Raw genomic sequence first — 72,089 nt, 5'->3', positions numbered from 1 at the left:
TGTCACTTTTGCGACTACACTTTATTGCAGGATCCTTGGCTATGCCTCATTAAGCCTTATACTTCACTAGGCACCCCTTGTATACTATTAATAGGTTGGGGAAGCAATTAGTACACACCTTAGAATGCAGTTCAGTTTTTATGTGGGCAGTTACACTTTATACCTCAGCCCCACCTACTGTCTACCCCTTGACCTTTTAGTCAAATGTCAGGTTAGTCTGATGTTAGAAATAATGGGATATCTTGCAAACATAATTATTCCCATAATCAATTAAGATTAAGAAAGCTTCCATGTCTTTTGGGTACCGTGAACAACAAGCCAATTCCTTTCTAAGTCAATTTGACCTGGCCAAATCAAAATTACCTTGCAAGAAACCCCCAAAACAATTATCTGGTGATCCCTATTTATCCTTACTCCACTTGAGTTGAAACTCTATTTGACCTAGCTCCACTGGCCTCCCTGTAGCTTGAGCTCCCCTCAGGAGTTACTCCTGCCTTCCAGTCCAGGACTCTTCGGGATACTGCAGCCTGGAAGCCTGTCACAATGCCATCTACGCAGATAACCTCAGCTCACATCCTTCAAAGCCCCAGTGATATTTGACCAGATGCCTTTGTTCTTGGACAGTGCACCCAGTTTCCTCACTCAATGTAATAGAAACTCACAAACGCTTCCTGATAAGCCCGAGGTCCTTTCAAATTCAAAACTAGTACTTGCTAGAAGTTCAGTCATCCAACGCCCAGCCAAGATCCATAACAGTAGAGATCCAGGCAAATCCAGCAAAATGCATTGTATAATCAGCAAATGGCAAAGAGACCAGCCTTCCAGCTTGCAATTCTTTCTATAGTCTTTCTCATAACTCAGCCTAAAACGTATAGATCATATGGAAGTGACACATATTACTCACCTATTTCTGGCATGTCACTTCCTTTCCCCAACATTCTTGTGGAACAACAAAAATGAACTTGGGCTAAATGAGATCAGAACATCTGTACACATTTAAACAATACCAAGTCTTGTCAAAATATATATATATATTTATTTATATGCAATTCGCACAAATATTTATTGTTCTCAACATCCACATTTAAACACCACCATTCATTCCATCATTCATTCACAATGACACATTGTGTCTAAACAAATAAGAGATCGGAATTCATATGTTATGTATATTGCTTGTTTGTAGATTGAGGTTTGATGACATCCTCCACCTTTTGACATTTCGGAGTGGTTGCAACAGAACCATCCGTCTCCTGAAGAAGGTTGCTTATATTTACCGGCTTGAATTAGGGGCCTATTGTGACGACCAAAATATATGTTGAGTTACAGCAAATAAGCAATATGCTATTTGTTTTTGTATTAACACTTACTGTAATCACCAAGAGGTGTTGAAATGTATGTTAATATATGGGTTCTAGGTGGTCTTAGTACGACAAGTGTTGAATATTGACATGTATAGTGAGATTGTGAATGAATGATGGAATGAATGGTGGTGTTTAAATGTGGATGTTGAGAACAATAACATTTGTGCGAATTGCTTTTAAATAAATATATATATTTTTTGACAAGACTTGGTATTGTTTAAATGTGTACAGATGTTCTGATCTCATTTCGCCCAGGTTCATTTTTGTTGTTCCATTATATTTAGCCTGTAGAACCTGTGGCAGTAAGGCAATCCCTATTTCGAAATCCAACATTCTTGTGCCACAGACCCTTCTAGAAACTTCCAGTACCTTCTAGCACCATGTCACCCCCTCTAGTCTTTGGACAGCATTCAGCACATTACCCGAAAATGTAACTTATTCTTCCTCCCCCTTTTCCTGCTCAGAACAATGAATGCTTATATTCAAGGTCCTTTCAGAAGCTAGCACACCTGCAAATGCAGGTTCACTTTATTTTCTGAAAACTGGCAGCCCGCAGCCAGCCTGTTTGTTCATGCACCTGCTGTGGTACTAGTGCACACAGAGTCTATGAGCTGCAAATCTAGTGCCCATAATGATTCTTATATTAGCTGTTAGTACCCCTCTTTCAGTTTATATAACTACAATTATTCCACTACACAGCATGTAGTGCAATGTTAGCTTGCTACACATTAGTGTTATTAATAAAGCCTGCAGCACCCACAACATATGGCATGTGCTGTATTGGTAGCATCATTTGTAACAGGTGCACACTGTCTCTGTTGAAGTAAGTGGTATTGTTGAAATGAGTCCACTCCATTACATCTTACAATCCCACTGCCAATAACAATCAAAGCCAGCCTGACTGTGGAGCTCTTCAAAGCTCAGCTTAATCTTCACTTACTTGCTAAATATGGAGCTCCTCTTGCTCTCTACCGCACAGAATCACTTCCTCCAGTGACGATAAATAATGTATTTTTGGATATTTAAGTAGCACTCTTCTTTAGTTTGAAATACTTTCCCCCTTGGATTAATGTTCAATTGTAAGTCACATGTTTTCATGTATATCTTGTTCTCACCTTTGTGCTATTGCACAGGCACCTGTTGCCATCTACACATGCGTCATTGCAAGCCATTTCCATTAGAAATTGACATTGCTGCACGTCAAATAAATGCAAATATTCTGGTTTCCAGCACCCCTTCACTCGTTCTCTTTAGAGCAGCAACATTTTCCCCAGATATGGTGGTGCTGTGTGCCACCAAAACGTGCCAAAACCAATGAGTATACCACAACATCATTAACCATATATGTAGTGTACACCAGACATACACAATAACCCAGTAGATTTCCTATGAAAAACAGAATGAATTCGTATAGAGAATTCAAGTGGGCAACCAATATTATATTTGTAAGTTAACTGCAACTTTCATGCAATTTTAATTACATTAACACAATTCTTCACATAGTCCTTAACACATAGGCCCTCATCTTGTAATAGTACAGTGAATAGCAAGCGCTACTTTTCCCCAAGGTGATGGTTCCCAATGCATTGACCTTGGAACTATGAACGCCTGAGTCATTGCCAATAGAAATCAGACCACTGACCTGTGTGTTGAACAGATATCACAGCAATGAGTGCTTAATATCAAGATCCTTTCCAGACACGCCCCACCACACAATCTACATGGAAGAGGAGCTCTGTGCAGGACCCAGTCTTTTATTTCTGTGGCACCCATGCCATGGAGAATATATTCCATGTTTGCACCAGCACATCATTGTGCTGGGTGTTGTGTTCGCGGGCCCGCGGCCTATGCGCAGGGGCTGGCAGTGATCAGATAGGCCGCGCGGCCTGTGGCGCAGCTCCAGCTGGAGCTTGAAATAATGCACACCCACGCTGATGCTGGGTCTGCCCCGGAACTGCCTCCCGAACGCGGGGGCGGGGCTTTTATTAGAACGCCCTGCGTCACCGCGCAGCGGGACGCAGGGCGGAACGTAACATTCCTCCTTTATTATAAAACAAAACAAAACACATAACTGTAACTGCCAAAACCAACTGCGAGGTCCAACAACAACTGTCTGTCTTCAACACTCAGCCGCCCTGCTATTAGGGTTCAGGGTGCCAGCGCACCAGCTACCACACATAGTCACTTAGCTTAGCTGGGGGCCTTGTTGTTGTCCTCAGTCCGTATCGTCCTTCGCGGGGGTCACTCCCCCTTGCTTCCGGCTCTGTTCCATCTTCGCGGTTCAGGTCCTCGAGGCCGGGTCCATTCACCGGCTCCCAGTCTCCATCCCTCGCTCCGTAGTTCTCAGGGACGGCCTCCGGCTCTTCTTCACTGGGAGGAGTGTCCTCGCCTTCACAATGGCCCTCCTTGTCGGTCCACAGTGTACGTGGTACGGCCTTGAACCATGACGCATTCATCGTCACTTGACGGTTTCCCCGTGTCACCGTCACCATGGTTCCATGCCGGTTGCTGACGGTCCATGGAAGTTCTTCGTACCTGGTGTCCAGTTTAGACTTGGAGGGGTTTCGTAGCATGATGACCTGGTCACCCACTTGATGATGGGACGGCCTCGCTCTCCGCTTGCCACTCATGTGTTCGTTGGCATCCCTTCTCCTTCTCTCTGTGCGTTCCTCGTTCACTGTGTCCGGGGTTCTGCTTGGGTGATGCGGGATTGAGGATCTGATTACGGTGCCGAACATGAGGTCCGCTGGCGGAATGCCGGTTGTGCTGTGAGGCGTGACCCGGTAATTTCGGAGGAATCGGAAAAGGTCAACCTTCCAAGGGCTGGCGTTAGCCTTAGATACTCTGAGCACCTTATTTATAGTCCTCATAAATCGCTCTACATCCCCGTTTGCCTGGGGGTGTCTTGGAGTGATGTGGTGATACTTGACATTGAGTTCCTGTAGATACTTTTTGAACTCCTCCCCTGTAAACGGCGGCCCATTGTCGCTCTTGATTGAGACAGGTAGTCCGTGAGTCGCGAACATTTTCTCAAGTGCCGGAATTACCACTTCTGCTGCTGTGGACTCAACTACCTCGACTTCCGGGTATCGAGAGTGATCATCGACCGCCACCAACAGGTGGAGACCTTCTCGGAGCTTGCAGAAGTCAATGCTGATGGCCTCCCATCGAGAGCGGCCCCGTTCTGCTGATATGATAGGTTCCGGGTTTGGCGGGGCCCCCGTGATCTGACAGGGTAGGCACGTGGCAACGAGTGTCTCGACCCGCTCTTCGATCTGGGGAAACCATACTCGGTGCCGAATGCGGGCTTTCGTCCTCACCAGTCCTTGGTGTCCTTCATGTGCTAGGGCCACTATCCTGTCTTGTAGTTTGAGGGGTATCACGATGCGGTTTCCCCGTAGCAACAATCCACCTTCCGTGACTGACAGGTCTTGCCGCACTGTGAATATGCCAGACAGAAAACCTTTGGCTTCGGCTGTTCTGTTGTGTGTGTGTCTCATGAAAGTCTTCCAATCACCGGAAAGGATGGCATTTTTCACTAAGTCACAACACGGGTCCTGGTGTGTTTCCGCCTCTATCTCCTCGATGCTCACCGCCTTGGGTCTCATTGCGCGCACTACTTGGCATATGTGTTCCTCTGTCTCTGCCGCCACTTGGATCTCTTGTTGAGTGGCCTCTCGCGGATGCCTGGAGAGATAGTCCGCAGGGTTTCCGCTGCCTGGTTGATATACGAGATCAAAGTCATACTGCTGGAGGTGCAGTAACCACTTGGTTATTCGGGCCGGAGGGTGTGCAGATGTTCCCATGAATATTGGTAGCAGGGGCTTGTGGTCCGTGATTGTTGTGAAATGGCGCCCATAAAGATAGAGGTGAAAGTGTCGGCACCCCCACAGCACGGCAATGGCCTCCTTTTCGATGTGTGAGTACCTTTGTTCAGTCTCTGTGAGGGCTCTCGACGCATATGCAATCGGTCTCTTCTCCCCTTCTCTCGTGACTTGCATCAAGATGGCTCCGAGCCCTACGGGGCTGGCATCTACAAACAGCTCTGTGGGCAGTTCAGTGTTGTAGTAGGCCATCTTGGTGTCAGCTGAGAGGGAGTTCTTGATGCTCTCGAACGCGTCCTGGCACGTTGACCCCCATTCCCACTTGACGTTGGCCTTCGTGAGTTCCCGCAGCGGCTCAGATAGCGTGGCCAGGTTTCGGATGAACCTCCCGCAGTAGGTGGCCATTCCTAAGAAACTGCGCACTTCCGTGGGGGTCATCGGTGGGCTTGCCGCCTGGATGTCTGCGACCTTCTGCGGGTCAGGTGAGATGCCTGTGCTGCCAAACTTGTAGCCGAAAAAAGTGATCTCGGATTTAAGGAACTCGCACTTTTCCCTGTGTATTGTGAGCCCAACCTCTTGTAGACGGCCCAGTAGGGCGTGAAGCCTCTTGACGTGTGTTTCTTTGTCGGGGGCGTGAATCAGAATGTCATCGCTCACGTTGAGGACACCGGGGATGCCCCTGATGACCTCCTGGATGGTTTGCTGGAACACCTCCGCGGCAGACGATATTCCAAAACTCAGGCGTTTGTATCTCCGTAGCCCCAAATGTGTAGAGAACGTTGTTATGTATCGAGAGTCTCTGTGGAGTCTGAGTTGGTGATACCCCGCCTTTAGATCAATCTTTGAAAATATGCTCGACCCTGTGAGGTCAGCCACAATCTCGTCGATTGTTGGGGTTATGTGGCGTTCCCTTTTGATGGCGGTGTTGGGGAGGCGCATGTCTATGCAGATCCGTACCTTTCCAGGCTGCTTGGGCTTCCGGGTTACCACCATGGGAGAGACCCAGGGTGTGGGTCCTGTGACTTCCTCAATGATACCTGCTTCTTCCAGGGCCTTGAGTTCCTGCTCCACTTGTTCTCTCATGTGGAAAGGCGTTCTCCGGTGCCGGACGGCTTTCGGCTGCACTGTCTCATCAATGTGAAGTTTGATGGTTTTGCCTTTCAGACAGCCTATGCCTTCTTGCAGGTCAGGGTACTGGTTCAGCATGTGCTCCACTTCCTTGTCATCATTGACATGGCAGATGAATTGGACCACCCCCAAGTCCTCCGCTGCGTCCCCGCTCAGGAGGCTCTCAACACCTGCCTTCACCACATAGACTTTGGACCATAGTCTGTTTTTTCCGTGTTCCAGCATGGTGCGGAACCTGCCAATGACCGGCAGGGGCTTTCGACAGCCGTATGCATATAACAGAGTGTCGGTGCTTTTGAGCTCTGGTGTAGGACTTAAGGTCAGGAAAATGTTTTCAGGCATGACGTTCACCGAGGCACCTGTGTCGATGGTCATCAGAATGCACTGGTTTTGGATGGATACCATGCATTTGCGCCTTCGGGCGGCTTTTCTGCGAGGTCCTCGGTCCTGGCATAGTGCAGACACCATGTACACCTTCCTTCCTTTCCTGTCTGTGTCCTTGGAGGGGGCCTGCAGCATCGCCGAGATATCATCCCCTTCATCCTCCGTGGAAGAGCTGGCCACTGCGACCCTTCTAGCACTGGCTTGCTTCTTTTTCTTTGTCGCCGCCTTCTCCGACTGGTTCTGCGGAGGTTGTATGGGGGTGTCCGTCGATCGGCATACCTTCGCGTAATGGTCCTTCCGGCCACATGCTCCACATGTGGTGCCTTGAGCAGGACAGTTGCGACGGCCATGTCGTGGGCCACCGCACCAGCCACACTCAGTGGGTCCCGGAGCGCGCGGTTGCCATCTGTTTTGGCCGTATCCACCACTGTTGTCATCTCTCGATGTTTGTTTGTTGGTGACGCGGGCCACCATGGCTGTGTTCAGAGCAGGTTGCAACCTGTGTAGTGTGGCCTCCATGTTGGCCGCTCTGGTGTGTGCCAGTTCCCTCTGACGTCCTAGTTCAAGGATCCGCTGTAGGGGAATACCCTTCTCACTGAGTATTAGGCGCCTCAATTTTTCCGAATGAATCCCGTTGATGATCTGCCTCCTGATTTCCTTCTCCACGTTCGTGAATTCACAGGACATGGCTAGCTTTCTCAGGCGGGTGTGGTATGCATCAAGGGTTTCCTCCGCTGCCTGTAAGGTGGTGCAGAAGAGAAACGTCTCATAGTCTGGGTTTAGTTGAGGGAGGAAGTGATCGGTGAGGGCGTCTTTCGCGCTTCGGTACCCATCCTGGCCATCATCAACGTTGAGGGAATTGAAAATGCGCAGTACTTCGTCACCCACGCTGAGTAGAAGGTGTGCCTTCAGTTTCCTGGGCGCGGTGATCTCTTTGCACTCCATCGCCATCTCGAACTTCTGGATCCACAGCTGCCATCTGGGTCCGCATGACGACGGGTCCGTGAACGGGTCAAACGGCTGGACCAGTGTCGACGAAGTGCCTTGCGTTCGAGGTGGAGATGGCGTCATGGACAGGTTTGCTGCAATTCTGGACGGCGTGGAGGGCCCAGGCGTGGATGTGCCGGCCGCCATGTTGGCGTGGACCTGATCCGTGATGTCGTAGTTGTCACTGACGGCCACCCATGCAGCGACGTTGGGCCTACCTTGGAGGTGTCACCGTATCCAGGCGCCGTGGTACGACTCCGGGCCTGGCCTTCCCTGCACGCCGTGATGCTGCTCCCTTGTGTTGGATGTTCGATGCCACCTGGATTTCTTGTTTCAGGAGTGAAGAAAAATGGACTTGGTGGCAGAGAGCATGCTGGATTAGGTAGGGAAGAAAAAAAAAAAAAATTTTTTTTTTTTTTTTTTTTTTTTTGGGTGGGGGGTCACGTGTGTGATGGCACCCCCACCGGGTGTCCAAAAATTTCGCCGATGGCTGTGTGGCGTTATTGTGCTCTCCGAGCACCGAGCCTTTCGTGAGGTTCGTCTCTCCTCGTCGCCATTGTTGTGTTCGCGGGCCCGCAGCCTATGCGCAGGGGCTGGCAGTGATCAGATAGGCCGCGCGGCCTGTGGCGCAGCTCCAGCTGGAGCTTGAAATAATGCACACCCACGCTGATGCTGGGTCTGCCCCGGAACTGCCTCCCGAACGCGGGGGCGGGGCTTTTATTAGAACGCCCTGCGTCACCGCGCAGCGGGACGCAGGGCGGAACGTAACACTGGGTACTGATTGTGTGCAATGGAGGACGGACAAGGCGGATAACGACCCTGAAAACCTCACGGGGGCCCTCCTCTAAGTATGTCCATCCGTGAACACAGACCTTAATACTACAATATTGACTGCGTTCTTAGGATTTTGATTGGTTTAGAGGTCAGTAATGACGTGCATCTGCTTCTCTATGTTATTTTTCCCAGCTCAATTACATTAATGTTATCAGTCTCAGAAGTTGAAATTTCACATAGTGAGTGCAGAGAATGTGGCATTGTGCACACAACCTGGAGATTTATTTCTGCAAGACGCTTTTATTTTTGAAATACCAGAGATGCCAGCCAAAGTGGAAATATTGTGTTTACATGCTGTGCTTGATAGACTGCTACGCAACACACGTCAAATGACACAAATATATTGCATCTCATTCTTGTCAGATACAATGCCAGGAATTCTGGGATCAGCAAAGGCCAAAATCTTCAAAATGCAGTTTTTATAACATGCAATTAGCCAATCAAGCCATCGGCACAAGCACATCTAATATCTTCAAAAGCATTGCTTAGCAATGCCCAATCAGGTTCCAGCATCGCTCTGAGGTCGACAATGAAGCAGAAACAATTCTGCCACCCGAGACAGCCATGATAAAGTGTAACAGCGCCCTGCCCGACGCGGCGCTTGAAGAGCATTTAAAGAACAGGCATTTTGAAAGGGTGTCACACTCGCCAAGCAGCCATCCATCATGCGGTTTACACAACCAGCGTGAAATAGCTCGCCGCCTCTAGAGTGTCTCAATTTGTGACAGTTTGTAAATGGATCAAATTATCCAGGTAAGTACACTAGAGATGTGGCGCCTGCCTGGGTACCGGTCCTGCATAGCCAATCAAGGGGGCGCTGTGCCGTTGTGCCTCCCCTCTCATGTCGCCATCAAGAAGGAGGCTCACCGCTGGATTGCTCCCCTCGGTGGACTCCTTTGGCCGCGCTTGATTTTCATACTTGCCAACATTCTGTGACCAAAAAGATGCAGGATTTTTCAAGTTTCAAAAATAATAATTCACATAACAATGACATCCCAGGAAAATACAAACCATAAATTGTTGGCACCATTGAAGCATTCTAAAATACATAACCCATCAAACAGCAGAGCATGGCAAGATGTTGAAATGTTAAAAATGTATAATTCTGAATGGTAAGTTAACACCAAATTCAATTACCTAACGTCACAGAAGGTAATCACACAGAGCTGGTAGGCAGCGTTTGCCACTGCTCTGTAGCAGCATCCTGGGCAACACATATGTATCTATTCTGCAGTGCAAGCTGAACACTGAATGACATGGAGACTGATACTCCCCTCAGTCAGATGCTGTGTGATGGGGTTGTGCTCTGCCACTTGCCTTCACTGGTGGTTCACCTAAGGGTTATACCGGCAAGAGTGCAGGACAGAGTCACGCAGCTGTCATCTCAGTGGATTGGTTTGAGCCTAATCAAAGTAATCACCTACCTGCCCACTGTACAGACATACTAATTAATGTGTTTCGTGCTTTGGCCTGCAACATGCCTTAGAGTCACATACTTTACCTACCACTGTAAAAAAAACAGTAGGATCTGTCACCCAAATCTGTAGGCAGTAGGACTGCTTAAAAAGCAGTAGCCTACTGCCTTCATCTGTAGGGTTGGCAAGTATGGCTAAAGAGAGAGAAGTGCAAGGAGTTCTAATGATTTAGAAGATCAAACTGTGGGTGCAGAGATATGGGAGAAATATTTTCTTGCTCAAATTCGCCCACAGATTTCACCTCACTAGTCACTCATTCGTTCAGGAAGGTGGATAGTGAGCTGATGGAGGGGCTGGCTGCATGCCGAAGGAACTCCCCCTCAATGCATATGTGTCAGTAATGTCCTGAAAATGGTAATATGGATAGGCCCACTGACTGCATGTGGATCAGACCCCATGCCCTGTATGGTTTTAGTGACAGGCCTAAAAGAGCCTTCTTTTCTGGATGAGGAAATGTAAAACATAACTAGACGCTCATTAAATTCATCTAATTGAGAAAAAAAATAATGCTGGTAAGAAAGCTCAGCAGGTGAAGTCCTCACTGCTCAGACCTGTGTCTGATCAACAGGTCACAGGTTTGAATATTGACAATGTCGGCTCAGCCTTTCATCCTTCTGATGTTGATCAAATGAACAGCAGTTTCGCTTGAGTAACAATAATTGTATATAAAAAGTCTATGCAAGGTACCTTGGATAAAAGCATCATATACATGACAACTATTGTTGTCAATAATGCCAGGGTATTTCCAGGAATCTGGGGCCAGGGGGCCTTTCCATGTGCCAGGCCTGCAACTGGGAACAGCTGAGCAGGGGAAAGAGCCGCTGATCTGCAGCATATCGCACACATCTGGATAGGGCTGGGTCAGGGGCATACCCGCTCCTGAACACATTCTATGTGTACGCTGATTTATGTTGTGTGATTATGTTCACTTGTTGGTGTTTTGTCCACTTGTGTGTGCAAAGAGCACAAGTATGATTGCAGTTTTGTGAACTTGTCCTGTAAGGCTCAACACTTTTGTGAATCTTGGAAGTAGCCCAGTGTGCGCTGAAAGACCGAGGGCCTCGTTACGAGTTTGGTGGTGCGGTAAAAAAAGTGGCAGTGATTCCTTAAACCTACTTTTTTGGTGGTATCAGGATTACTGCTGCTCTTAGCACACTGCCAAATTGCTGAGTTTGGAGGAAAAGTGGAATGGTTCAAAAGGTTCCTAGTCAATGCATCGACTGGCAAACCGTCGAATGCAATACCATTGGAAAAAAATGCATTGGAAAAAAACATCGAATGCCTTTTAACATTTTTTTTTTAATGAGGTGTTTTCCCCCATCCCCTCTTTTTTAACCTTTAAAACGAATTTTTAATAAAAAACTGAACCCTTTACCATTTAAAAAAATGCATTCAATGCCTTTTTTTCGATGCTTTTTTTTCAATGGTATGGCATTCGACGGTCGATGCAATGACCAGATACCGTTCAAAAGGATCAATACCGCCACCTGCCTCGTGCCAATGCGGTGTCAATGCCAATCTTCACCCATGTCGGAAAAAAGGTAGCCATGCTGGAATTCATGGCAGAAGAGCTACCTTGTCTTTGCAAGACTTGTGTGAGTGCCCTAACAGGATCTCCTACAGGGTATTTGATCATGGCTTCAAGAAGAGAATGCAAACATAATGTGGAATGGAAGGGACCAACAAGAATATTTTCACCCCTTCTGGACACAAATGTGGGGTTTAACAGGGTCTTCAGTTAAAGTGTCTACGATGTTATATATCAACAACTATTGGACTCATTTAATTTGTGAGTGTTGAGGGGGGTAGCCGGTTATCCCGCGTCATCGGACCTTTTCCCAATTCCTGCTATCATAAGTCTACTAGTTAATACCATGTCAACAATGGATGCAAGTCTATTGGGTAGGTGCCCGACTCAATGCGTCATTTTTGGTTGACCGGCCATTTTATTGCATCTTTTTTAAAGGGTGTTGCAAGGTTAGGGTCTACTTGAATTTATATTTTATGGCAGTTGAGGGTTGGAGAAGGGGTGGAGGACATACAAGGAGAATGGGGTGAGCCCCCATTATAAATGGCGGACAAAGGGCCTCATTACGAGGTGGGCGCAAAGGGATACCGGGCGCCGTTAAGGACATCTGTTGCCGGTAATCCCTTTGCGCCCTATTCCGAGGTCCCTTAGCTGGTCCCTTCCTTAACGCCTAGTTTTACCAAGCGTTATGGATGGGGCATGTTAAGGGACTACAGAGATAATAACGATACCACAATTTGCGGTACCGTTATTAGCGCCTTCCCCCGTCCCATTGAGCCCTATGGGGGCTGAAATGGGAATGGGGAATGGCTTTTTCAATGGGGAGTTACCGGTCCCGCAAATGTCCGAATAGACCGGTAAGTCCCCATTGAACGAGGGCGGACTGGGTACCAGTATTGGAGGTAGTCATGGCGCTAATAGCACCATGACTACCTCCAACCTCGTAAAGAGGCCCCAAATGTGGTAAAATGGTCACAGTGAGTTGGGATCCACGCAGCTGTATGTGATGCAGTCTATTGCCCTACTAGTTCAGGACACTTGAACCAAATTCTTTTCCCTAGTTTACTAACCCAGAACATCTGGTTCCGTTTTTTTTTTTAATTGTTCGCTAATACACGGTGTACTTTTTGTAAGCAGTCAGAGAAAGCAAGCAGGATTAGGAAAGTGGCCCTGCTCCGGCTCCCCGTCCATATGTTCTGGATTGTCGCGCGCCATATGACGCAGCGTCGCACCGCAAATCCACAGACGCTTCCCACAGGGGCCTTGCAGTGCTCGCAATGCCGTGCTGACTGACGCGCGCCTCGGAGTAATGCCGTCCAGAAGACCGCGAACTAATTAGCGATGCAAGCCGCGAGAACACGCTTCATTACATGAGCATATGGGCGAGTTGCGATTCCCAGCCTACATGAATATACAATTAATTACACCTGTTTCCGAATTGTTATTCCGTACGTCAATTAGGCTATGGAAAAAAAGTTGCAACCTGCGAGGAGGGATTGGAATGATCTCTTGAGGCTTTGCCTGCTGCATCTACTGGGTTTTCAGCCTTTTTTCTAGAGCAGAGTCTACACCGCAATGTATTCATGTATTCTTATATTATTACTCTCTCATTATTTGTACTATTTTTATTATTATTCAAATTATGCAGTCTACTCATATTGATTGTCACTGTTCCGATTATTATTATTATTATTATTATTATTATTATTATTATTATTATTATTATTAATATTTGCATGCATACTACACATTTAGCATTGAAGGAACTATGGTTGTCTATAGGAAGCCATCAGCAACAATTGCACAATGCAAATGTTAAATCCCCTTACAGTGACTTCATGGCAAAGGTCGAAGAATCACAGCTAGGGACTATGGCATTTTCACTGCTGTCACAGGTCTCATGAGGCTGAAGGCCAGAGCGAGAAGCCCGCCTCCCTGGCAGCACGAGGAGCCCACCAACCTGGCTGCACAGGAAGCCCACCTCCCTGGCTGCACGAGAAGCCCACTTGACTCCTTGGCAGCACGAAAAGCCTGCCCCCCTGGCAGCACGGGAAGCCCACCTCCCTGGCAGCACGAGAAGCCTGCCTCCCGCCTTCCTGCCAGCAAGAGAAGCCCCCCTCCCTGGCAGTACGAGAAGCCTGCCCTCCCCCCTCCGGCAGCACGAGAAGCCCGCCTCCCTGGCAGCATGAGAAATCCACTTCCCTTGCAGCAAGAGAAGTCCGCCTCCCTGGCAGCATGAGAAATCCACTTCCCTTGCAGCAAGAGAAGTCCGCCTCCCTGGCAGCAAGAGAAGCCCGCCTCCCTTGCAGCAAGAGAAGCCCGCCTCCCTGGCAGCACGGGAAGCCCGGCTCCCTGGCAGCACGGGAAGCCCGCCTCCCTGGCAGTACGAGAATCCTGCCTCCCTGGCAGCACGAGAAGCCCTCCTCCGTAGCAGCAAGAGTAGCCCGCCTCCCTGGCAGCAAGAGAAGCCCACCTCCCTGGCACCACGGGAAGCCCACCACCCTGGCAGCACGAGAAGCCTGCCTCCCGCCTTCCTGGCAGCAAGGGTAGCCCACCTTCCTGGCAGCATGAGAAGCCTGCCACCCAGCCTCCACGAGAAGCCCACCTCCCTGCCAGCAAGAGAAGCCCGCCTCGCTGGCAGTATGAGAAGCCTGCCCTCCCCCCTCCGGCAGCACGATAAGCCTGCCTCTCTTGCAGCAGGAGAAGCCCGCCTCCCTGGCAGCACGGGAAGCCCGCCTCCCTGGCAGTACGAGAAGCCAGCCTCCCTGGCAGCACGGGAAGCCCACCTCCCTGGCAGCACGGGAAGCCCACCTCCCTGGCAGCACGGGAAGGCCTCTTGACTCCCTGGAAGCAGGAGAAGCCCACCTCTCTGGCAGCAGGAGAAGCCCGCCTCCCTGGCAGCATGAGAAGTCCGCCTCCCTGGCAGCAAGAGAAGCCCGCCTCCCTTGCAGCAGGAGAAGCCCGCCTCCCCGGCAGCACGGGAAGCCCGCCTCCCTGGCAGTACGAGATTCCTGCCTCCCTGGCAGCACGAGAAGCCCTCCTCCGTAGCAGCAACAGTAGCCCGCCTCCCTGGCAGCAAGAGAAGCCCACCTCCCTGGCAGCACGGGAAGCCCACCACCCTGACAGCACGATAAGCCTGCCTCCCGCCATCCTGACAGCAAGAGTAGCCCAACTTCCTGGCAGCATGAGAAGCCCGCCACCCAGCCTCCACGAGAAGCTCACCTCCCTGCCAGCAAGAGAAGCCCGCCTCTCTGGCAGTATGAGAAGCCTGCCCTCCCCCCTCCGGCAGCACGATAAGCCTGCCTCTCTTGCAGCAGGAGAAGCCCGCCTCCCTGGCAGCACGGGAAGCCCGCCTCCCTGGCAGTACGAGATTCCTGCCTCCCTGGCAGCACGAGAAGCCCTCCTCCGTAGCAGCAAGAGTAGCCCGCCTCCCTGGCAGCAAGAGAAGCCCACCTCCCTGGCAGCACGGGAAGCCCACCACCCTGGCAGCAGGATAAGCCTGCCTCCCGCCTTCCTGACAGCAAGAGTAGCCCAACTTCCTGGCAGCATGAGAAGCCCGCCACCCAGCCTCCACGAGAAGCTCACCTCCCTGCCAGCAAGAGAAGCCCGCCTCTCTGGCAGTATGAGAAGCCTGCCCTCCCCCCTCCGGCAGCACGATAAGCCTGCCTCTCTTGCAGCAGGAGAAGCGTGCCTCCCCTGCAGCAAAGGAAGCCCGCCTCCCTGGCAGTACGAGAAGCCAGCCTCCCTGGCAGCACGGGAAGCCCACCTCCCTGGCAGCACGGGAAGCCCACCTCCCTGGCAGCACGGGAAGCCCACTTGACTCCCTGGAAGCAGGAGAAGCCCACCTCTCTGGCAGCACGATCTGCGGCACCCCTGACAGTTTGAGGATGTGCAAGAGGCACCACGAGGATCGGAGGCTGGGAGGTAGGACACCAAGCAAATTTCATCCTGTTATGTGGAGGGGAGGCGAGGGTCAGGTAAGTGCAGAAGTCATTTTGTCGCGTGGTCGTGACATTTACTATTTATATAATTAAAAACACCCTGATCCCAGTCCCTCTTCAGTGTCTCAGTCCATCCTTCTCATATCAGTCCCTCTTCATCTTCACAGCAGCTCTGCATCCACTCAGCACTCCCTTCTCTTTCTCATCTACACCTCTCATCCTTTTCCACATACCAGACTCTCTTAATATTTCTTGACACTGGACAACGTAGGGGGGCACGGGCTGAGAAAAATGTCCAAAGGCCTTGGCAACAGGCGACGCCCAGTGTCCAGAGGCGTAGCTTAAGAACACACATTTATTACAAGAGATAAGACATCAGTTATGACATCTGAAGAAAGAAAACTGTAGAATTATGGGCAGGGTGACACAGAGCATCAGAGGACCCATGGAATACAGTGAAACAACGTTTGTTAGGAGACAGTAAAGGTGAATACGTTCAGTGCAACAACTCTCTTAACATTCAGAGGAAATCCTTTTGGTGAAGTAATGTTAAGGTGCCGATGTAACATTACACAACTCTGGAACTTCGGCAGTTAGTGGGAGCTACACCACCTGAAATATGAGCCCCCATTGTGCAGCCCATAACCACAGGGATGACATTACAAATGACAGAATATCAATGATGACATCCCAATTGAAATCCCTAATGACATCATCAATAACGTCACCCCTTCAGCGGATCTCTCCTGAAAGTTAAAGTGATGCAACATTTTAAATGTGTATTGCTGCATCTAAAATAGAGTGTGCGGACACGAGTGAAAAGCTTGTGTGGAGATCACATTTACAATGACAGCCAATGTACAAACATGACATTCTCACACTCCTGAGTCAGACAGGATTGAATGAACATTTACAACCCAGACACAGATATTCTTTCGATGGCATCAGTCAGCATTTATTGTATATCATGTTGATGCGACAGAGCCTTAAATGCACATCATCATTCAATGGTTATGTCATCAATCACATCACCATTACGTCATCATCTACATCATCATTACATCATCAGATCAATTACCTGTTTTAATTTGCAAGCTTCGAGCTTGCCCATCATGAACCGCCTCACCTACCCTGGACCTCACTCTACCCATCAAGGGTGAACTTAGACGTGCAAGGCTGTCCACGTGAACAAACACCTCCTGCTTGCCCCTCCTCCCTCCTATCCCCCCTCATCACCAGGGAACTTGCCGATCCATCCCCCCCCTCAACGCTGACCATGCCTGATGCCAAGCCGGCTGCAACTCTCAACTGCGCACTACTAAACGTTCGCTCTCACTGAAGTTCACAATCTTATTATAGACCACCATCTTGACCTCTTGGCCATCACTGAATCCTAGCTGCCTCCGGACCACTACTTTCCTTAGCTATTCCACCAAACTATGCCATCTTCAGGGCTGACCACTCTAGCTCATAAGGAGGTGACGCCAAATCGTCCCTACTCATCAGGCAAATCCATATCCCCTTTACTTGGTTACAAAATCCTGCATAACAAACTCTTCATTAACCCCCAGACCACATACAACCTCCTGTTACTTTACCAGCAACCCAACAATACTAGCTCCCCAGATTCAGACATACCCTTGCTGCTGACCCCTCTCATCAAGCCTACAACTAGATTCATTGTACTGGGTGATTTCAACTTGAGTTTTAATGGTTCCACCGATTCCAATACAGCCCTTGACAACTCCATTGCTGAGATGATCTTACTCAGCGTGTGCCAACTCCCACTCACGCCAAAGCCCATACACTGGATTGGATACTCACCATGAATGCCTCTATTGCTATTTCAGCAATCAACCCCACACCATGGTCAGACTACTCGCTGATAGACTTCGCTATACTCCACTCCCCACCCCATAGCAACTTCACACACCCTCCCAATCCTACAATGAATTATAGCACCCACAAGCTCACTGAAGAGTCACTCGCGCCTACTCTCCGGAGTTTTCTATCCCATCTGCCCCGAGCAAATGCCCCTCATGCCCTAGCTGACCGCTATACTAAGTGCCTCCTTCATACCTTGAGTGTTCACGCCGACCTCAAAACCAAATGTCTGAAACCACACAAACCAGCTAACATTTGGTTCTCTGATGACCTTGTCCTCCTCCATAGAAGAAAAAAAGCTCTAGAACACCTATGAAGGAAACACCCCACCCCCTCTAACTGTGAAAATCTCTATTGCCACCAATACAAACACAAACGTCATAATCCTATCTAAAGCTAGCTCGTATATTTCCAGAATTTCCACTGCCATCTTCAAGGCTAAATAACACTTTACCATTATTAAATAAGAGAACCCGATCCCATTCGGTACACTGACCCAGCCTGATAAAGACTGGTGCTCCACCATCCAAACTGCCCAGGCAAACTACATTGACAGACTCAGGGAAAAAATCACTGCCAAAAAAAGCTACTCGCTAGCAAACTACCACCATTGAACCTACTAGCACCCCCATTCATGTCTAACACCCCCCTACTATTTAGTTTCTCCCAAGTATCTCAAGACAACCTTCTTAAAACTATTGTGTGGAATTCGACCATCAGCATGGTGGGCGTGCACTCGCCTAGGCTTTTTGAAATGTTTAATTAAATGGAATGATGGTAGACTAACCTCAGGAAAATGTCTGGGGCTAATCCACACTTATGTTCCTATGCTCACACCATAACAAATACTTAGACCTGTGAACTCTGGGTGGACACAGCCTACACGCACAGTACGCCCTGTCACATTTAGTTGGAATGTGACAGCCAGGAATGCATTATGTCATTTCCAGTAAAGGGGAGGCCAGGCTTCCTCCTGCCATGGCCCGCCTGATCAACTAACAAAGGCTCAATGGGCTCCCCCTCCCCCCTGCCTGTTCTGTTCTTGAGCCCTGCAGCTGGTGGCAGCGATTAACATACCAACAGAGGGTTATTCAGCCAAGCCCACATGGGGCCTGGCAGCAGAGGTTAACAAAGGAGACAGGAAACCCAACAACCTTTCATATGTAACTGTGCCAACCTGAAGCCAGTTCCCGCCCTATCAATGACAGTGAGCTGTCATGTCTGGGAATGCTGTATACAGTAAGCCACCACGCTAGATCTTCCACCAATGAAAGAAGGCCAGGACATTGACCGGGAGGATAGCTCAGGAGCAACGCATTTGTCTTGAAGCAAGACTATCCACAGCAACACTGGTTCGAATCCCTGCCTCACACTTAGAAACTGGTCTCTGGTATTAAGCGCCTTATAAAAGAACAATTATAATTATATTGAAATATGGAAACAAGATCCCTCCCCTTAACGAGGAACAGAGGGAGAAACATAACTCAGAGGATGCTCCAGAACTGGTACCCATCCAGCACACAAGAGTGCCCTGCTAGGCTCTGCAGCAACCTTCCTGGATAGGAAGTGGCAGAAGGTATCTGAACCTACAACAAAGGAAAGGCAGCTGCCTACAACACAATCACACTCACACAAGCCCATTGAAAAAGCTGGGAGAAGTGCCTTGACGAGCATCTACTGACGTCCGCCTTAAAATACATTTTCGAGCCTGTCAAGTTCCTCGATCTGAAACAACTGACCATTGTCAAGCCGCCGTCGCTTAAATACATCGAAGACATCTCGGCCATGCTTCAGAACCAGCGATCTGCACTGAGACGATTCCTGACCCTGAGGTGTCATGTAGGCCCACATGCAGCCATAAGTCCAGCTTTGCTCGCCGAATCGTCTTGCCGCCTGATACCGGCAGCTGTCTCCTGTCTCGAACTCTGTCACAGGACCCTGCAAATATAGCCCTGAAACCGACTTGACCCTGTTGAGCACCAAGAACATCTACAGAGCAAGGTACATTGTGGTTCTGTCCCCCAGGTCCTACCCAGAAAGCTCCTAGAGACATTTTAAGACCCATTGCTTCCTTTGTGCTAAATCCAAGAAACCTTAATAAACCGCCCTCCTGTCAGTATACAGAGTGCATCCCTTTTCCTTCTTTGAAACTGTTTCTCCTCTGCATTCCTTCACAGGTTAAGGTGTATTGTGTAGTGTTGTTAGACTGTTGTGATGAATAAAGTAGATATTTTTAATACAACCTTGACTGGACACTCCCTTTATCACTGGGTAATAATTGTATTTTTGTTGTGTTGTAACTAACCACAAACATTTGTAGATAATACTGCCATTCTGTCCATTTTACCAATAATTGGACAAGGAGGTTTATAATGGGCTTGCTATTCCAATCAGTTTGGATCCCTTCTAAAGTATTAGAGGTGTGGGGTTGATTGATGGTCTAGAAACCGATATTCACCCCTAGACCACTGGTACCCTGGAGGTTGATTTGTCACAACAATCCTCTCACTCAAACATTCTAATTGGAAGGGTGGAATCTGTCCTTCCCACATCGCCAAGCTCTGTGCCTCCACACTTACCCCATCTTTACTGATTTCATAAATGCCTCTTGCTAGGCCAACCCAGTCCCCAACAGTATCAAAACTGCATGGGTCACTCCCCCCCTTAAGAAACCTTTACTCAACGCCTCCCTCTCCACCAACTACAGCCCCATGACCACCGTCCCATACCTCCTCAAAATTTTGGATTGTATGGCATACTCCCAAATCCAATGATTCCTTCAAAACCATCTCCTGTTAGTGACAATGCAATCAGGCTTCAGGCCTAAACACAGCACTGAAACGGTGTGGCTAGATCTGAAAATACAGTTTGAAGGCTTTTGCGACTCAGGGAAGATGGCTCTTCTCCTCCTCCTCGACCACTCAGCTGCCTTTGATCTGGTAGACGAGACTCACTGCAAACATCTCCTCTATAGCTTTCACTTCTCTACGAAAGCCACCAACTTGGTCAAATCCCTCTTAAGTAACCACCCCTCTAGGGACCCCTCTAGGGACTTGGCAGCAGACCCAACTGCTGTCCCACCTGGACTCTCTCAAGACTCCTGATTCTCCTGACCCTCTACAATATGTATACCAAGCCCCTCTTTGATCGCTTCAACTTCCTCAGCGTTACCTACACCAACTTCGCAGACGACACTCAAATCCTCATTCGCATTACTGGAAACCACAAAAATGACTCTACCACTATAAATAAGATCTACAGCATCATCCAAAATTGGATGGCTATGCATAATCTCTGTCTCAATGACAACACGGAACTGCTTATTGTGGGCCCCCTCCTTTTGGCTCAAAAAAGCTAGACTATGCCATCTCATCATTCACCATTGATGGAACAATTATTCCAGTCCTGAAGAACATCAAAACTGTGGGCCTCTATTTGGCTGAGGATCTCCTCATGAATAAACACATCAAGAACCTTTCACCTTTCGCAGCTTATACCTCTAAGCGTGTCTCCCTGAGTGGACAATTCCTCAAGCTGGACAATTGTTTGACTCTCATGAGGGCCATCATCAACAGCAAACTAGACTATTATAATGCACTTCTCATGGGCACAACTGCAAATAATATTGCCAAACTACATCTCGCCACACTGATCATATCTCAGCTTCCAGAAGTAACATCCAGTTACGACCTGGCTGACCTGCTTTTGCGACACTAAATCATATCTCCCGCCCCTAAGCCTGACATTATCAAAGCATTCATATTCCCCGTCTCTCTCCGTGACGGTACAGGGTGCGTAGCCAAACGCGCCCTGTCGTCTCCAGTCCTACGCGACTTGAGACAGAACCCGGAAAACAACACAGATCATCTCACAACACAGCACGCAACAATTTCGGAATATGAAACTGTGATTTAAAAGCAAACAGCAAGATTGTACATTTTGTAAAGTACTTTTATTTGACATCAAATGTTTAGAGAATATTCAGTGATTTGCATTTGTCTTTGCTGTCGATCCGCAAAAGTTCATCTTGAGTCACGCGCTGTTCCTTTGCAGTACACAGGGTGTTGGATTATGATAAAAGAAGCACTATGGTCGCACTGATAATCGGAAGGCTGTTCCGACAACGAGGCATTAGACCACCATAATGGTTGGTATGTTGCTTCTAGCCGCTAGTACCGCATAAGGCCCAGTCGTCTCCAGTCCTACGCGATTTTACACAGAACCCGGAAAACAACACAGATCATCTCACAACACAGCGCGCCACAATTCGGAATATGAAACTGTAATTTAAAAGCAAACAGCAAGATTGTACATTTCGTAAAGTACTTTTATTTGACATCAAATGTTTAGAGAATATTCAGCGATTTGCATTTGTCTTTGCTGTCGATCCGCAAAAGTTCATCTTGAGTCACGCGCTGTTCCTTTGCGGTACACATGGTGTTGGTTTATGATAAAAGAAGCACTATGGTCGCACTGATAATCAGAAGGCTGTTCCAACAACGAGGCATTAGACCACCATAATGGTTGGTATGTTGCTTCTAGCCGCTAGTACCGCGTAAGGGCATATTGGTCCTTGGCGATTGTCCCATAAAATGGTGAGGGTCATGAAGTTGGTTAGCAGTAGCTGCACCTGGCAGTTAAAAAATCCATCGGCCGGGGTCTGAAAATCGTGGCATTGACAGTACGGAAGGACATACCTGTTTTAAAAAACATAAATTAGTCTCACCAGCCGATCTTCATTAAAAATATTCATTTTATTTATTAGGGCGTGAAACTATTTGCTAGCGAGGATAGTGCAACGGAGTATGTTAACTTATTCCCATTAACCCACCCTCTGTCCTCTGCCTTTTTCAGAGCCTTCTAAGCAACAGGGGACCAATTCGGCGGTGATAGTGCGCGGTAGAAAACACTATGCCACATTGAACGAACAAGTACAACTCCGGCAAGCGAGCAAAAAATGGAAGCAGCTGACCTTCACTGTAAACGACCATAAATTCTTAGTTTGCAACATTCTGTGTTCAGCCATCTCTGAGAATTTACTTTTTACACTCCATCTTTGTATATTGCTTGCGTGCTAATAAAAAAACTTTGTTAAAGGGACGTTATGGTTCCAAGTAAAACCGAAAAACCCCTAAAATTCGCCAGTTATGGTAAGCTAAGCAATCATAACTCACGCCACCACTGTGCACTGCTAAGACTAACACCCAGGACATCAAAGATGACATCACAAATGTCATTGATGACATCACTGATGACATCACATATGTATGTACTTTTCATGAAATATGTGTACAAGGAATTCTTATTATAATGTTGCGAAAAAAAGTGTCAAGGATCATTGCAATAAATATCATACCCTAATTAGTGCTTTGAACGATGCATTGATATAAATAGCATTCTATTATGGGGTTCTATCTAGTATACTAAGCTACTAATGCAGAAACATAGCATTGTGTGCAGCGTACAAGATGAAGGTATAATATTCGTAATGTTAATATGTTGAATAATTAAATGATAATTGTTTTCTTAATAGATATTTGGGTACTGTGAAATATGTAATACGTAGCTAATAAAACCCATGTATTACATAATTGCATTACTATATAGAAAACAGAAAGAGACAAGAACACATACCAATATACATATACATAGGGTAAATAGCAGCTTTGAAACAGAGAAATCATCATTTATTTGCTTGAAAATAATGCTGTCTTTAAAGCGTGTGTCTTCCCCTATGTATATGTTTCATATGATGTGACTGGACTCTAAGGGAATTACTATAAGAACCTACTTGTAGGATACGTCTACAAATAAAATACAATTTTTAGTTTCTGACTGTTACTGAAGAAAACCATGTGGCCTAGATATGTCAGCAAAAGAAAAAAGAGTGAGCCAGAAGAACACTCGCGGTGTCCTGAAATGTTTGTACATAAAGAAAATGGGGGTGTTCTGAGGACGTTGTCCGTATTTTTCGCTGGCAAGTTGCATGTGTTATAAGAACACTTGCGGTGTCCTGAAATGTTCGAAAATAAACAAAATGGGGGTGTTCTGAGGACGTTCTCCGTATTGTGTGACTGCTTAGCTGTATGCAATGAGGGAATGGCACAGAGAGTGAAGTGGAAATGGTAGAAGGGATGTCTAAGAGTTACATGGTCCGCAGACACCGCGGCTGTCCGTGGACAGGTCGTGCTACATCCGGGGTTTTCCAGAAAATCCAGCATGGAAAGAAGACTGTAGGGATCAGCCAATCAGATGTTGAGGTTGTGGATTTGTGTTGAAAGAGACTGTGTGTAGTGAAGATGGCAGAAGTGAAGAAAGTCAGGGTGTTGGTGCTCTGAGATATGTTTGTGCATGGTTTACAACAGTATGCTCAATGCAGGCATGTTGCAAAGAATTTTGATGTTAAAGGAGTGGAGGTCGTGTGGAGTACTGTGCCTGATTGCAATGTACAGGGAATTGTACAAGTTTGTGAAGATATAGGCAGGATCAACAGTCCCCATGTGGTAGTTTTGCACTATGGTGCTTTCCGTTTGGGCTATGTCAGTGCCCCTACTTTGTTGGCAGATTTGGAACACTTGGTTCAAGCAGTAATAAACATCCTTCCAAATGCCAAAGTAATTTTTTCTGGATTACTACCTAGGGCAATATGGGACAATAGTTAAGTTTTTTGTCCTCAGCAAAACAATGCTAAGTGTGTAATCAACCGAGGCATGTGTGCCTTCATGCTTAGAGCTGGTATGTTCTTCTGTAATAATGAGAATATTGATTCCAGTAATGCTGTTTATTTTAAAGAAGATGGCATTTCCTTATCTTTTATGGGAAATGCCATGCTGTTTTGGAATGTAATAGTTGCTTTGGAGAAGGTTATGTGAAGATTTTAGGAGTAAAGTAAGAAAAAAAGAATAAAATACAAAATAACAGGTGTCTGTCAAGCATCTGCAAAAAAACCTAAAAAACGGCTCTTTTCAGAGCCAACCTCAAAGCGGAAATGGGGCACACTATTTAAATTTACATTCACCACGCTCAGATTTTCGATATGTTCGCGGACATGGCAGTAGTCCGCGGACATCGAAATCACTAGCTAGGGGTTCAGTATGTTCTATGTTACATGTATTTAAAGTCAGGGATATTATGGTTAAGTTGTGCTACTAAAAACCTATGAAATTCAGTAAAAAAACTTTGTTAAAGGGACATTATGGTTAAGTTTCGCTACTAAAAACCTATGAAATTCAGTAAAAAAACATTGTTAAAGGGACGTTATGGTTATGTTGCGCTACTAAAAACCTATGAAATTCAGTGAAAAAACTTTGTTAAAGGGACGTTATGGTTCCAAGTAAAACCGAAAAAACCCTGAAATTCGGCAGTTATGGTAAGATAAGCAACCATAACTCGTGCCACCGTGCACTGCTAACTAACCCAGGAGTGTTGTAGCTGTTTAAAAAAGATAACAGAAATGTGTCTCAGTAGCTGATCTTTATTACAGTTGATCATTTTAACCATTCATTTGGCCCTGTGTTACAACTATTGATAAACACGGACGTGAAACAATGGGAACAGAGAGAAAACAATGTGGAAACTACTCTTCAATTTGCTTCAGAAGTTAGTGCTATGGAGTATGGTCAGTTCGAAATGGGATGCGGAGGCTGCGCTACAATCAGGGAGCAAGCTAAGGCCAAGAAGAACACATAGACGGAATTTTAATTAAATATTAGTGTTAAATTATGTGTTTGTGGAACCAGGGGGAACCCACTAGTGGACTACACACATCTCGATGCTGGACTGCCCATGTGCACGGGTCAAAGCCAAGTATACACAAAAGTTGTAATTGCGTGTTGTTGCAATATGCCACAAACAACCGAGTACAATATAAGCCACCAATAATGGTCCGCGAATGATAAGTTGTGTAGTTCATCTATTAAATTGTCGAAAGTAAAACGTACAAAACATTTGGCATTTCCATTCTATCAGCGTAACGCAGACACTCCATTCAGGTCAACACATTTTCATGAAATGAAATTACATGTTTCTTTGTACAGTTTTGGAATGGTGAACCTTATCATATTTAAAATGGTTACATCCCTCCCTTCATGCATTCCTTTCGGAATACTCCCTTTGTTTCAAGGTCGAAAAACAATTGTACCTTATACTGTGTACGATGCGTGGGTTTGCTCAGCTCGGAAACTAAAATTCAACAGTGCTGACCTTCACTCAGAATGGGAGTTAATAGCCCTTCAGACCATAATAGCATTACAAATATTTTTGAAAAACATATGGATTGTTTGCTACCATTCACCTATGCGGGCAACATTTCTGTGGATTTATTTTGTTCCTCTGAAGAACTTCGCACTCTCGCAGCGACTCCCACAGCCAGGCCACACCAGCTGTCAGCTCAGCCCATCTCCTTTTCACACGGCAAATCAAGTAAACATTTTTCAAAGGAGCAAGTCTCAAGCCCTTACAAAATGTGCTTGTATGAGAATGTCTGACCAAACCCTGCTGCAACCCCCTCTGTCCAGGCCAAAGTCCCCTGACCACAATGACTGCAGTTATACATTAGAGGCCTATAATTTGCACACGTGTGTTTGTAATATCCCACTTTCGGTGACTATCAAGATGAACGGTGTGGGAGTCTTGCCACTTACAAATACAGACACATACTAAACACGTAATAGTAATGCTTTTACGTTATAATGCAGATGGTACCACAAACAACTGCAAGCTAATTGGATTCACAAATGGTAAACTATCACTTGGTAAGAAAACCTTCACAACAGTAGGTATAATCTACGCAGGAGCCACAAACAATGCAGGTCACTACACTACATATATAAAAAAGAAGTGTGGATGGGTCAAATATAATGATACCAATATTACAGTAAAACAGAGAATGAGAAGGTCTGCCACCTACCTCAATAAATCCCACCCTAGATCTTCCTCTCTACACCTGCTGAGGACAAAAAACAAAACTATTGTCCCATATTGCCCTAGGTACTAAACCAGAAAAAATAACCTTGGCATTTGGAAATATTTTCATTACTACCTGAACCAAGTGTTCCAAATCTGCCAACAAAGTAGGGGCACTGACATACCCCAAATGCAAAGGACCACAGTGCAAAACAACTACATGTGGAATGTTTACCCTGCCCATATCTCCACAAACTGTTACAATTTCCTACACATTAAAACCAGGCACAGTGCTCCAGACCACCTCCACTCCTTTAACATCAAAATTGCCACATTCCTACATCTAACATACTGCTCCAAACCATGCACAAAATATCTCCACCCACCAACACCCTGATTTTCTCCACCTCTGCCATCTTCACTACACACAGCCTCTTTTAACACAAACCACAACCTCAACATCTGTTTGGTTGATCCCTACAATCCCCTTTCCATGCTGCATTTGCTGAGAAACCCCGGATGTGGTACGCCCTGTCCGCGGACAGCTGCGGTGTCCGCAGAGCGCATAACACTGGGGCAGCCCTTCTACCCTTTCCACTTCACTCTCTGCATCATTTCCTTGTTGGCTACTGTTAAACAGTCACACAATCATTCACCAATCACATCCAAGAACTTTACATCTAACTCTATCATCACAGATCAGCACTTTAGATCTACTATTGATCACTCTCAGTACAATTTGGCTGTCACTGCAACGGACCTATAGCAACAACTACTATAAAACTCCAAGATTTCTACTTGCAGATTCATGCACATCCACATGCATGAACACAGACAACATGTATGAATATTTTCAACACAGTTCATGTACAGCTCTTCTAGGAATACATATAAACAGTGTAACTGCCACTTACAATATAAACAGTAAAATTAACTTACTGTCATTTCTCCCATCTGCTATGATGAAGTGTTAATTGCAAACCTGTCTGCTCTCCAAATTTGTGTTTACTCACACAGCTATCTAAAAAAAAATGTTATTTCATATTAAAAGATGGGAGAAATAACAGTATAATTATGAAAAAGGCTGTCCAGGTGTGTTATAAAATTACACGCAGCCAGGATTAGTACGTGCATCTTCATTCAAGCACACACACAGACAATATCATTAGAAAGGCTCCCAGCTCAAACAACACCCCTGCCTCTATATGAAATCATTCTGCTTTATTTCCCACACCTTCAAAAATGCATACATTGCATGCTTTTATGTACAATCTCTGCCATTTACCCTGTAGGAATAGCAAAACATGCATATGATTATTTCTTAATATCCAATAACATAACATAAAAAATGTGTGCTCTATAGATTTACTATTATACTAATTTGTAAAACATATTCAACTAACAGATTCTAAATATAATATACAGGATGAACACAGGCAAAAACACTATTACAAAAACAACAAAAAAAATCTCTACATTAACAATGTGCTATAAACACAAATATTCACTAACGTCTTTATTTTACAATTGCAGTGAAGACCACTCTCCTGAAAAGCAACAGCGTCTGAAGTACGAACAAGGACTTAGAAGAAACCTACTCTTTCCATACAAAAAAGTACAGTACTGACATAATGTTCTGTTCCTCAAACACACTAGCATTTTAGTATTGTATAACAAAGAAGTGTATTAACCCTTTCCCGTTAGATGTAGTATTACTGCTTCCCCTTACCAGTTGCATACTTTATATTGTCATCTGAAGCCCGGTATAGTAACACACAAATACAAGAATAGCCTTCCCAACTTGATGTAGCTCCCATTGCACAATCACACACTTCCACAATCATCCTTACCATCATACTCAGACACTCATGCACAAAGCATGCATACACTGCACAACAGCCTAACCCACACTTTCTTTTTTTCTCCAACAGACCCCAAAGAATGCCTACCAAAAAGCAACTCCGTAGAAAGGAATGCAGAAGTAGAGGAAATCAAAATAAAAGTGTCCAAAATAAGCATCCATCTCTAGCAGATTTTGTACAGAAAGTTCCAACAAAACAGCTAATACAGTCATTAAGCGAAACAAAACAAGCTTCCAGTACAGAAACTTTTCCTCCTCTATCAAAATCTAAAACGAAACAGAAAGTGATTAACAAGACTTCAGCTACCACTACTGCTAACGCTGCACTTATAAATCTTGATATAATGGCAAGTAACCATACCAAAAATAATATTTTACAAAAAGTGTTCGGCCACAGAGTCGTTCAGAACCTTATAAAAACAGGAGACAAATCATGCACAACCCTTAAAACCTACCGTAGAAAATTAATCCTAGAAGCTCTCATAGACAGTGCAATCCTTCTCAAAAGGAAGTTATTTATTTTAGTTTTAAACAGAATGAAACCACTAACAAAATGAACTACTAAAGTACAAAAAGACTTCTCAATAAACAGAATATCAACAAAAATAGCTTCTTAAACAACTGTGGAGGTGAATTGAGTCACGCCATGAGCACAAAAGAATATTTGAATGAAGAAGCATATAAACAAAAGCAAACAAACCCAATTACCATACATAGCAGCAGACGAGGGTATGAACAACTTAATATCACCATTATGGAACAAGAAACTCTGCTCACAAAAATATCCCCAGAGAACTCAGTATCACCTCTCCATTCTACTGAACAAAAACATCCAGTCTACAAATGGCCGTGCACATCAATGTGTAACATTGCCAAAAAATCTTTCAAATCTTTACGCCAGTTCCTCAATTAGTATGTAAAAATCAAAGACAAATTCAAAATGAAACTACTACAAAATACAGATGCCCGTCCAGTGCGCAAATACACAGGACTACAAGTACATTCATTAGCCTGCATTTCAGAACCTATTTGCAAAAGCAACTTCCATCATATCAAAATGATATCAACACATCATTCAACTTTTAGAAATCTGGTCCATAAACCCTACTATGCTAAAAGTCCTGATTTAGCACTAGTCAATTTAAATAACAATGTTCTACATGGTACAGCCAAACAACTACTGTACAAATAGCAACCTTCTATTACACACATACAAAAAATACAAAAAAGAAATACTAAAGTATAAAAGTACCTCCGCTGAAGTACCAAACCATGTGTGTGTGTTGCCGCAGGACTTTTTATAAAAGTAGCACAAAAACTGTAGACATAACATACAAAATAGAAGACAATGAAGATTCCAAATGGTTCCAATTAGTTTTCTACCTTATAGCAGAAAACAAATATGAAATTACTGACCCCTTAATCCATTGCATTTACTGCACTGCAAAACTTGCTACTTGATATCACGTGCTATCACAAATAACTTGGAATTATTCCGACTACCAAAACCCCTGCAATAAACAAATGTATATGAGAGCATCATAATTCAAACAGTCCACCCATTTCAAGCAATAATACGCCTTCAACCAAAAACAGCAAAAAACCTCCCTCTGAATTAGTAAAAGGCTTTTGTGGCAAAGTAGTTTATTTACCATTAGATCTCAAAGAAAATGTACACACTCATCCACCACAATCCAAAATGTTTACTTCCAAGGGTATTTTATGACGCAGTCCTTGTTACAAACTCTACAATCTTAACTGCATAGCCTAGCCAAAACTTCACATACAAACTCTACAAATGAAACAGTACACAGACTTTTGGGTTGTTGATATTTGATGGGTTTTTGATTCTATGGGTGTGTTATGCTGCGGTGGTTGTGGCCAGGGCCTAGAGTCTTGAGTGCATGGACACCCAAGACTCTAGGCCCTGGCCACAACCACCGCAACATAAAACACCTATGCTACCAAACATTTTGACTGTGGTATGTGGGCTGCTTATGGGAATATTAATTACAATCAATGCTCTACTAACAACCCAAAACCAACATCATACTAAACTAAAATAGTCAGTAGTGCATTTATTATGTCCGTGGACAGCCGCGAAGACTGCAAACATGGCAAACACATCAGGGGCACCTGCCACCTAAACAAATACAGTATTTGACCCATCTCTTACTCCCCAACCCTCCCCAAGTACTCCTGCACACCAACACACTCCCCAAAATTGCATTTTTCCTCTATTCACTGCCGTGCTGTCGGGATGTCCGCGGATCCAAGATGGTAGGCTTATCGAAACAATGTGACACACCTCATGCCTCACTCCAGCCAATCAGCGGACACGTTGCGTGTCTGCGGACATGAGGCAAGCCAATTAGCCAATCGGTGTCCTGTCCGCGGAGCAAACACAGAAGTGTGTCAGCGGAACAGACATAGATATCACTAATTATTTTGCCTTACATTTTGGTCATAAAAAAAAAACTACCAGACGGATTTACAACAAAATAACAAAAGCACACTTTTGGGACTAAGCCACCGCTCCTGCCGCAATTTTGGTGGAAATCCGTCCAGCGGTTTGAGCTGTAGGCGTGAGCAAAGTTTTTTTCCCATTATGTCTATGGGAAAAAAAAACATTTTGGGACCCCCCTATAACTTTGGCCCCCCTGGACCAAACATCACCACAATTTGCAAACCAATTCAGAGTGGGCCCAAAAAGTGCTCTATATATGTAGTGGCCATGTAGTTATGGTTAAGTTGCTGTTTCCATAGGAAGAGCACTTTTTGGGCGGCTAATAACTTCCCTCTCCCTGGACGAATCCTCACCAAACTTTGCAAAAAGTATTTGGGTCACTCTGAATTTTTTTGCAAAGTTAGGTGAGGATTCGTCCAGGGGGGGCAAAGTTATAGGGGGGTCCCAAAACTTTTTTTTCCCCCATAGACATAATGGGAAAAAACTTTGCTCACGCCTACAGCCCAAACCGCTGGACGGATTTACACCAAATTAGCGGCAGGAGCGGCGGCTTGGTCCCGAAAGCGTGCTTTGCTTTATTTGGTGTAAATCCGTCCAGTAGTTTTTAAAAAAATGAGTGATATCTGTGTTCGCTTCGCGGACACACTTCCCTGTTCGCTCCGTGGACAGGACGGTGATTGGGCAAGCAACTTGCGTGATGTCTGCGGACATCTGACGTGCTCTCTCATTGGATGCGTGAAAGCGTGCAGTGCGTCTGGCTTCAGAGACGCCCACCATCTTTGTTCCTCGCATGACAGGCTTTGTATCCCGCCTGTACAGTAAGTCCCCCACCCCCGCTCATGCCCGTGTCTGTCTCCTGTTCCTCCCACCCCCCGCTCATGTCCGTGTGTCTTTCTCCCTCCCGCCCACCTCCGGCTCATGTCCGTGTGTCTTTCTCCCTCCTGCCCACCCCCCGCTCATGTCCGTGTGTCTTTCTCCCTCCCGCCCACCCCCCGCTCATGCCCGCTCATGCCCCGCTCGTGCCTCGCTCGTCTCTCCCAACCGCCCACCCCCGCTCTTGCCCCGTGTGTCTCTCCCAACCCCCGTGTGTCTCTCCCACCCGCTGCTCATGTCTGTGTGTTTCTCCCCACCCGCCGCCTGCTCATGTCCGTGTGTCTCTCCCCACCCGCCGCCCACCCCCCGCTCATGTCCGTATGTCTCTCACCACCTGCCGCCCACCCCCCGCTCATGTCCGTGTGTCTCTCCCCACTCCCGCTCATGTCCATGTGTCTCTCCCCACCCGCCGCCCACCCCCCGCTCATGCCCCGTGTGTCTCTCCCCCTCCCGCCCACCCCCACTCATGTCCCGTGTGTCTATCTCCCTCCCCCCACCCCCGCTCATGCCCCGTGTGCCTCTCCCCCTCCCCCCCACCCGCGCTCATGCCCCGTGTGCCTCTCCCCCTCCCGCCCACCCCCCGCTCATGCCCCATGTGTCTCTCTCTCCTTCCCCCCACCCCCCACTCATGCCCTGTGTGTCTCTCCCCCTCCCGCCCACCCCCCGCTCATGCCCCGTGTGTCTCTCCCCCTCCCGCCCATCCCCCGCTCATGCCCCGTGTGTCTCTCCCCCTCCTGCCCACCCCCTGCTCATGCCCCGCGTGTCTCTCCCCTTCCCCCACCCCCCAGTCATGCCCCGTGTGTCTGTCCCCCTACCCCCCACCCCCTCTCTTGCCCCGTGTGTCTGTCTCCCTCCCCCCAACCCCGCTCTTGCCCCATGTGTCTTTCCCCCTCCCGCCCACCCCCGCTCTTGCCCCGTGTGTCTTTCCCCCTCCTGCCCACCCCCGCTCTTGCCCAGTGTGTCTTTCCCCCTCCCGCCCACCCCGCTCTTGCCCTGTGTGTCTTTCCCCCTGCCGCCCACCCCCGCTCTTGCCCCGTGTGTCTTTCCGCCTCCCGCCCACCCCCGATCTTGCCCCATGTCTCTTTCCCCCTCCCGCCCACCCCCGATCTTGGCCCGTGTCTCTTTCCCCCTCCCGCCCACCCCCGCTCTTGCCCTGTGTCTCTTTCCCCCTCCTGCCCACCCCCGCTCTTGCCCCGTGTCTTTTTCCCCCTCCCGCCCACCCCCGCTCTTGCCCCGTGTCTTTCCCCCTCCCTCCCACCCACGCTCTTGCCCCGTGTCTTTCTCCCTCCCGCCCACCCCCGCTCTTGCCCCGTGTCTTTCTCCCTCCCGCCCACCCCCGCTCTTGCCCCATGTCTTTCTCCCTCCCGCGCCCACCACCGATCTTGCACCATGTCTTTCAGCCTCCCGCCCACCCCCGCTCTTGCCCCGTGTGTCTCTCCCCCTCCCGCCCACCCCCGATCATGCCCCGTGTGTCTCTCTCCCTCCCCCCCACCCCCCCGCTCATGCCGCGTGCGTCTCTCTCCCTCCCCCCCACCCCCCGCTCATGCCCTGTGTGTCTCTCTCCCCTTACCCCCACCCCCCGCTCATGCCCCGTGTGTCTCTCTCCCTCCCCCCACCCCCGCTCATGCCCCATGTGTCTCTCTCTCTCCCTCCCGCCCACCCCCCGCTCATGCCCCGTGTGTCTCTCTCCCTCCCGCACATGCCCTGTGTGTCTCTCTCCCTCCCGCCCACCCATACTCATGCCCCGTGTGTCTCTCTCCCTCCCACCCACCCCCCGCTCATGCCCCGTGTATCTCTCTCCCTCCCCCCACCCCCGCTCATGCCCCATGTGTCTCTCTCCCCTTCCCCCACCCCCCGCTCATGCCCCATGTCTGTCTTCTGTTCCCCCCGCTCATGCCCCGTGTCTGTCTCCTGTTCTCTCCACACCCCGCTCATGCCCCATGTCTATGTCCTGTTCCCCCCACCCACCGCTCATGCCCCGTGTCTATCTCCTGTTGCCCCCACCTGCTCATGCCCCGTGTCTGTCTCCTGTTCCCCCACACGCTCATGGCCCGTGTCTCTCTCTTGTTGCCCCCCACCCCCCCGCTCATGCCCCGTGTTTGTCTCCTGTTCTCCCCAGCCCCTGCTCATGCCCCGTGTCTTTTTCCTGTTCCTCGTACCCCCCGCTCATGCCTCGTGTCTGTCTCCTGTTGCCCCCCACCGCCCCGCTCATGCCCCGTGTCTGTTCTCCCCACCCCCCCTTATGCCCGTGTCTGTTGTTCCCCCCACCCCCCGCTCATGCCCCGTGTCTGTCTCCTGTTCCCCCCACCCCTCGCTCATTCCCCGTGTCTGTCTCCTGTTCCCCCCACCCCCGCTCATGTCCCGTGTCTCTCCTGTTGCCCCCCACCCCCGCTCATGCCCCGTGTCTCTCCTGTTGCCCCCCACCCCCCGCTCATGCCCCGTGTCTGTCTCCTGTTGCCCCCACACCCCGCTCATGCCCCGTGTCTGTCTCCTGTTGCCCCTCACCCCCCGCTCATGCCCCGTGTCTGTCTCCTGTTGCCCCTGCTCATGCCCCGTGTCTGTCTCCTGTTCCCCCCACCCCCCGCTCATGCCCCGTGTCTCTCTCCTGTTGCCCCCCACCCCCCGCTCATGCCCCATGTCTGTCTCCTGTACCCCCCACCGCCCGCTCATGACCCGTGTCTGTCTCCTGTTGCCCCCCCCCGCTCATGCCCCGTGTCTGTCTCCGGTTCCCCCACCCGCTCATGTCCCGTGTCTCTCTCCTGTTGCCCCCCACCCCCCGCTCATGCCCCGTGTCTGTCTCCTGTTGCCCCCCACCCGCCTCTCATGCCCCGTGTCTGTCTCCTGTTCTCCCCACCCCCCTCTCATGCCCCGTGTCTGTCTCCTGTTCTCCCCACCCCTGCTCATGCTTCGTGTCTGTCTCCTGTTCCCCCCCACCCCCTGCCCCGTGTCTGTCTCCTGTTGCCCTCACCCACCGCTCATGCCCAGTGTCTGTCTCCTGTTGCCCCCCACCCCCCACTCCTGCCCTGTGTCTCTCTCCTGTTTCCCCCCACCCCCGCTCCTGCCCTGTGTCTGTCTCCTGTTCCCCCCACCCCCCGCTCATGCCCCGTGTCTCTCTCCTGTTGCCCCCCACCCCCTGCTCATGCCCCGTGTCTGTCTCCTGTACCCCCCCACCCCCCCGCTCATGCTCATGTCTGTCTCCTGTACCCCCCACCCCCCCGCTCATGCCCCATGTCTGTCTCCTGTTGCCCCCCCTGCTCATGCCCCGTGTCTGTCTCCTGTTCCCCCCACCCGCTCATGTCCTGTGTCTCTCTCCTGTTGCCCCCCACCCCCCGCTCATGCCCTGTGTCTGTCTCCTGTACCCCCCCGCCCCCCCGCTCATGCCCTGTGTCTCTCTCCTGTTGCCTCCCACCCCCTGCTCATGCCCCGTGTCTGTCTCCTGTACCCCCTCCACCCCCCGCTCATGCCCCATGTCTCTCTCCTGTTGCCCCCCACTACCCTGCTCATGCCCCGTGTCTGTCTACTGTACCCCCCACCCCCCGCTCATGCCCTGTGTCTGTCTCCTGTTCCCCCCACCCCCCGCTCATGCCCCATGTCTGTCTCCTCTTGCTCCCACCCATGCCCCTTGTCTGTCTCCTGTACCCCCCACTCCACGCTCATGCCCGTGTCTCTCTCCTGTTGCCCCCCACACCCCTGCTCATGCCCCGTGTCTGTCTCCTGTTGCCCCCCACCCCCTCGCTCATGCCCCGTGTCTGTCTCCTGTTCTCCCCACTGCCCGCTCATGCCCCGTGTCTGTCTCCTGTTCCTCCCACCCCGCTCATGCCCTGTGTCTGTCTCCTGTTGCCCCCCAACCCCCGCTCATGCCCCGTGTCTGTCTCCTGTTCTCCCCACCCCCCGCTCATGCTCCATGTCTGTCTCCTGTTGCCCCCCACCCCCCGCTCATGCCCCCTGTCTGTCTCCTGTTGCCCCCCACCCCCCGCTCATGCCCCGTGTCTGTCTCCTGTTGCCCCCCGCTCATGCCCCGTGTCTGTCTCCTGTTGCCCCCCACCCCCCGCTCATGCCCCCTGTCTGTCTCCTGTTGCCCCCCACCCCCCGCTCATGCCCTGTGTCTGTCTCCTGTTGCCCCCTCCCCCTGCTCATGCCCCGTGTCTGTCTTCTGTACCCCCCACCCCCCGCTCATGCCCCGTGTCTGTCTCCTGTTCCCCCCACCCCCCGCTCATGCCCTGTGTCTCTCTCCTGTTGCCCCCCACCCCCCGCTCATGCCCCGTGTCTGTCTCCTGTACCGCCCCACCCCCGCTCATGCCCCGTGTCTGTCTCCTGTACCCCCCCGCCCCCGCTCATGCCCCGTGTCTGTCTCCTGTTGCCCCCCCACTCATGCCCCGTGTCTGTCTCCTGTTCCCCCCACCCACTCATGTCCCGTGTCTCTCTCCTGTTGCCCCCCACCCCCCGCTCATGCCCCGTGTCTGTCTCCTGTACCCCCCCACCCCACGCCCCGTGTCTCTTTCCTGTTGCCCCCGACTCCCCCGCTCATGCCCCGTGTCTGTCTTCTGTTCCCCCACCCCCCGCTCATGCCCCGTATCTGTCTCCTGTTCCCCCCACCCTCGCTCATGCCCCGTGTCTGTCTCCTGTTGCCCCCACCCATGCCCCGTGTCTGTCTCCTGCATTCCCCCACTCCACGCTCATGCCCCGTGTCTCTCTCATGTTGCCCGCCACGCCCCCCGCAAATGCCCCGTGTCTGTCTCCTGTACCCTCAGCCCCCGCTCATGCCCCGTGTCTGTCTCCTGTTGCCCCCCCCCACTCATGCCCCGTGTCTGTCTCCTGTTCCCCCACCCACTCATGTCCCGTGTCTCTCTCCTGTTGCCCCCCACCGCCCGCTCATGCCCCGTGTCTGTCTCCTGTACCCCCCCACCCCACGCTCATGCCCCGTGTCTGTCTGCTGTTGCCCCCCACCCCCCGCTCATTCCCAGTGTCTGTCTCCTGTTCTCCCCACCCCCGCTCGTGCCCCGTATCTGTCTCCTGTTCCTCCCATCCCCCGCTCATGCCCCGTGTCTGTCTCCTGTTCTCCCCACCCCCCCGCTCATGCCCCGTGTCTGTCTCCTGTTCTCCCCACCCCCCGCTCATGCCCCGTGTCTCTCTCCTGTTGGCCCCACCCCCTGCTCATGCCCCATGTCTGTCTCCTGTTGCCCCCCACCCACCGCTCATGCCCCGTGTCTCCCTCGTGTTCCCCCCACCCCCCGCTCATGCCCCGTGTTTCCCTCATGTTACCCCCCGCCCCCCGCTCATGCTCTGTGTCTCCCTCGTGTTCCCCCCCGCTCATGCCCCTTGTCTCTCGCCTTTCCTGCCCACCCCCGCTCATGTCCCGTATGTGCCCTGTACCCCCCGCTCATGCCCTGTGTCTGTCTCCTGTTCCCCCCACCCCTCGCTCATGCCCCGTGTCTGTCTCCTGTTCCCCCCACCCCCGCTCATGTCCCGTGTCTCTCCTGTTGCCCCCCACTCCCGCTCATGCCCCGTGTCTCTCCTGTTGCCCCCCACCCCCCGCTCATGCCCCGTGTCTGTCTCCTGTTGCCCCCCACCCCCCGCTCATGCCCCGTGTCTGTCTCCTGTTGCCCCTCACCCCCCGCTCATGCCCCGTGTCTCTCTCCTGTTGCCCCCCACCCCCCGTTCATGCCCCATGTCTGTCTCCTGTACCCCCCACCGCCCGCTCATGCCCCGTGTCTGTCTCCTGTTGCCTCCCCCGCTCATGCCCCGTGTCTGTCTCCGGTTCCCCCCACCCGCTCATGTCCCGTGTCTCTCTCCTGTTGCCCCCCACCCCCCGCTCATGCCCCATGTCTGTCTCCTGTTGCCCCCCACCCCCCTCTCATGCCCCGTGTCTGTCTCCTGTTCTCCCCACCCCCCTCTCATGCCCCATGTCTGTCTCCTGTTCTCCCCACCCCCGCTCATGCTTCGTGTCTGTCTCCTGTTCCCCCCCACCCCCTGCTCATGCCCCGTGTCTGTCTCCTGTTGCCCTCACCCCCCGCTCATGCCCCGTTTCTGTCTCCTGTTGCCCCCCACCCCCCACTCCTGCCCTGTGTCTCTCTCTCCTGTTTCCCCCACCCCGCTCCTGCCCTGTGTCTGTCTCCTGTTCCCCCCACCCCCTGCTCATGCCCCGTGTCTGTCTCCTGTACCCCCCCACCCCCCGCTCATGCTCATGTCTGTCTCCTGTACCCCCCCACCCCCCCGCTCATGCCCCATGTCTGTCTCCTGTTGCCCCCCCTGCTCATGCCCCGTGTCTGTCTCCTGTTCCCCCCACCCGCTCATGTCCGGTGTCTCTCTCCTGTTGCCCCCCACCCCCGCTCATGCCCCGGGTCTGTCTCCTGTACCCCCCTACCCCCCCGCTCATGCCCTGTGTCTCTCTCCTGTTGCCTCCCACCCCCTGCTCATGCCCCGTGTCTGTCTCCTGTACCCCCTCCACCCCCCGCTCATGCCCCATGTCTCTCTCCTGTTGCCCCCCACCCCCCGCTCATGCCCCGTGTCTGTCTCCTGTTCCCCCCACCCCCCGCTCATGCCCTGTGTCTCTCTCCTGTTGCCCCCCACCCCCTGCTCATGCCCCGTGTCTGTCTCCTGTACCCCCCCACCCCCCGCTCATGCTCATGTCTGTCTCCTGTACCCCCCCACCCCCCCGCTCATGCCCCATGCCTGTCTCCTGTTGACCCCCCTGCTCATGCCCCGTGTCTGTCTCCTGTTCCCCCCACCCGCTCATGTCCGGTGTCTCTCTCCTGTTGCCCCCCACCCCCCGCTCATGCCCCGGGTCTGTCTCCTGTACCCCCCCACCCCCCCGCTCATGCCCTGTGTCTCTCTCCTGTTGCCTCCCACCCCCTGCTCATGCCCCTTGTCTGTCTCCTGTACCCCCTCCACCCCCCGCTCATGCCCCATGTCTCTCTCCTGTTGCCCCCCACTACCCTGCTCATGCCCCGTGTCTGTCTACTGTACCCCCCACCCCCCGCTCATGCCCCGTGTCTGTCTCCTGTTCCCCCCACCCCCCGATCATGCCCCATGTCTGTCTCCTCTTGCTCCCACCCATGCCCCTTGTCTGTCTCCTGTACCCCCCACTCCACGCTCATGCCCGTGTCTCTCTCCTGTTGCCCCCCACACCCCTGCTCATGCCCCGTGTCTGTCTCCTGTTGCCCCCCACCCCCTCGCTCATGCCCCGTGTCTGTCTCCTGTTCTCCCCACCCCCCGCTCATTCCCCGTGTCTGTCTCCTGTTCCTCCCACCCCCGCTCATGCCCTGTGTCTGTCTCCTGTTGCCCCCCACCCCGCTCATGCCCCGTGTCTGTCTCCTGTTCTTCCCACCCCCCGCTCATGCTCCGTGTCTGTCTCCTGTTGCCCCCCACCCCCCGCTCATGCCCCCTGTCTGTCTCCTGTTGCCCCCCACTCCCCGCTCATGCCCCGTCTCTGTCTCCTGTTGCCCCCCGCTCATGCCCCGTGTCTGTCTCCTGTTGCCCCCCACCCCCCCGCTCATGCCCCGTGTCTGTCTCCTGTTCCCCCCACCCCCCGCTCATGCCCTGTGTCTCTCTCCTGTTGCCCCCCACCCCCCGCTCATGCCCCGTGTCTGTCTCCTGTACCCCCCCACCCCCGCTCATGCCCCGTGTCTGTCTCCTGTACCCCCCCGCCCCCGCTCATGCCCCGTGTCTGTCTCCTGTTGCCCCCCACTCATGCCCCGTGTCTGTCTCCTGTTCCCCCCACCCACTCATGTCCCGTGTCTCTCTCCTGTTGCCCCCCACCCCCCGCTCATGCCCCGTGTCTGTCTCCTGTACCCCCCACCCCACACTCATGCCCCGTGTCTCTTTCCTGTTGCCCCCGACTCCCCCGCTCATGCCCCGTGTCTGTCTTCTGTTCCCCCACCCCCCGCTCATGCCCCGTATCTGTCTCCTGTTCCCCCCACCCTCGCTCATGCCCCGTGTCTGTCTCCTGTTGCCCCCACCCATGCCCCGTGTCTGTCTCCTGCATTCCCCCACTCCACGCTCATGCCCCGTGTCTCTCGCCTGTTGCCCCCCACGCCCCCCGCAAATGCCCCGTGTCTGTCTCCTGTACCCCCCCGCCCCCCGCTCATGCCCCGTGTCTGTCTCCTGTTGCCCCCCCCACTCATGCCCCGTGTCTGTCTCCTGTTCCCCCCACCCACTCATGTCCGGTGTCTCTCTCCTGTTGTCCCCCACCCCCCGCTCATGCCCCGTGTCTGTCTCCTGTACCCCCCCACCCCACGCTCATGCCCCGTGTCTGTCTCCTGTTGCCCCCCACCCCCGCTCATTCCCCGTGTCTGTCTCCTGTTCTCCCCACCCCCGCTCGTGCCCCGTATCTGTCTCCTGTTCCCCCCATCCCCCGCTCATGCCCCGTGTCTGTCTCCTGTTCTCCCCACCCCCCGCTCATGCCCCGTGTCTCTCTCCTGTTGGCCCCAACCCCTGCTCATGCCCCGTGTCTGTCTCCTGTTGCACCCCACCCCCAGCTCATGCCCCGTGTCTCCCTCGTGTTCCCCCCACCCCCCGCTCATGCCCCGTGTTTCCCTCGTGTTACCCCCCGCCCCCCGCCCATGCTCCGTGTCTCCCTCGTGTTCCCCCCCGCTCATGCCCCTTGTCTCTCTCCTTTACTCCCCACCCCCGCTCATGTCCCGTCTGTGCCCTGTACCCCCCGCTCATGCCCTGTGTCTCCCTCGTGTTCCTCCCAACCCCCTGCTCATACCCCGTGTCTCCCTCATGTTCCTCCCCACCCGCTGCTCATGCCCGTGTCTCTCTCCTGTTGCCCCCCACACCCCCGCTCATGCCCTGTGTCTGTCTCCTGTTGCCCCCCACCCCCTCGCTCATGCCCCGTGTCTGTCTCCTGTTCTCCCCACCCCCGCTCATGCCCCGTGTCTGTCTCCTGTTCCTCCCACCCCCGCTCATGCCCTGTGTCTGTCTCCTGTTGCCCCCCACCCCCGCTCATGCCCCGTGTCTGTCTCCTGTTCTCCCCACCCCCCGCTCATGCTCCGTGTCTGTCTCCTGTTCCCCCCACCCCCCGCTCATGCCCCGTGTCTGTCTCCTGTTGCCCCCACCCCCCGCTCATGCCCCATGTCTGTCTCCTGTTGCCCCCCACCCCCTGCTCATGCCCCGTGTCTGTCTCCTGTTGCCCCCCACCCCCTGCTCATGCCCTGTGTCTGTCTCCTGTTGCCCCCCCAACCCCTGCTCATGCCCCGTGTCTTTCTCTGTTGTTCCCCCACCCCGCTCATGCCCCGTGTCTGTCTCCTGTTCCCCCACCCCCCGCTCATGCCCCGTGTCTCTCTCCTGTTGCCCCCCACCCCCCGCTCATGCCCCGTGTCTGTCTCCTGTACCCCCCACCCCCGCTCCTGCCCCGTGTCTGTCTCCTGTACCCCCCACCCCCCGCTCATGCCCCGTGTCTGTCTCCTGTTGCCCCCCCACTCATGCCCCGTGTCTGTCTCCTGTTCCCCCCACCCACTCATGTCCCGTGTCTCTCTCCTGTTGACCCCCCACCCCCCGCTCATGCCCCGTGTCTGTCTCCTGTACCCCCCCACCCCACGATCATGCCCCGTGTCTCTTTCCTGTTGCCCCCGACTCCCCCGCTCATGCCCCGTGTCTGTCTTCTGTTCCCCCACCCCCCGCTCATGCCCCGTGTCTGTCTCCTGTTCCCCCCACCCCCCGCTCATGCCCCGTGTCTGTCTCCTGTTGCCCCCACCCATGCCCCGTGTCTGTCTCCTGCATTCCCCCACTCCACGCTCATGCCCCGTGTCTCTCTCCTGTTGCCCCCCACGCCCCCCGCTCATGCCCCGTGTCTGTCTCCTGTTGCCCCCCGCTCATTCCCCGTGTCTGTCTCCTGTTCTCCACACCCCCGCTCATGCCCCGTATCTGTCTCCTGTTCCCCCCCATCCCCCACTCATGCCCCGTGTCTGTCTCCTGTTCTCCCCACCCCCCCGCTCATGCCCCGTGTCTGTCTCCTGTTCTCCCCACCCCCCGCTCATGCCCCGTGTCTCTCTCCTGTTGGCCCCACCCCCTGCTCATGCCCCGTGTCTGTCTCCTGTTGCCCCCCACCCCCGCTCATGCCCCGTGTCTCCCTCGTGTTCCCCCCAGCCCCCGCTCATGCTCCGTGTTTCCCTCGTGTTACCCCCCGCCCCCCGCTCATGCTCCGTGTCTCCCTCGTGTTCCCCCCACCCCCCGCTCATGCCCCTTGTCTCTCTCCTTTCCTCCCCACCCCCGCTCATGTCCCGTATGTGCCCTGTAGCCCCCCGCTCATGCCCTGTGTTTCCTTCCTTTTCCCCCCCACCCCCTGCTCATGCCCTGTTTGTACCCTGTTCCCTCTCACCCCCCGCTCATGCCCATGTGTCTCCCCTGTGCCCTCCCCAACCCCGCTCATGCGCCGTTGTGTTCTTTATACACCCCGCCTTCCCTTTCCATGGTGGCCATCTTGGTAAAAGATTTTCATTCCTACACCGAGACGCCGCAGGCGTCCCGGCGTAGGAAGGAAAATCTTTTTGTTTTTTTTACCACCCAGCATTCCCACTTTGAGGACATAAGATGTTAGTGGTCTTCATCTATTGAAAAGGATGTTAGGGTCACGTTGTACTAATAAAAACCTTTAAAATTTAGTAAAAAAAATGTTACAGGGTCGTTATGGTTAAGTTGCACTAATAAAAACCTATGAAATTCAATGAAAAAACTTTGTTAAAGGGACGTTATGGTTAAGTTGCGCTATGGTAAGCTAAGCAACCATAACTCGCGCCACCACCGTGCACTGCTAAGACTAACACCCAGGACATCAAAGATGACATCACAAATGTCATTGATGACATCACTGATGACATCACATGTCTGGCTCTCTCTTTTTTCTTTTGCTGACATATCTAGGCCACATGGTTTTCTTCAGTAACAGTCAGAAACTAAACATTTTATTTTATTTGTAGACGTATCCTTCAAGTAGGTTCTTACAGTAATTCTGTTAAGAGTCCAGTCACATCATATGAAACATATACATATGGGAAAACACAAGCTTGAAAGACAGCAATCCTTTTTGTGCATAAAGATAATCAATAGACTTATGAGCACTATCTGATCGTTCTGTTGTTTTTTTTTTATGGCACATCAAGTGATACATATACATAGGGTGAATAGCAGCTTTGAAACAGAGCAATCATTTATTTGCATGGAAATAATCAGTTAAGTTATGAATTGTTTCTGCTACTACTTGTGCTTTTTTGCTAACTTCACTTTCCCTGTATATACCCATACTGGTATGTGTTCTTGTGTCTTTGAGTTTTGTCTATAGTAATGTTTTATTAGCTACGTATTACATATTTCACAGTACACAAAAATCTATTAAGGAAACAATTATCATTTCATTATTCAACATATTAACATTACGAATATTATACCTTCATCTTGTACACTGCACACCATGTTAGGTTTCTGTATCAGTAGCTTAGTATACTAGATAGAACCCCATAATAGAATGCTATTTATATCAATGCATCGTTCAATGCACTAATTAGGGTATGATATTTATTGTAAAGATCCTTGACACTTGTTTCGCAACATTATAATAAGAATCCCTTGTACACATATTTCATGAAAAGTACATACACATGTGATGTCATCAGTGATGTCCTGGGTGTTAGTCTTAGCAGTGCACGGTGGTGGCGCAAGTTATGGTTGCTTAGCTTACCATAACTGGCGAATTTCAAGGGTTTTTCGGTTTTACTTGGAACCATAACGTTCCTTTGACAAAGTATTTTCACTGAATTTCATAGGTTTTTAGTAGCGCAACTTTACCGTAACGTCCCTTTAACAAAGTTTTTTCACTGAATATATATATATATATACATATATATATATATATATATATATATATATATATATATATATATATATATAATATGCAGCCCGTGGTAGCAGCCGCGTAGTTATGGTTAAGTTACTAAACTCATAGGAAGACCACTTTTTCGGTAGCTTATAACTTTGCTCCCGCTGGAGCATCTGCACCAAACTTTGATTAAAAAGTATATGGCCCGCTGTGAATTTTTTCGGCAAGTTTGGTCAGGTATCATGTAGGGGGGGAGTTATAAGGGGGTCCCAATTTCTTTTCCCATAGACTGAATGGGCAAAAAGTTTGCGCATGGCTACAGCCCAAACGGCTGGACGGATTTGCACCAAATTTGCGGCATGAGCGGGGGCTTGATTCAGAAAGCGTGCTTTTGTGTGCTTGGTGGGAAACTAAACAGTACTTTTGTTGCAAACAACTGAAATGTACATCTCTAAAAATTAGTGATATCTGGGTCCGTTCCACGGACCCATTTCCCTGTTCATTCCGCAGACAGAAGTGTTATTGGCCTCCGGTACAGCATGCTGTTGGAGAACTTTGCACGCAGCTGGTGGTTGGCTGGAGGAAAACGTGCGGTGCGTCAACATTTTTGCCAAACACCACCATGGTGTATCAGAGGACAGTGCACCGGTGGAAGGGTCTGGAAAATATACCCTATGTCATGTTTTGGTGGCAAGAAGGGAGGCAATGGGTGGGGGAGTGAGAAGTGGTTCATGTGTCATATCTAAATAGGTGGAAGAAGATGGAGGAGTGCCTGCAGTATTCGTGCGTATTGTGCCAATTCGCTGATACCTAGACAGGCAACTATTTTGTGTGGTGATTGGAGGCAGCTGTCTTAACGGCCCAATAGCTTGTGCCATGACCTGTTTGCAGCAACCTCTTTCTTTGGTGAGTGGTGGTAGGAGAATTTCAGAAGGGGAGTGAATTGCACATGACATAGGTTGGGTGGGAGGCAGGAGGATGTGCTCTGCGTATGGGTTGCAATAGTTGGGCACATGGTGGCATGCATGGGTGCATGAAATTGCGGTTGGTCTGTTGAAGGATTAGAGTATTGGGTGCATGGCCGAAGGTTGTAGGCCTTAGGGCATGCACTCAAGAGCCTAGGGCTTCAGCACACTGACTGCAGCAATTCATGTGTGACTCTGCATCCGGTAGAGGGTGCTGCTTGCATAGTGTGGTGTGTGCAGATTGGTTGGAGTAGGGCTAATGTTGCAACCAGTATGTGGGTAGGTTGGCAGTGACACAATACTGTGTGAATGGAAGTGGGTACACCCATAATACGTGAATGAAAGTGCACAGGGGTGCAGGATACAGTTTTTCTTTCTACCTTATGGTAACTGCTGCAATTCTTTGCTGCATAGCTCCATGGCGGTTCGCAGGTTGGGTAGGAGTGCTGGTGGTAGTGGTGTGTATGTGGATTGTCGTAGTTGGTGATATGGTGACATGCATGGTGGCATTACATTGTGGTGGGTTTGTTCAAGGCCTAGACTACTGGGTGCATGGCGGAAGGCCGTAGACCGTAGGCCATGCACTCAAGAGCCTAGGGCTTGAGCACCCTCATGGCAATAATGCATTTCTGACTCTGCATGAGTTAGAGGTTGGTGACTTGTACAGAATGGTTGTGGAGCACATTTCAGATGCAATAGAGCAGCAGAAGTGACCTGAAATGAGTGTATGTTTAGTTTCGCCAGTGAGATCACTGTTAGAACATGGTAATGTTTTTCATGTGTGGTTGGAGATGGTGCAGTGAAAAGTCACACAGTGTGGGCACTGGGTGCAGTGTTTGCATACTGTCAGTATGGAAGAGGGTACGGTTGAAGTGCAGCTTATATGTGCTTGGATAGTGTGCTGTGTGCAGATTGGTCGGAGTAGGGGCAATGCTGTGGACATTTTGTAGTTAGGATGGCAGTGATACAATATTTTCTGAGTGGAAGTGGGTAAGACCATAGTATGTGAATGAAAGTGCATAGGGGTGCCGAAGACAGTATAATGCTTGTAGGATATGGTGACTGTTGCATTTTATGCTGTATAGCTCCATTGCGGCGCAGACTTTCGGTAGGAGTGCTGGTGCCAGTGGTGGTATGTGCATAGTGATAGTTGGTGACATGCTGACATGCATGGTTGCATTACGGTGCAGTGAATGTGTGCAAGGAGCACACCCACTGCAGCAATGCAGGTTTGACAGTGCATCAGGCACAGGGTGGTTGTCTTTGCAGAATGGGTGTGGATCACATTGTAGTCATGCCACAGCAGCACACATGAGCTAAAAAGCGTGTATTGTGCATTCCATGGTTGTGGTGATAGTTGAAACATGCTAACGTGTTTGGTGTACAGCAGTAGATGGTGCAGTGAGAAGTTGTGCAGTGTGGCCACAGGGTGCAGTGGTTCTATACTGTGAGAATAGGGTATGGTTGAAATGCAGTTTATATGTGCTTGGTTACTCTGCTGTGTGCAGATTTATTGAAGTAGGCCTAGTGTTGTGCAGATGTTGTGCTTAGGTGGCCAGTGACACAATACTTTGTGAAAGGCAGTGGGTAGGGGTGGTGCAGGCTGTGGTATGTTTGCAGATTCTACTAATTGCGAAATGTTTTTGTGAATGGGTGCTTTATGGTGTGTGGGAGTTGGGTAGAAGAGCCGCTACGTATGTTACGTTTGTACATAATGTTAGCTACCCACATGGTTGCATGGAACCATAGTGTTGTGGTGGGTGTGGGCAAGGGCTGCACTGTTGTGTGCATGGCCAAAGGTGTGATGGGTGCACCTCAGCATCTTTGTGGATGCTGGAATTGTGCATTCTTTAGCAGACGTTTCTGGTGGAGGGGCTTAGAATCAAACAGAATATGCACTGAGAGTGTTTAACAGTAAATATGGAGTGGTGTACAGAAATTATAGTGTGCAATGCAGAGGTTTTGTATATGATTGGTGCATGCATGTTTGAACATTTCACATTTCACAGCTCCCAATGAGAGAGTGCTGCAAAAATGCCAGTGCAAAGGGAAGAAGTATTGTGTCTGCTTTACTGGGCCGTGGCCCTCACTGTAGCTGGGCTGGGAAAGCACACGTGCCACATCCTGCCATTAAGAGCCTGGTGGCCATGGAAATGGAATTGTGGGAAATAAGCAATTAGGTGTTTAGGGTGTGGTTGATAGGAAGGGGAGGTACCATTTTTTTCCCAATACTGTGTTGTGAGGTTGGTAGAGATGGGCAGACGCACATTGCTTATCGTTGGTGCTACCTTTGTGCGCCATCTGCACAGGTGTTGTGTGGAAAGAGGCGTTGCTGGTAATTTCAGGTTGGAAGGAGTGGACACTTTCTGGGGCTGTCAGTATGATTGCTGTTTTGGCGGGATGGATTGCCTTTGAAGATTTGGGGCCGACGTCACGAACGTTGACTTTGTCGTGGTGCACTAAGAAAGTCTACATTTGGGTTACTTGTCATGTGGACATTTTATCCGTCACCTGAAGAGGTTGCTGAATGCAGTGATGAAAGATTTTTCCTACTGCCAAGGTCGTTTTCTCATGCATAACACCGAGAGGAGTATGGGCCCATGCCGGTGTAATTTGTTCCCAGCCAGAGGTCGAAAGGTGTGTTATAAACATAAGCATGGGTGAATTTATGGAGACTGTGCTGGCATGTTCTCCACCCACTATGAGATTATGAGGTCACAAAATATGCAGTGGATCCGTAGAAATGGCAATGCCGTTTTCTTTTACACTGTGCAAGAAGCATTGAGCAGAATGTGGTAAAAATGTGAGGAGAGGCAAACAAAAACTCATATAAAGAAAAAAATAAAAGTTGCTTGCACGCACGTAAAAAAAAAAAAGAAAATACCTTTCTACATCTATGATGGAAACCCAATCCCCTACCCTGCTTCATATTGCTTCCCCTGCCGCCCCCCCTGACTATCACGGAAAGGTAAAGGATTCTGTGATACTTTCAGTATAACACGTGGCACATCCTTGGTGGCCATATGAATGTATGTGGATAGAGAAATCGTGCACACTTTTACTGAATTTTGTAGTGGACTTGCTTTGGATTTGGCATGACACTTGTACTGTGAATCTGAAATGGTACATTTGAAGTTTTGTACAGGAGTGACAGTGTTGGATGATGGTGGCTCAGATGCGATTGGTGGATGTGTCTGTGCCTATTTACACGTAACCGAATGAGGTAGCGCTGCAGAGAAGATAGTGCAAAGGGAAGAAGGACTGCTCCAGCTTGACAGGGTTTGCGGCCCTCTTGGTACTTTGGGAAGCGCACGTGCCACAATCTGCCCTTCTCACCATGTTGCCCAATTGACTTGGCACTGTGGGCATTATCCAATCAGGTACTGTGGGTGTGGTTCACAGGAAGGGGCGGTCAAACTGTTGTACATTATACTCTGCGTACTGAGGGTGGCTGACATGGTGAAATGCATAGTGTTGACTGTAGGTGATCCCTTTGTCATAGATCTGCACAACTATGCCCTGGAAATACACTTTGACAGCAATTTGTTTTTCGAAGAAGTGGACGCATTGTGCAATGATGTGTATGAGTGCAGTTTCACCAATATGCATGCACTTTGCAAAGATCTGGACACTTTTGCTACTGTCGATGTTATCATCATCCACTACGGTGGCATGCATACGGGTTACATTGCTTGCTTACATTTGTTCCGTCGATTGAGGAGATTGCTGGACGTCGTGAAGATGCTTTGTCCCACTACCAAGGTGCTTTTCTCATCCATAATGCCACAAAGACCATGGGCCAGCTCATCGTTGTTGTTCCGAGCCAGACGCAGGAAGGTGTCTCATCAACAGAAGCATGTATACTTTTTTGCCCGCTTGTGGAATTTTCTTCTGCAATAATGACCTCATTAGTTGTGGAAATGCAGAGTTTTTCCAAGAAAATAGCTTTTTGTTGTCAACCATTGGCAATGCAGTTTTGTTTGCCCGTCTACAGGATGCAGTGAAGAGTTCACTGTAATAATGTGAGCACAAAAAAAACACAATATCAAATAAAACTGAAAAAAGATGTTTCTGTAGAAGCATCTACAAAAAAAACCTCTTTTCAGAACTGCCCCTTACAACAAACTCCCCCTACCCTGGTTGCATTCATTATGGGCAGAATACGATGTGCGCATGTGCATACCATTGCCGCTTCTGTACAGAATCATAGGGCGCCATACATGTGCCGAGCATTTTGGGAGATGCTGGCTGTTTATAGTGTATAGCAGGTGAGATGTTTATATATATAGGTACCTGTCGGCCGTGGGTGGGCACCTCAACCTAATAAACATTTGTTCACATATGCTACACAGGTTACCAGGACACAAAGGAACAGATACACATGTGTGTACTTGAACAATGACCAAATGTCCCCCCCACACATAATCGTATGTGGAGGACAACATGCAGACATGCAGAGTATGCTGAAATCATAAGAATGCCTCCATTGTCATTGTGGATAGGCTGGACAGCTGCGGTGTCCGTAGGACACCTACCTTTTCCTTAATTACGGTCATTCCAACGAGGGCTGTGTGCCGCTAAGTGAGAACGGCATTTCTACAAAAAAACAATATCACATATACACTCAACAACTGTTCACTTATTAACGTTTACTTGTACACTTGTACACATTCACACACACCATTAGGAAAGGGAAGGGGTAGCATAAGTGGATACTTATTGTGGGGAATTGGGGATTTCCTCAAGTTGGTTGTGAGGGGAGGAAGACATTGAGATATCACCTGCAACGAATGGAGCTAAAAATGGATCTGTTCATGAACAATTTAATTCTTTTAAAAAACTTTAGGGAGGACTGGATAAGAGAAAAAATGTAATATCACTCTACCACATGTACCTGTACCCCCTCTCCATGTCCCACCCAACTATCCCCAAAAACTCCCAGCAAGAAAAACATTACGATGAGACTTTGCTTCCTTCCTCCCTACCATCCATCATGTCCAGACACCTAATTCCCCTGTATTTATACTTGTTTCTGCTTTCCCCTTTCTTACATAATTTTTATACTTTTATACAATAATAAAATATTAAGTGTTTTGTTAGTATATTCATCTGCGTCTTATTCTTTTTTTAAAGGCAGTTAGAGTGTCCGCGGACAGCGCGACTGTCCAGGATGTCCTCAATTAACCAAAATGGGGACACTATACCTGTTTGTATTGTTGGCAATCAAAATTGAGGTGTCCTTAGGACACACAAGATGTAATTAACCAACCAATTAACCAAAATGTGGGTGTCCTAAAGACACTATACCTTTTCGAATTGGCCGTAGTCAAAATGGGGGTGTCAGCAGAACACTAATTACGTCCACATGCTCTTAGCTATTCAAAATAAAGTGTCCTAAGAATATTCCCCCTGTTTGCATTGTCCATAAACCAGAATTAATATGTCCATAGAACACATATCCCATCCACCTGTCCGCAAAGTTGTGACGCACATTTATTTTGATCGGGGATCTTCACACTGTCCGTAGAACACCAGCGCACATGCGTAGCACACCCTTGCCCCTACGACCATCGTGCCTGTGACCAACTGTCCGCCGCACGTGTGTCGCACTTTTAATTAGTTCGGGGACTGGAACACTGTCCGTAGAACACCCGTATGCATGCGTAGACCCAACCCTGCGCATTGGTGTCCTACGGACAGCCGTCCCATTCGCCAACGTGTCCTCGACGTCATCATGTGACTGCACCTGCGCTAAGCGTAACAAACACTGTCTGGGCCCCCGGACACCTCGAAAGTTTTTTTTAAGCAATCCAAGGTATTAATTATCCTGGGAAAGTTCACCCTTGCACAAGTCCCACACTATGTCCCTGGCAATCTGCATACTTTTTGGAATTTTCGGAACCTTTCTTAATGTCCGAATTGTCCTGGGACAGCGCGGGTGTCTGCGAAGCGCACACCAGCACCCCTATAAAAGGCCACATCCCAGATCTGCTCCTTATTCTGTTTTGTAACTTCCAGGACAGAGACTGCTCCTTGTTGCATTGGATTGCTCTTGTTCTTTGAAATAGTTGTCCTGATGGCAGTCATGGCTGCTGCTGATGCTACTGCTGTCTCAGCACCACCCCCATCCCCTCCACCACCAACACCTCCCCGAGAGCCTGCAGAGGGTAACAGGCGTCAGGATACAGAGGGGAGTGATGAAGTGGATGAAGAGGATGAGGTAGAGGAAATCCCTACTACTAGTTCTCACCGTGAATCTTGGGTGTGGAGGTTATGTACCACTGTTGGTGGAGTACCAAAAGCACATGCACATAAGGTGACCTGCAATCAGTGCAAGATGGTGCTGAGTCATGGGAAACCAGGTTTGTACAGCTATGGTACTACCTCAATGAAGCACGGTGGGCTATTTATAAGGTTGTACCTTGCGATAAACGTAGTAGGTTGAGTTCCTCTGCAGCATCCTCAGTTTTTCCGCTCCTGCCACCACAAGAGACACTCCTGTGGGGCAGCGCATCCCTCCAGCTGTCTCACAGGCCATACATGATGCTGTTGATCCTTACCTTTCGAGGGTCATAGTATTGTGCATATACTGCGATGCAGTAATCTGCAGGGGGTAGAACCTTTGAAGTGCTTTTGAGACTGTAGTCAAGGAACATGAGAAGAACTGCTACCTACCTGAATAAGGCCCACCCTACATCTTCCCATTACACCTGCCCGTTCTTATTCGCATGGTTGGTGTCCCTTCCTTACCCTCCTTTCCCTTACCATCCTTGTGTGTCGTGTTTAAAAAAAACAATAAAAATATAAAACAATAAAAACCAAAAATAAAGGCTCTTTTTAGAGCCGCCTTTCACAGTTCAAAAAGATAAGGGTCAATGTAATGCACAGGGCCCTGCACATTTTTAGAAGTCCACGGAGGGTGCTGCCCTGTCACAACCATTGCAGTTTTCTCTGGGAGAAGTGGTGGCTCTGAAAAGAGCCTTTTAGTGGTGTTTTTTTGTGTTACGAAAACTTCAAATGGTCAACACCTACTGCAAAATGGATTGCTGCAATTCCAGAAAAGGTTGCAATTTATTGTGTACATTTCGCAGACAAATCTGATTGCTAGCAAGTAAGATGTACTCCATCTCTGCGACAAGTGTGTGTACTACGAAACATAATGTTTTCATTGTGAAAAGAGGGCATACCAACATCTCTCAAAAAGGCACAGACAGCCTTGTTAACATTGCGCCTTGCTTTCTCCATTTGTGGACTAAATGAAGAAGAACGCTGCCACATTTGTCTCTGCATAATACGGGAAAAAATTACTCTGGAGTTTGCAAATTTCAAAGAGATTCCAGACACGTGTCCTAAACGGTTCCCTCCACAATGAATAATAATAATAATGTCTGGACGACACTGTGTCACCAAAGTAGCACAAAGAGGTACCAAATCCAGCCACTTCATTCCACGCACTCCATGCCCATGCACTTCCACATGAGGGAATCCAAGATTTACAGCCACTCAGCAGCGATCTGCATGCACCGCCAACCAATTTATCCACAAATCGCTCAAAATCTAGACAATCTGCTTTCTGAAACACACAGCCATAGCTATCTCCTCTCCTCTCTCAGAAAAAGACTTTCTGACAAAGTCTCTGCTCACACATCACACCCAGTAAACTCTATTGACCAATCACCTGCTGTGCTACGTCTAATTTGCATCTCTCTCAAACTCAAAAATTCTGTATGTAATACATGTTGTCCGTGGACAACCGTGCTGTCCGTAGACAAATCGAAACATGTGAGCATGGGGAATGAACATTTAAATAGTGTGCCCCTTTTCCCTTTGAGGTTGGGTCTGAAAAGAGCCTTTTTTTGGTGTTTTTGCAGATGCTTAAGAAACACCTTTTAATTTTGTTTATTTTCTTCTTATTTTCCTGCAAAAATCTTCACATTAGCTTCTCCAAAGCAACCCTTATGTTCCAAAACAGCATGGCGTTTCCCATAAAAGATAAAGACATGCATTGTCTTTAAAGTAATCAACATTACCAGAGTCAATGTTCTCATTGTTGAAAAAGAACATGCCAGCTCTAGTCATAAAAGCAAACATGCCTCGGTTGATTAAGCACCTACCAACATTTTGCTGAGGACAAAAAACAGAACTATTGTCCCACACATCCATAGGTACAAATGCAGAAAAAATAACCCTGGCATTTGGAAGAACTTTCATGACTGCCTGAACCAAGTTTTGCAGATCTTGGAACGAAGTAGGGGCACCGACATATCCCAAATGCAAAGCACCACAGAGCAGAACAACCACATGTGGACTATTATACCTAGCCATATCCTGACAAACTTCTAGCATTGCCTGCAAATTAAAACCAGGCAGAGTGCACCACACCACCTCCACTCCTTTTGTGTCAAAATGGTTAGCCACATTCCTAGATTTAGCATACCATTCACAAACATATCTCCAAGCACAACCACCCCAGATGTGGCATGTCCTATCTGCGATCAGCTGCGCTGTCCGCGGAATGCGTAAGTAACACTGCGGCAGCCCTTCTACCCTTTCCACTTCACTCTCTGTACCATTCCCTCATTGGCTACTGTTAAGTACTCACACAACCATCCACCAATCACATGCAAGACCTCTACATCTAACTCCATCATCAGAATTCAGCACTTTAGATGTACTGTTGATCACTCCGAGTACAATTGCGCTGTGACTGCAAAACACCTACAGCAACTATTAGTAAACTCTCCAACATTTCTACTTGCAGATTCATGCTCATCCACATAGATGAACACAAAGTACAGGTATGAATATATTTTGCACAATACATTCCAACATTCTGATCCACCTGGGAGGGACATTTCCTCCGAAAAATCAGGAGACAACATTTGTGTCATAAGAATGCATTGGGCAAAGATGTATTTTCGGCAGGAGAACGTGAAAAATAACAATATTTTTCACGGAAAAATCTGGAGTCTCCCGCCGAAACCCAGAGGATTTGCTTGTATGGTACATGTACATCTCTTGTATAAATGCATGTAAACTGAGTAACTGCCACTTACCCTGTGTAACCTGTAAAACAAGCTTATTGTCATTTCTCCCATCTACTATGATCAAGTGTCACTTGCAAAGTTGTCTGCTTTCCAAATTTTTATTTACCCATATTATTAACTGCAATGTGCCATCTGTTATTTTCTGCATTCATTCTATCATTTCTGTAACCACATATTTAACCACATTTCAACCATGATAGCATTTAATGCATTATAGTGCATAAGATGTACACTCAATTTCCTTTCGATACATTCTGCATATTTGACATACATTCTATCATTTCAACTTCCTTTACAAATTACTATATCAGTAATCAGACACAACACACACAGCTACCTAACAAAGTGTCATTTTATGTTAAAAGATGGGAGAAATAACAGTATAATTATGGAAAAAGTCTGTCTAGTGTGTTATAAAATTACACGCAGCCAGGATGAGTACATGCATCTTTATTTATGCCCACAGATAGCCAATATCATTTGAAAGGCTCCCAGCTGAAACAACGCATCTGCCTCTACAACTGTTCTTCCAATCTTCACAGCTCTCTCATTCCAGCTGGTTGCCCATACCGTTTAAGATTTCACAACAGCATTCAACTATGCACAGGTGCAGTCATATCTATCACATCATCTACAAGTATGTACAGTGTTGTAAAGCAAGACATACAACATGTCCCCCCTTCCATTCAGTCTGCAAAACAAGCACCTGGTCCTTCCTTGCAACCCTTACTTTATTTCAGACTATACCATCTCCAAGCACCACAGAATCACCCAGTACTTTAGTAATCACCTACTGAGTAATAAGCTGCTGACCCCATCAAATCCTTCTGATTTATTTCCCACACCTTTACAAATACATACATTGCATACTTTTCCATACAGTTCCCTGTAAAAATAGCAAACAAAGCATACAAATATTTCTGCTATCTTCTAACAACCAATAACACGAAGCCAAGTGTGCTCTGCGTGCTTACTATTGTACTCATTTCTAAAGTACATTCAAATAAAAGATTCTAAATAAAATATACAGAATGCACAAAGGCAAAGAAAAGTGCATGCACATGCTATGCACAGTTATCAGAAAGCACTTATTCTGCAAAAACAAAGAAATCCATGTCTGCATTAACAACAGCACTATTAACGCACATATTTACTAACTTCTTTCTTTCACAATTGCATTGAAGACCACTCCCCTGAAAAGCAGCAGCGTCTGAAGTACGAACAAGAACTCAGAAGAAACCTACTCATTCCATCCAAAAAAGTAACTGCTATACTGCCATAATGCTCAAACACAGTAGAATTCTAGTATTCTAGAACAAACAATTGTATTAACCCTGCAACATTACATTCAGTATTAGTGCTTCCCCTCACCAGCCCAATACTTTCTTTTGCAATCTGAACACCAGCATAGTAACACTTAAATACAAGAATAGCCTTCCCAACCTGATGTAACAGTTCATTGCACAATCACAAACCTCTACATACATCCTTACTATCCTACTCAGACACTCATGCACAAAGCACACATACACTGCACAAGATCCCAACCACACATGCTTTTTTTCTCCAACAGACCCCAAAGAATGCCTACCAAAAAGCAACTCTCTAGAAAGCAAAGCGGAAGTAAACAAAATCAAACTAAAACTCTCCAAAATAAGCATCCACATATAGCAGAATTTGTACACAAAGTTCAAACAAAACAGCTAATACAGTCATTAAGCGAAACAAAACAAGCTTCCAGTATAGAAACTTTGCCTCATCTTTCAAAATGTAAAACGAAACAGAAAGTGATTACCAAGACTGCAGCAACCACTAGTGTTAACACTGCACCTATAAATCTTGATGTAGCGGGAAGTAAGCATACCAAAACAATTCTTTTACAAGAAATGTTCCACCACAGTGTCCTTCAGAACCGTATAAAAACAGGAGAGAAATCACGCACAACCCTTAATAGAAAATTAATCCTAGAAGCTCCCATGGACAGTGCAATCCTTCTCAAAAGGAAATTATTTATTTTAGTTTTAAATAGAATGAAACCACTATCAAACTACGTACTAAACTACAAAAAAGACTTCTCAATAAATGGAATATCAACAAAGATAACTGCACAAACATCTGTGGAGGTGAATGGAGTCACACCACGAGGACATCAGCATATTTCAATGAAGAAGCATACAAACAAAAGAAAATAAACCCAATTGCCATACATAGCATTGGACGAGGGTATGAAAAACCTAATAATACCATATGGAACAAGACACGCTCCTCACGCAAATATCCCCAGAAAACTCAGAATCACCTGTCCATTCCACTGAACCAATTCGTCCAGCCTACAAATGGCCGTGCACATCAATGTGTAACATTGCCAAAAAAACGTTCACTTCGTTATGCCAGTTCCTCAGTCAGCATATGAAAGGCAAAGACAATTTCAAAATTAAACTACCACAAAATATGGACCCCTGTCCAGTGCGCAAATACACAGGACTAGAAGGACATTCACTAGCCTGCATTTCTGGACCTATTTGCAAAAGCACCTTCCACCATATCAAAATGATATGAACACACATTACAACTATAAGAAATCTGGTCCATAAACTGTACTATGCCAAAAGTCCTGCTTTAGCACTAGCCAACTTAACCCTTTAAGTGCCATGGGTTTTCCCCCCAGTGTCAATGCCTTTTTTGGTGATTTCGGTATGTGGCCATTCAAAGCCTTGTAACGTTTTTGTTACAGGAGATATCTTGGCCAAATTTGGCTCCTTTTTTTCCCACATGTAGGCAGTCATAATGCCACCCAGGAATCCTAGGTTGCTCTAGGGGGGGGGGTGAGAGAAAATAACCAAAAAGAGCAAACATGTTGTGTTTTGAAAGAAAATAAAATGAGAATAAAATGATGTACAAAGAAGCCTGTGTTTTTTCCTTGTAAGAGCTAGGAACAAATGGTTTGCTGTGCTGAATTCCCCAATGTCCTGGCTTTCAAGAAAGGTTTGAGTTGAAACGAAAAAAAAAAGATTTTGATGTGGTTATCAACTGTTTTGTGAGAGGTTGACGATTTTGGCCATTTTTACCAATTGGACATGCATGGACGGAATGGAAGAAATGGGCAAGGAAGCCGAATTGGAGGACAGAAAGGCATATATTTCTGAAATGTACACAAAATTCATTTCCAAGTTTAGGAAGGGGTGATTTGCGTAAGTCGGGCAACAACTAGCTAGGGGAAAATGCCATAGATTGGGGAAAAAGCGGGAAAATGACTGAAAAAAAAGGTATGGGTGGACATGGTTGGCTTGGTACGGCCATGGCTTCTATGAATTTTGAGAAAAGCAATGCTCCGCTACATTCCCCCGACTCTTGCAGTTAGGAAAGCACACATTTTTTGCAGTGTTTTACAAAACAAGCAATACCACAAGCCAAACACTGCGCCATGGTACACAGGAGTTTTATGCTTACGGCCTGAACAGATGCACTGAGCATGTGTAAATCAGGAAAACCAATGTGGTGAGGAACGGCAAGCATGTTTTTTTTGAAAGAGCACAGGCATACCTTTTTAGGGGTAGGTGACTTGTGCAGGTTACAAAAGTGTATAGGGACTAAAGCAGCGACTAAATGTAGGGCACATTTTGTAAATGAAAGGGCTGTGTGACAAAGGGCACCTGCAAATGAGTGAAAACTTTATGAAAACCAAACAAAAACAACACATGTTATACCTTCCCGCGTTCCCACAGGTGTCCCAATGAAAACGGAACCTCACATGTGTGGGTGCACCTACCTGGGCACGAAGAAGAAAGCCCCAATACAGGTAACCCCAAGTCTGTTTTGACATGTGAATTTCACACTTTCTGCAGACGGGCACACCATACAGATATGGGCCTCGGGTGTCCAAGCTACCAAGGAAAACAGGGAACCCCATGCATTTCCGAAAAGAGGACACCGTGGGAATCCGCAGAGGTATGATTTGTGCAAATCAGCCCAGAATGTATTACCCAGAAACCCCCAGCAAAGTCCAAAATGTGGGAATAAAACGCATTTTCCGCACATTTCACTCAGCTCACCCATTGAAACACGCCGCCAACAACACATGGCCTACTGTCCCGAGTTCCCACAGGTGTCCCAATGAAAACGTTACCTCACATGTGTGGGTGCACCTACCTGGGCACCAAGGGGAAAGCCTAAAACACAGGTAACCCCAAGTCTGTTTTGACATGTGAATTTCACACTTTCTGCAGACAGGCACACCATACAGATATGGGCCTCTGGTGTCCAAGCCGCCAAGGAAAACAGGGAACCCCATGCATTCTGAAAAGAGGACACCAGTGGGAATCCGCAGAGGTATGATTTGCGCAAATCGGCCCAGCATGTATTACCCAGACACCCCTGCAAAGTCCGAAATGTGTGAAAAAAATTCATTTTCCGCACATTTCACTCAGCTCACCCATTGAAACACGCCGCCAACAACACATGGCCTATCGCCTCGCGTTCCCACAGGTGTAACTATGAAAACGGTACTCACATGTGTGGGTGCACCTACCTGGGCGCTAAGGGGTAAGCCTAAACACAGGTAACCCCAAGTCTGTTTTGACACGTGAATTACACACTTTCTGCAGACGGGCACACCATACAGATATGGGCCTCGGGTGTCCAAGCCACCAAGGAAAAAAGGGAACCCCATGCATTTCCGTAAAGAGGACACCCGTGGGAATCCGGAGAGGTATGATTTGCGCAAATCGGCCAAGAATTTATTAACCAGACACCCCCGCAAATCCGAAGTGTGTGAAAAACAACGCATTTTACGCACATTTCACTTGGCTCACCCATCGAAACACGGCACCGACAACAAATGGCCTACCGTTCCGCGTTCCCACAGGTGTCCCGATGAAAACGGTACCTCACATGTGTGGGTGCACCTACCTGGGCGCCAAGGGGAAAGCCTAAAACACAGGTAACCCGAAGTCTGTTTTGACACGTGAATTTCACACTTTCTGCAGACGGGCACACCATACAGATATGGGCCTCGGGTGTCCAAGCACCAAGGAAAACAGGGAACCCCATGCATTTCCGAAAAGAGGACACCCTTGGGAATTCACAGAGATATGATTTGGGCAAATCGGCCCAGAATGTATTACCCAGACACCCCCGCAAAGTCCGAAATGTGGGAGAAAAAAACACATTTTCCGCACAATTCACTCGGCTCACCCATCGAAACACACCACCAACAACACATGGCCTACTGTGCCGCGTTCCCACAGGTGCCCCGATGAAAACAGTACCTCACATGTGTGGGTTCACCTACCGGGGGCGCAAAAGGAAAAGGGTAACGTGGGCCTAGGTTTTTGAAGCCAGCAAGGAAAACAGGAAACCCCATGCATTTCCCAAAAGAGGGCACCTGTGGAAATCCAAGGCCAGGGATATTACCGCTGACTTTGCTGGAGCCCTGGCTGGCCTGCGTTACAGATTCTCCCCACCATGGAGTCTCGGCAGTGTGCCAATACCTCCCCGAAGGGAAAAGCTGTAATGCAGCCCAGCCGCAACTGCAGGACAGGTGGGTGGAGGTGATGTCCCTGGCCTTGGACACCCATGTACCATGTGGGTGTACCGTCCCCTAAGCACAGCAGTAGCTCCAGGGAGCCCCAGCAGAATCCCCATTCCTCCCCGGAGGTGACATCTGTAACGTAGTACAGCCAGAGGTGGAGCCTGGGCTTGCAGACGGACAACCCACATGGGAGGGATCTGCTCCCAGGGAAACACCAATGTTATGCTGGCATGGGGGGCAATTTGTGGCCTGCCCCTGAAATTGTGTCCCAGCCCACCAACATATCTGCCCAGACGGCCCATTCCCACTCACAACACCAACAATCCAGCCCCAGTCTCACCCACCCCACTGACAGTGGGCCCTAACCATAGAATAATAAAAAACAGTACTCACATAACACTGCAGCTGCTCGCATAGAAAAAGCTGTAAACAAAACAAAAAACATGTGTTACCTACGGTCACACCAGCAAAATGTTGCCCTCCCCGGGGGCAGATAAGTGGGGGGAGCTGTCCTGCACTACTCCCTGGGCTCAGGCCTACCTTCCTAGGAGCAGATATCTGGTCCCAGGGAGGGCTGCATTACATGGCACCCACTCCATTGCGGGTGGGGGGAGGGGAGGTCAATGCCCCATCCCATTAGAAAATTCCCTGTCCCTTTGGGGTGCCCCACTGGCCCCCCCTAAAATGCGTTCCACCATTTTCCCTTTTTCCTTTGGTAACCCAACTCCCATTGGCGCAGAGGGGCACATTGTTGTGCCAATCTGCCCCCGGGGTGGCGGGAGAGGGCCACCAAAAATGTGTGGGACAGGCCCCCCGGGGGTTGGGGCAGTAAGGTTTGGGCACCCTGGGGCCAGATTGGCACACCAATGGGCCCCTCTGTGCCAAGGCAAGTTTCATAAACAGAGAAAACAATGGAAAATGGTACACTACACTTTAGAGCGGGCTGAGGGACACCCTAAACTGCCAGGTAATGTTCTAATGTAATGGGGGGTGACCCTCTACCCCCCACACCGAATGCGGGGGGGCATCTCATTCATCCCTCCCTGGGGGCAGATAAGAGGGTGCATCTTATGCAGCCCTCCCTGGGGTCAGATGCCCCTTACTAGGAGCAGATATCTGCCCCCAGGGAGGGCTACAAGGGGTGCCCCCATTTCCCCTTGGTGTAAGGGGGAGAGGGGCAACCCCCTTTTCTGTAAAATATATCCCTGGTGGCTAGTGGCCCCCCCACTCCCACCCAAAATTCCCTTTTTTTTTTTTATTTTTTTTTTTTTATTTTGCCCCCTTCCCTGGTGGCAGATGATCAGCCATCTGCCCCCAGGCGGGCCCTGACCTGCAGGCCCCATCCTTTGGGGGCCCTGTACACTTATTACTGATGGCTCTCCCCCACCTCCCAATTGGATGGGGGGGCCACCCCATGTACTCCTGCCTGGGGGCATAAATCTGCCCCCAGGGAGGGCTACACCTTCCATGGGGGCAGATGATCAGGCATCTGCCCCCAGGGTTTATCAGATATGTGCCCCCATGCTTTGGGGTCTGGGGGAGAGGCTGCTTACTATATGCAGCCCCCCTCCCCCACGTCACAAATGTATCCCTGCCCGATCCACGCCCACCAATGCTGTCACAAAGGGTGTCATTGGAAAGGGGAGAATCTCCCCTTTCCAACAACACCATTTCTAAAAAAAATCCCTGGTGGGTAGGGCCCCCAAACCCCCTACCCCCTTCCCATCACATATTATTTATTTGTCCTTTATGTTTTTTTCATGCCCCCACCCCTTGGGGCAGATGGTCACCTGTCTGCCCCCAGGGGTCATTATATTTGTGCCCCCATGCTTTGGGGGCCAGGGGGGAGAGGGCTGCTTATTGTAAGCAGCCCCTCTACCCCCCAGGTCACAAAAAGTTCCCTAGTGACTAGTGGGCATTGCTGCCCATGTATCGAGTGCCCTGCACCCGCTCCGTGGGCAACAATACTGTCACAAATGGTGTCGTTGGAAAGGGGACAATCTCCCCTTTCCGACGACACCTACCTCGATCTCTGGCTTGAAATACAGCCGGAGATCGAGGGGGAGAAAGGTGAACACTCAACTTCTATTTTCACAGCAGCAGCCCGAAACTGTGAAAATTACTTTCACGTTGGCGTGCTTTCTGCACGCCGACGTGAAACTGAAGGAAATCCAGCCCCCTGGCAGTGAGGGGGGACCTCCCCCTCACATAGCCCAGGGCTTGGATTACTGTTTTGAGAGATCCCTTCTTTGCAGGGATCGCCCAAAACAAGGTGCCAAAAAGGATGAGCTATCTCGTCCTTGGCACTACGGAGGTAATGCCAAGGACGAGATATCTTGTCCTTGGCACTTAAGGGGTTAAATAACAATCTTCTACATGGTACAGCCAAACAACTACTCGAAGAAATAGAGCATATCCAGAGACAATATTTTGGGAATTGAAAGCCACTTACAAAATGCAATAGATTTAAAACAGATTACCAACAACTGTACAGATGGCAACCTTCTATTACACACATACAAAAAAGAAATACTAAAGTTTAAAAGTACATCTGCTGAAGTACCCAATCATTTGTGTGTATGTTGCCACAGGACTTTTTTTATAGAAATAGCACAAAACTGTAGACATAACATACAAAATAGAAGACAGTGAAGATTCCAAATGATTCCAATTAGTTTTCTATCTTCTAGCAGAAAACAAATACAAAATTACTGACCCCTTAATACTTTGCAGTTACTGCACTGCATAACTTGACAACAACCAAACATCTTCACGTGCGATCACAAATAACTTGGAATTATTACCATTACCAAAACCCCTGCAACAACTCAACTTATATGAGAGCATCATAATTCAAACAGTGCAGCCATTTCAAGCAATAATACGCCTTCAACCAAAAACAGTAAAGCTACCTCCCTCTGAATTAGTGAAAGGCATACGTGGCAAAGGAGTTTATTTGCCATTAGATCTCAAAGAAAATGTACACACTCTGGGAGTGCAATGTCCAATAGATCTATCTCTAATTATCTTAGTAAATGGCGTACCTACAAAAGACAAAATAATTTGGCAACAACTCATGGACTTACATAAAGTTAGACAAGCCCTGCAATATCTAAAAGACAACAATGAACACTACAGAGAAATTAATATTGAAGAGAACCTGAGGGAAACCCCTGAAATAATTCAAGAGTCATCAGAAACTGTTCAATTTCAACTTCTAGATCCTGCTACAAAATCAAATATTTTAGACCATTATACAATTCACCCATTACTCTCTAAAGACACCATAGATGATACAATGGAAACGTACCAAATTCGACAAGCCAAAGTATCTCCAATCAGCATATGAGAAAAAAGCATAGAAGCACGTGCCTTCCCTCTACTCTTTCCTACTGGAAAAGGAGGAAGGTACGATGATAGACCCACACAAATAACAGCATCAGAATACCGCTCTTTATGAATGTATTCTGAAGACCCCAGATTCCGACAAAATGTGGAATACATATTCCACCTTCTCTTTGAAAGTGAACTAGCAACTCTATGCTACGGAGTTGCACACACATTGAAATCAGGTACCCATTTAAAAAATATGTCAGCTATGGAATTACTACAAAAAGTGCAAGAAAAGATGAGATTTTACAGTCAAGTATTACAAATCTTTTAGCAAACATGTGTGGTCCAAAATAATACTGGCTCTGATGTCATGGAGATGTACGTTGTATGATAAAAAACCTTGGCCCACCCACTTGGTTTGTGACATTAAGTTGTGCAGAATATGCATGGGAAGATTTACACAATTTCCTATGCATAGCAAACAAAAACAAAACAAACAGATATAAAAACAAAAGGATAACTCTGCTCTCTAGATCCTGTGAATGTATCAAGATATTTCCATCATCACTTCATTGCTATGCTACACTTCATTTGTAATAAAACTGTTCCTGCCCTCGGAGAAGTGCAACACTTTTTTTGGAGAAAAGAATACCAAGCCAGAGAAGCACCACACATCCACATGCTTTTGTGGATTAAAGATGCTCCTAAATTTGGTCAGGATAGTGATGCCACTGTTTTTCCAGTTCATCCAGAAATATGTCACTTGTGAAACCCCTTCACATATAACACATAGTGACCTTCATGCACAAATTTTCCAATTTCAAAGACACAAATGTGGGAAATATTGTCGTTGCATATATAAAAACAAAGGGAAATACTACACCAAATACCGCTTTGGTTTCCCTAGACCAGTTTCAGCAACAGGTCAAGTAAACAACTTCATGTTTTCAGTTAGACATAGGGCCTCATTACGACTTTGGAGGCTGCCTCCAAAAACGTGTCCGGCTCCAGGTTTCCTGAATGGGGAATTACCGGGCCATTCCGACTTTGGAGGGCCCAGTAATTCCTCCCTCAGGGAACCCGGGCCCGGACCTTCCACATTCCCATTTGAGCCCCCATAGGGCTCAATGGGAATGGGCTCGGGAGCTAACAACGGGCCGATTACAACAGGCCCGTTGTTAGCTCCTGGGTCCCCTAGCGGGTAAAACCAGACATCCACATCGGGTCCTGTGAGGGAACCTCATAATATTGCGAAATGGTTTAACGGGTCAGCCACCATTAGCGGCACCCGTTAACCCATTCTGCAATTCTTTTAATGAGGCCCATAGTGTCAAAGGTAAATCACCTAAGAACACATATTACAGAAAACTAACAGAATAATCAAAATATATCAATGATTACAATGCAATCATTGCCCTCCTATGGAATGCCAACATAGATGTGCAGTACATTGCAGATAGTTCCACTGCAGTACCACGATGTGTCACAGCCTACTTAACCAAAGCAGGGAAAACAGAGCTTCAGGACCTCTGGGATGATATATCATCTGAAATTGTAGAGCTTAGGCATACAAATGCTCTCTCATAGAGAATGTGGCTGCTATGAAGCTGCAGACCGTTTACCGGTACTGCCATGTATGGACAAATCTGACAATATAGTATGGCTAAGTCTTGGTCCTCCTAAATCTAGAAAAAGAGTTCTCAAATCATATGAGGACATAGCCAAAAATGATCCCAACTGCCAAGACATTTTGAAAAAACAATTTACAAGACACATAATACCCTAACAGGAGTACCACTTTGGAAGCCATGTGTCTCTACCACGTAGCCCACAACTTCACATACAAAAATATTATTAAACCAGATGAAAAGAAAGGTAGATAGAGTATCAAATTGTGAAGGCAGTTTAGTGAAACTTACCAAACACAGCTCAATTAATCATATCAAATTGTCATTAAAAACTCCACAACATAAAGAACTGTATTACATGTCCCTGCTACAACTTTTTAAACCATGGAGAAAAGAAGACGAGTTACTGGATACGTACGACTCCTATGAAGATGCTTTCAAAGCAAATGAAAGCACTATAACAGACGTAACCTTTACACAGTACCAAACATTTTGCACAATGAAGAGCAACATGAAGAAGAACCCCAGGCCCAACTAGATGTGGACACTCCTGACAGTAGTCAACCTTCTGTAACAGGAAGCCAAGAACCACTTGGACAGCCACTCATAGCAAATGAGGCAGAATTAGCCATGACAGAAGTAGAAAACACCATCTGTGTCAGTATGAGCAATCTACAGAAGACTTTGCTATACTGAAATCACAACTAAACACTGACCAGCGTAGCATTTTCCAAGAAGTAACAAAACAAATTGAACATGGTGTGCAACATGAAAATAAAACTGTACCTGCCAAGATTACAAACTTATACTGCTATACGTGAATGGTCAAGCTGGTTCAGACAAAACATTCTTAAGCAAAATTAGTATTGCAGGGATTATTAAACTTTACCAACAGTGCTTCATCCCGGCGATCCTGTATGGCTTGTAGGCATTAGCCATACAGGATTTTAACTAGCTCAATATACTAGAGGGTCAGTATTGGCACGCAGTACTGGGTATGGGCCCAGCTTGTTCTGTTCAGTATCTGAGGTTGGAACTGGGTTTTACATCACTGAAACGCATGACCTTGCAAGCACGAGGTGTGTTCTATCTGAAAGCTATTTCCACTTTATCATGTAAATTGCTTAGCTTGGCTGATACTAACTTCAATAATGAAAAGTCACCTCAGGGTAATAGCTACAAACAGTTAAATGAGTCTAATTTTGCCGATATAGAGTGGTCTCATGACAAGAAGCGATCAATGACATTTGTACAACTAAAAAAATCATTCATACAAAAAATGAATAGATGGGAATGGACCCAGAATTATATCCATTTGTCCACCCTGAAGGGATATGAAGCTGTAACGCATGTAATCCATAGATATAGAAAGCCCCAACAATACTTGCTACTATGCCCAGACCCGGTGGTGCATCGATTTAGGCTAAGGCTGCAGACAAATCAGCGCCAGGTATTAGCGGTCATTGGACCATGGCTGGGCATTTTACCAAAGGATAGGTGGTGTCGTATCTGTGAGAAGGGAGAACATCTTGAAACCACCAGGCACATTTTAAAAATGTGCCCCTGACTGGGCCCATTGTACATGTGTTTGTTGGGAGAGTTGGTAAGCAATTACGACACCATTAAGGGAGAATCCTTTTGGGATTATTGTCTAAATTGGGACTCAATTGGGACTCAATTGGCACTATATAGGGTCTGGGTCAGAGTCAAAAGTTTATTACCAAACCAGTCAGCTATAGCGGAACTTAGAGTGGCTCCCTAGGAATTGGCCCTCATGCTTGATGTTTGGCCCTTATGCGTGATGCTTAGTGTTAGTGTTTAATGTTCATCGCTATGTGCCAGGTATTCTGTGTGTATGGGTTGTATATGATGTATATGAAAAGAGACACACATTATTTATTCATGTATTGTACCTGGATTTATATGTTTACATTTTATAATATTTAATGTGTAGACCGTATCTATGTTTGTATTAAGTTATTGGATGTATTTTGTATTGTTTGTGTAAAGTTCAAATTTGAACTAATTCACAATACATTTATTATTATTATTATTATTATTATTATTATTATTATGAATCAAAATCATCAGCAAGTTTCTCCAACAATTGACAAACAACAAACTGTCAGCTGTTGTAACTGCCCCCACAGGTTTAGCTGCCTACAACATAGGCGGTGTCACTTTAAACCGATTACTACTCCTTCCAGTAGAACACCAAAACAAATTAGACTATTACAAACTTTCTACAGAAGCTGCAATAGAACTACACAGAGTTTTCAAACAAATGAAAATGCTGCTAATATATGAGGTGAGCATGGTTTACAACCTAATGTTGGCTTTGATTCACCTCAGACTACATGAGGTCCTCAAAACATACTACGAATAGATCTTTGGAGGAAAACACATTATTGTTTTTGGATATCTTCTTCAATTAACACCAGTGAAAGCTGAATCTATTTTTAAAACCTTAGGGCACAAACTGTGCTGTAAAACTCTTGGCAGCATAGGAAATGTCAACCTTTGGCAACATTTCCAATAAAGAGAATTAACTGAAAATATGCGGCAGTCTGCAGACCTGACATACGCCAACATTTTAAAAAGTATTAGAGTAGATGTACTATATCAAGAAGCACAATCTATACTAAAAACTAGGCACATCCATGCACTCTATTGCCATATGTATTTGCTACTGATGTCATGGAACAATTAGCACACAAAAATGTCAATTGTATGTCCTTGATGCCAACTCTTACAAGCTGTTCTAAATTTAATGAAACCATGTTAAAAAAAGAAATGCAACCAATAGTTAAAATTGCCTCCACAGACAAACTGGTCGTACATGGTATGAAACTACCCATGTGTCAACAAGCCACAACAAGGCTAAACACCTTAAAAAACTCTATCTCTAACACAGCTGGTTTGGAGAAAATATTAAAATTATCTTTAAACTGTAGAGTAATGCTCACACGTAACCTTGATGTGGAACAAGGACTAGTTATTGGAGCACTTGGTACAGTTGTTGGCTTTCAAATATACCCACATGACAACAACATTCAGTTTGTCAATATTCTCTTTCACAAACTATCCAAAGTTAAAGGGATAGGGTGCTCAACAGCTCACTTACTTATTTTCAAAGACATGTATGTACACAGAGAACAATTTTCTCTAACTCTAGCATACACAGTCACCATTCACAAATCACAAGGTCTTACCCTAGATAAAGCATTGACAGATATTGGTAGCACAGTCTTTAAAGAAGGCATGAGCTATGCAGCACAATCACGTTTACGTACACTTGACAGACTGTTTCTAATCAACTTTGATGCAAGTAAAGTAAATGCTGATATTTCTTGCATTCTAGAATACAATAGACTGCGTTCACTCTACACCCCCATCTAAAAACCTATCCTGTTCTGAAAAAAGCAAAACATTGTATACGAAAGCTACTTCAGACTCAATCTATGCAGATTCTCACAGCAATTCCTCCATATAAAGTAAAAGAATGTAATACTTCATCAAAGACCACAATCAAAGAAGAATCTAATGCTCAAAGTAACTCAACTACCTCTTCAAAGAAGCAACACACACTCTGAACAAATGACTTGGACACAGAACTGTCAAGTCCATTCAAATTTTCAAATACAACTGGTGTAAATTGCTATGCAAATGTAGCAATAAATATTCTATTACAATTGCCACCAATTATTGACAACATTTACTTACATGGTACAGACCAATTGTGTTTGCAAATGTTAGTCCTTCTTAGAAACAACCAACAATACTGACAACACTTACAGTGTTTCTGGAATAAGGCAGGAATAGGACTACTGTGCTGGAATGGTTAAATTCACTATAAACTGACAAGAAAATCCACAAGAATGACAAATGTACTTGCTACAAGTAATAGAAAACAAAAACCTACCTATAAATTAAATCTTGTACATTTCATACATGTGGAAACATACATGCACTCTTTGCAGGCATGTAGTACAAGAAAAAGTTCCTAAGGAACGCTTCGTGTATGTATCCATACCTAACTGTGAATCCATTCCATTTCAGCTACTTTTACAAAATGCAAACCATGGCAGCTTATGTACTACCTGCAATTCTGATAATCGTTCCACCTTACAAATACAGACATATGGTAAATACGTAATAGTGTTGCTTTTACGTTATAATGCAGATAGTACCAAAAACAACTGCAAGCTGACTGGATTCACACATGGTCAAGTATCACTTGCTAATAAAACCTTCACAACAATAGGTATAATCTACCACGCAGGAGCCACAACCAATGCAGGTCACTACACTGCATATATAAAAAAGAATTCTGGATGGTTTGAATATAATGATAGCACCATTACTCTAAAGCAGAGATTACCAGCAAATCTTGTAAACGCTTACTTAATATTCTTAAAACCAAAATTTTAATAACTAATCTGTGTATGAACATAAACAAAACTTGAACTTCAAATGTATGACCAGTTAGAATACGCCAACAGGTATCTAACTGCCCCAAGAATCTGCAACAAAGAAACAGATAAATGAATACCACTAACATTAAACAAGAAATAAACAGTTAGAATACGCCAACAGGTATCTAACTGCCCCAAAAATCTGCAACAAGCCAACAGATAGATGCATACCACTAAAATGGAAAAAATAATAAACAAATAGAAGACATCACTGCTATCTAATTGCAACAGACTACCACCACTTCCAAATAAAAAACCATACAATTATTCAATTCCTCCTATTGAAATCAAAGAAAGAAATATATTGTACCACAAAGTATAACGTTTTTTATTTTTTAATCCAGCATGGATTTTTTCCCCTCAGACCAAATGATTTAATCAACCAACACAGAAACTGAGCAAATTGGACAGTACACTGGTTTGAACGATAATACTTCTAAAGTACTAACTATGAGGAACGACAAAAAACACAAATGTCTACTATTCAATGCAATACTCATTATAAACTACCTGTACTAACATGTACTAACGTGTATTTTTTTCTTTTATCACAGTGATTGAAAAAAGAATGTGTACTCCAACTACCCATGTCATGAAAAAATGGCATATAACCACAAAAAGTCCAACAGTAAGTACATAATGATCGGACTCACAAACACCACAGCATAACACCCATTCAAGCAAACACCTGACCATAAACCACAGGCCGTAGCCCATGCATCCAAGACTCTAGGCCCTGGCCACAACCACTGCAGCATAACACACCCATAGAAACAAACACCTACCAAATGACCACAACCCAATAACATAATACATTCACGGCAAAACTATGCACTTCAATTAACATGTTAAAAAATAATTACAACCAACGTACAAACTCTTCAATACATACCCTCTTCACCCAATGCTCTTCTAATGACCCAAAACCAACATCATACTAAACTAAAATAGCCAGTAGTGCGCCCAATGTTTAGTATGTCTGCGGACAACCGTAGTGACGGCGGAAATCGCAAATACATCACAGTCTTCTCCCACCTAAACAAATACAGCAATTGACTCATCTCTTACTCCCTCACCCTCTCCAAGCACTCATACACACCAACAGACTCCCCACAATTGGATTTATGCTCACTTCCAGTGCATGTCCGCGCATCTAATATAGCAAGAGCATTGAAACAATTTGACGTACCTCACGCCTCAACCCAGCCAATCAGAGAACACGTTGCGTATCCGCAGACATGGCGCAAGCTGATTATCCAATCTGTGTCCTGTCCGCGGAACGAACAGGGAAGTATGTCCGCGGAGCAGACATAGATATCACTCATTTTTGGAGACCTACTTTTTGGTCATTTAAAAAAAAAAAACTACTGTATGGATTTTCACTATATTTAGAAAAGCACCCTTTCGGGACCAAGCCACTGCTCCTGCTGCAAATTTGGTGAAAATCCGTCCAGCGGTTTGGGTCATAGGCGCGACAGACATTTATTCTCCATTCAGTCTATGGGGAAAAAATAAATTTTGAGACTCCCCCTATAACTTTGCCCCTCCTGGACCAAACCTCACCAAACTTTGCAGAAAGTTTCAGAGTGGGCCATACACCTTGTGAGGATTCGTTCAGGGGGAGCGAAGATATAAGCCAGCCAAGAAGTGCTCTTCAATGGGTTTAGCAACTTAACCATAACTACATGGCCGCTACCCCAGGCCATGTAATATATTATAAAATAATATATATAAAAAGTATATGGCCCCATGAGATTAAATTGGTGAGGATTGGTGAGGTTTTATCCAAGGCGGACAAAGTGATAGGGGAGGCCCAAAATGTATGTTTTTTGCCATAGACGCAATTGAAAAAAAAATTGCTCACGCTTACAGCCCAAACCGCTGGATAGATTTTCACCAAATTTGCACCAGGAGTGGTGGCTTGGTCCCAGAAGCGTGCTTTTGTAAATTTGTTGTACATCTGTCTAGTTGTTTTTTTTTAAATGGCCAAAAAGTAGGTAAAAAATATTTGTGGTATCTGGGTTCGGTCTGCGGACTCACTTCCCTGTTCAGTCCACAGACAGGCCTCTGACTGATGCGGAGGGCAGCGTGATTTCTCCAGACATCAAACATGCCCACTGATTGGATGGTGAAAAGCGTGAGGAGCGTAACAATTTTCAAAATACCAGCCATGTTGGATTCGCGGACAGCTCTCGTTGTCCACGAACATTGCAATAAAAACATATTAATAACACAACATTGCACTTGTCAAACTAATGAAACAATTGTTGGAGAGGTGAGGAGTGATGAGGATGAGGTCAGATATGGCCATAAAAAGCCCAAAAATTGGCTGTTTTTCATCTTCAATGTCCGCAAACAGTTCGGCACAGCCTTGTAATAGTCGCAAACTTCTCAGATGTTCGGGGGCATCGATACATAATTTTGGATTACAGGGTTGGTGAAAAGCAGTTTTTGGATGGCATATAACTTTGGTGCCAATCAATAAAATTGTATGAAAGTTTGTGATATTATTCGAGATGTGACCTTGAACGGTTCTACAAAGTCTGTCGCTGTTTTCTCAAGAGTGAAAAAAATTAGAGTGGATGTCAAAATATTTCAAAGACTTATAATGTTGGTGTTGTTCACGAACCTGCACAAATGTTTGCAAAAATATTTCAGACCCAGATCTGAATGTTTTTCAATGTTTGGTGGGATTTTGTGAAGAGGGGTAAACATTAGAGGGGGGGTTGCATTTTTAGATGGGTTATAACTTTGCTGCTGTTTGACAAACGTGCACAAAGGATTTTAGAAAGATTATAGACCCAACCTTGAATTGTTCTGTCTGCAAAGTCTCAATGGATTTTGTCAACTTTATTTTTCCAAAGTGTCCAAACTTTATATGACTATTATATGTACATACATTTTGACACTTTGACACTTTTAAAAAAATAAAACATTAATGGATTTGCAGGACTTGGAACAAACCTGCACGAGGAGCATCAGCAAGGATCTGAAAGCATGCATTTGCAAATCTGTTTTGTGTTTTATTTTTCCAAAGTGTCCAAACCTTATATGACATATATTTTGACACTTTTCAAAAAATAAAACATTAATGGATTTGCAGGAAAGTTGTGCAAGGACCATTGGCAAGGACTTGGAAGCATGGTTTTGCAAATGTGTATGTGTCTTATTTTTTGAAAAGTGTCATAATGTAGGTACATAAATAGTGATATACCATTGGTGACTGAGGTATAACCGGTGGCCATGGGCAGTGGCCAGATTGTCCGAGTCATGACCTGTGACCATGGGCAGTGGCCAGATTATCCGAGTCATGACCTGTGGCCATGGGCAGTGGCCAGATTATCCGAGTCATGGCCAAAGGCCATGACTCAGATATTGTGGCTAGTGGCCAAGCCCATGAGAGACTGGCAATGGAGTTAAAGGGGGCATGTCCACCAGGGTTTGACTATGTGGTGACGTTTTTGAAAATATGGATATGTTTGAATGGGAAAATAAATTTTGCCCGTGGCTAAAATTCTGTCTGTGGATACAGCCCAAAGTGCTGCACAGGATTGCATCAAATGATTGCTGTGACTGTTGCTGCATAGACAGATAATTACAAAGCACACACATCCTGGCTCCCACAATGGGCACCAGGCCACCCCTTAAAATAATTACTCACCCTTATTTGCAACCATAGTGGGATAAGATATTGGGATTGGATTCTGGACTCATTTCCACAACCTTGCAGCAATGACTGGTCCACAATCCATATGCCTTAATAAATAGTCTAGTGTCGAATTATGTGTTGGCTGAGTTCTAACAATAAATATAGCATTAAGAACGGTTTTGAAGACTGCTTA

This window comes from Ambystoma mexicanum, chromosome 11, assembly GCF_040938575.1.
Source record: "Ambystoma mexicanum isolate Mex_15411 chromosome 11, UKY_AmexF1_1, whole genome shotgun sequence".
NCBI classification, from domain to species: domain Eukaryota; kingdom Metazoa; phylum Chordata; class Amphibia; order Caudata; family Ambystomatidae; genus Ambystoma; species Ambystoma mexicanum.
The sequence above is the reverse complement of the archived record's forward strand: the minus strand, read 5'-3'. Positions refer to the sequence as shown.